This window comes from Carlito syrichta, unplaced genomic scaffold (assembly GCF_000164805.1).
Source record: "Carlito syrichta isolate Samal-C Ts95f unplaced genomic scaffold, Tarsius_syrichta-2.0.1 Scaffold89687, whole genome shotgun sequence".
In the NCBI taxonomy this organism is placed as follows: domain Eukaryota; kingdom Metazoa; phylum Chordata; class Mammalia; order Primates; family Tarsiidae; genus Carlito; species Carlito syrichta.
This window is the reverse complement of record NW_007033783.1, coordinates 110,401-182,489: the sequence shown is the minus strand read 5'-3', so window position 1 is coordinate 182,489 and position 72,089 is coordinate 110,401.

Here is a 72,089-nt window from a genome sequence, read left to right as displayed (position 1 = left end):
AATTTGTTTATTCTTTCAAAGTACCAGCTTTTGGTTTTGTTGATGTTTTCTGTGATATTTTTGTCTTTTAAGTTCCATATTTGGGCTCTAATTTTGGTGATTTGGATTCTTCTACTAAAGTAGGATTTTGGTGATATTCTCTTTCCAGCCCCTTAGGTGATTTGTTAGGTTCTCAACTTGTGAACTTTCCATTTTCTGGATGTGTGCTCGGAAAGATACAAATTCCTGTCTGAGAACTGCTTTCATGGCATCTCAGAGGTTTCGATAATGTTTCTTCATTTTCATTTGTTTCCAGGAATCTTTTAATTTCTACTTTGATTTCAGTGTTGACCCAGTAGTTGTTCAGCATCATGTTGTTTAGTCTCCATGTCTTTGTGGGCTTTGGGGAAATTTTGTTGATGTTGATATTTGTTTTTATTCCACTGTGATCTGAGAATGTGCATGGCACGATTTCAACCTTATGGAATTTTTTTATGCTTGATTTATGGCAGAGGATATGATAGATCTTGGAGTATGTTCCATATGGTGATGTATTGAATGTATATTCTGTGGTTGTTGGGTGGAATAATCAGTAGGTATCTATTAAGTCCATTTGGTCGAGTGTCAAGTTTAGATTCTGGATCTCCTTGCTGATTTTTTTGCCTCCATGATCTATCTAGGGCTGTTAGTGGGGTATTACAATTCTCTGCTATAATAGTGTTAGAGTCAATATCTTTTTTTAGCTTAATTAGTAGTTGCTTTATAAGTGCTCATGCTAATGTACTGGGTGCATATATGTTTAGGATGGATATTTTGTGTTGATGTATTGAAATTTTATCATTATGTAGTGCCTTTTCTCATCGTTTAAAATTTTTGTTAGCTTAAAGTTTGTTTTGTCTGATATTACAATAGCAATTCCTGCCTTCTTTTGTAATGCATCTGCCTGGAAACTCATTTTCCATCCTTCAACTTTGAGTCTGTGTGCATCCCTTGTGTTGAGACGAGTTCCCTGGATGCAGCAAATAATTGGGTCATGGTTTCTTATCCAGTTTACCATTCTTTTCAGTGGTGCATTTAGTGCATTTAGTCCTTTCGGTTTTGTTTATCGCTGTCATGAGGTTCTTATAAAGTTTTTTTATTTGTTTGCTTGTTTTCTTTTGGCTTTGGGGTTGATGAATGTGTGTGTTTTCAAGTTTCTTGTTGGGCTGTATTCTCTGTTGATTCTGTGCTCTGCTATTCTCTTGGGAAGTGTGTGGTCATTGTTTTTTTCTTTCTTCTGTGCTTAATACCTTTTTAAGTGTCTCCTGTAAATCTGATCTGGAAGCTGCATAATCTCTTAGAGATTTGATGTCTAGGAAGGATTTTAATTCTCTATCACTCATGAAACTGAGCTTGGTTGGATAGGAAATTCTTGGCTGAAATTGTTTATCTTTGAGGACTTTGAATATAGAACTCCAGTCCCTTCTTGCCTGTAGTCTTTCTGCCAATAAGTCTGCTGCTATTCTGATTGGTTTTCTCTGACAGGTAGTCTGAACTTTCTCTCTTGCTGCCTTTAGGAATTTTTTCTTTTGTACCTACTTTGTGTGTGAATTACGATCTAAGATTGGTCTTCTCATTTGATGTCTTGTGGGGGTTCTCTGCAACTCTTGTGCTTGGCTGGTCACATCTCTGGTGAGATGGGGAAAGTTTTCTTAGATTACCTCCTGGAATACTTGCTCCAGGTTGTTCTCCATTTCCCTTTCTTCTTCTGGGATACCAATCAGGCATAGATTCACCTCTTGATATAATTGCATAACTCTTAACTCTTGTAGACTTTGTTCTTTCTTTCTGAGGCTTCTTTCTTTCTTTCTTTCTTTTTTTTACAGATCAGGTTAATTCTATGTACTTGTCTTCAAATTCTGATATTCTTTTTTAGCTTGATTAATTCTGCTTTCCATGCTTGCCATCTTGTTATTTATTTCCTGAATGAAACTTTTTATGGCAAAATTTCTGTTACAAGTTCTTTCAGTGTTGCATCATGTCTTTCTTGAGTGTCATTCACTCTTTCCACCCATTCCCCAATCCCTGTCATATTCTGGGTCCAGCCTTTGATGACTTCCATTTTTTGGGCACCAAGGTCTGATTTTTCAGGACTTTTCTCTTTAGTATACTTGAAATTGCCCATAGTCTTCCTTTTTCCCCCCTCATTTGTGAAAGATCTCTTGCTTTTTTCTTTAGTTCTGTTATTCATTGTCAGTGGGAGAGACATTCCATTCTGATGTTTGCTCAGCTCTCTATTCTTTCCTGATCCATGCTCTGGATTTGTTCTATTTTGAAATAGGATGGTGAATGGGAAACTTTGCTATCTCTTGTAGTTTTTGAAAATTGAACAAAGTAGGGTATGGGGCACTAGGATTCAAAAACTACTTGCAAATTACAATGCTCACTTATTGTGGTATGTATTCTCTGAGACCCACTCTCTACAACCACTCTGTATGATAATGCAAAGCAGAAAACAACTAAAACACACACACACACACACACACACACACACACACACACACACACACACCAAAACAAACTGGAATAATAACAAAGTGAAACAAAAGACCAAGAAAACTGAACACACACACACATGCCTAGCACAAAGTGAATGGAGAAGAAAAGCAGAAAGACTGGGGAAAAAAAGAATTCAGATTGAACCCTCCCACATAAATTGACACATACTTTAAACTATAAAAAATGAAAATAACAAAAAATATCAGAACAGAAGAGCAAAAACAAACCAATAATGATAAAATGGAAACCTCAATCATTAACATACACACATAAACAGAAAGCAACAAATAAAGGAAGGAAGAAACAGAAAAAGAAAAAAAAAGAAAAAAGAAAAAAAAATTTGATGGGGATGCAGATCTAACCCTTACATATACATTCATGCACAAAGCAAAATTATTTTAAAAATAGATGAACTAACAAACAAACAGGCAAAAAAAATTAAATTTTAAAAATTAAAAAAAAACCCTGTTCTCTTGTGGCTAGCTATGTTGTTATTCCCCTAATCAGGTCTCTCCTGCAGATCCATCCCTTTCACTCTTTCCTCGGTGCCTGGAGCAGGGAACGAAGAGGGGCAGTAGAGGGAGGTGGGGCTGCAGTCCTCCCCTCCAACTCTTGCATGGTCAGGGATATCTCCTCTGGTGGGGAGGTGCAGGACTGTCTCTTCCCCATGTTTGTACTAGCTGGGGGTATCTCAGCCAGGCTTATCCTGGAATGGAGTTCTACTGTAACTGACTTCCAGGCTCTACCTCTCAGTGGCCCAGCTATGTTGGTCTGATGTTCAGAGGATTGCCTGGGAGGAGGGGTTTGGGTGAGTCCCAGACTCACCACTGATCTCCTTGTAGTCCTTCCTCATCCTTTTCTGGCCACACTGTTTGTCCCTTGGTTGGATCAGGGTAGAGAATTGGGTGCCTGGAACTCAGCACTCATCAGGTCCCTCCAAAGTTTGTGCTTTCAAGATATTCCCTCTGGGTCGTGATCAATCCCTGAGTCATTGATCCGCCAGTCACAGAGATTGGGTCTGTTGCTCCATGGTGAGCAAGTCGGAGTACTTGTCTGTCCTGCCTTCAAGATAGTGGTGGGGTGCCTTTCTTGACCTCTTCCATGGGAGTGTGCCTCTGGACTCTCTCTATAGACCCTGCTGCCAGTGTCCTGCCCGACGCTTAAGTGGTGAGGCAGAGCCTGGGACGGCAGTCTCTCCCTGCCACTTCCTCACAGGAAAACTTTCATCCATTTTTAAAAAATGGCACTTAGCTTCTGTGACCCGAAAAGAGCCAGGGACCAAGCAGAGAAGCTGCAGCACCAGTTGTTGCACCAGAGCCCTGGCCACTTGCTCATGAACCCCTACTTAGTCAGTTTCTCTCAGAATTTTCTTCCCAGGAAGGGATTTTTGATTTGAAAAAATAATGACAGTTGAATTCTGTGTCCTGGGAATTGCTAGGGTCCAAGCCCAGCAGCTGCGGCACAAGCCACTGTACCAAGAGAGTCCTGGTCGCTAGCTCCCTAGCCCGCACTCATTCAGTCACTCACACACCCACTCGCTCACCACACATACACAAAATTTTCCATACACTCACTCACTTACACCAGGACTTGCATAATCTGACTGGCTCAGTCTCCAGCTTCTCAACTCCCCCACAGTAATTAATAAATTTTATCATGCATCAGAATTACCTGGAGAATTTTCCACAACAAAAAAATAGGAGATTCCAACCTAAAGTATCTGACTTAGTAGGTCTGAGAGAGAGCTAGAAAATTTGCCTTTCTACTTAGTCCTCATATTGCTAGTCCTGGAATTACATTTTGAGAGCCACATATCTATAGATTGTCTGGATGATGGCCATCTTCTTTGTTATGACTTCCTTCCAGAAAGACTTGGGGGAAAAGTGTTGCAAGTTTTCTATAGTGTTGGAAGAGAAATAGGGCCTGGGCCTTGGTTCAGCTGTGTATCCCAGCTGGAGAAGGGAGCAATTGCTGGAGAAAGTTTTCTAAATAGTTTTCAGGACAGTATTTCAAAACTAAAATTTGACAAAATGAGAAAGGGGAGACAATAATGAAAGCAGCAGAGCTATAGACAGAGGTAAAGAAGGAAAGAGAGAATAGCAGGAAGGTGAAAGAACAAGAAAAGAAGGGGGGAGGGATTTGGAACAACTGAAATGCTGACACAAAGACATTCTGAAAGTGTGAGGAATTCCTGAAATGACTCAAGGAACCAACTGTAGCAGATCTGGAGAAGTTGGTGTTTGCGGCAAATTTTTCTACAGTATTTATAGATACAGATTTAGAAAGGATTACTTAAGGATATGAGAGGCAGTGAAGAAACTAGCACAAAGCAAAGGCCTTCTACCTTTATCCTGTTTAGATACCTCCATATGATAGGCAGACCCCCTATAACCAAATTTTGCCTTAGTTTCTTAGGGTTGTTATAATGAAGTACCATAAATGTAGTGGCCTAAGCAATATATTATTTCACTGATATGCAGGCTAGAAATTCAAAACTAAGGTGTTGGCAAGAGCATGCTCCTGCTAAAGTCTGTAGAGCAGGGGTCCCCAATCCCCAGGGCACAAACCAGTACTGGTCTGTGGCCTATTAGGAACCAGGCCTCACAGCAGTAGGTAAGTGGCAGATGAGCCAGTGAAGCTTTCTCTGTATTTACATCTGCTTCACATTGCTCACATTACTGCCTGAGCTCCACCTCCTGTCAGATCAGCACTGAAAAGCCTGCTTCCATTTCCAACATCCTATCTTTGTGAAACAAGGTTTTCTGCAATGACAGCAACCAAAACAAGATTGCAGAGTAGACTGGACATAAACAACACAATTCAGATGTCACTGCCTACCCTCAGATGGGACCATCTAGTTGCAGGAAATCGAGCTCAGGGCTCCCATTGATTCTGCATTATAATGAGTTGCATAATTATTTTATTATATATTACAATGTAACAATAATATAAATAAATTACACAATAAATCTAATGTACTTGAATCATCCCCAAACCATCTTCCATCCTTCCACCCCATTCCCCCATCCCTGTCCATGGAAGAATTGTCTTCCATGAAACCAGTTCCTGATGCCAAAAAGGTTGGGGATCGTTGCTCTAAGAAATTATTATTTTTTTGTCTTTTCCAAGCTTCTACAATCCTTGGTGCTTTTTGTTTGCAACTGTTTCCTTCCAGTCTCATGATGTTTCTGTGTCTCCTATCAGTATTATTATAAAAGTTAAGTTCAAAAGCAAGGCTATTTTGGTAAGATATTTGATGTATAAGAAGAACTAACTGGGTCTTTTTTTTTTTTTTTTGACCACAATCCCCAAAGATTTGGTCTTTGCAGTGTTCATGTATTGTCTATTTGTTAGTATGCTCTTATGGTCTCATCTGTCTGTTTTATGTTCTTTACTTCTTCAGTATTCCAAAATTAAGACTTTCCAGTTCTCTATCACAACAATTCAGTGTAGCCATGATGTCTCAACTATGAAATGTAATAAACAAGTAGACTTTGGAATTGTGAAAGCCCCTTACATCCCAGGATTAGTTGTGATAACAGAAAGCTTACATATATTTAAAGCTTGTTAGGTGATTGGTTTAGTGCTGGTTGTTTTATATGTTAATAAACAAATTTAATTTCCTTGTCTTTTTGAAATAATGCCATCCTAATTCAGATTTATTATTGCATTCCCAAAGTAGTTTTAATGGCTAAATGTAAGAATGAGAGAATCAATTTATTAGTCAATAGATGAAATGGGAAAAATATAGTTCTATGTCTGATCAGTGCTTTATTATTCTTCAAGCAGCACTGGTTAGGGGTTAGGTGGTTGTTCATATGTTTTTTATCACTTGCCTTGTTTATTACTTTTATTTTAACCTACTTATTTAATCTAATTCACATGAAACCTTGAATTAAGGGGGAGTATTTATGAACATAATTTTTGTTTTGCTGAAACAAAACTAAAATATGACTTAATTTTCCAAGTTGGGGTGTGTATATGGGTGTCTGTATGTGTATGTGTAAAGAAAAGCAAATCTACCTGTAGGAATTCCTGAGTTTAATAAAATTATTTATATCAAGCAAAAAAAAGTCATTTTTAATATCAGACTTCTATTATTATGGCAATAAAAGCTGTTATAGCATAAGCCATTTTGAATGACTCCTGGTTTTTATCAAATGTTAATAATTTTTTTGACTTGATGGACATATTTTAAATGTTGTGGGAAGTTTTTCCAACCAGAGCCATTTGGGTGTCACAGCCTGCCTCTCATATGTCAGAGTCTTTTATAGCTATATGCAGTATAACAGGTTTATTGGAGAATGTGAACTTTGTGGAGTACAAACTTGAAAAAGATTTATTTTCTCTAATCAATGTCCCCAACTGTGCAATGTCAAATTTTCCTTTCCTGGTGGGTTGGAGATCTTTTACTGATGTATTGGGCACGTTCTATAACCTCTTTCCACTTTAACTTAATAAAAAGTCTAGTCTAGTTTACAATCTAATCTAATGCCCTATCTTCATTGCAATAGAGTTCTGCTTGGGGTCCAAGAGATTTGGAGTGGCGTAGGATAATCTGTTCTCTAGTTTTCTTACTATAACAGGGAGTAAAATGGGAGACTATAGGATGTTTCTCTGGGACATCTCCCTACATTCCATTTTATACCTTGAGTGCCTTTCTCAGCTCCAGGAAGATACACAAAGTACAAGGACAAGAGTTTCTTGACTTTATTTGTCTTGCAAGAGCAATACTCTATTTCTATTACTGTCAATTTCCATATTTTCCCAGATAATGCTGAGAGGTCATCAAAATCCTGAGTGATTAGGATTGAAAGCTAACACTCTCTTGGTTTCTAATGAAGCACATGGATAAATTCTTTGGAAGTCTTATTGAGAACATTACTGTAAAGTTCCCTGATTTATTATTGCTTATACTCATTTAACGCTTATATAGTTCTTACTCTGTTCTGTATTTTAGAAATATTAAATATTTTACTTATCTAAAAATTATATGAAGTAGGTGTTTTGTTATTCAGATAGGGAAACTGAGGCACAGTAAGCCTGAGCAACTTGTCCATGATTAAATAGCTCAGAATTGGCTGACCTGGGACTCAAATCGACGTAGTCTGGCTCAAGTATCTATGCTCTTAACTACAAAATTAGACTGCCTTTATATAATTGTCGGCAGCATAAGATAAAAGTTTAAGAGGAAATTGGTATCAATGGTCTGTAGACTAAAGATAAATTTTTTACAGATTTTGGAGTTATCAATATGTAGTTTTGATTTTTGTATTATGAGAGTGGGTGATATCTGTGAAGAAGGACCCAACTAGGAAAACAATACTATTTGAAAAACAGAAAAGATATTAAAGGACAAAGAACATTAGAAGATTTAGGGTCTATAACACAGAGACAGGAATATTCCTGGACAAGCCAATAACTGGGGACCCATTCAAAACTTTTTCTCTAAGTATCTGTTCCTCATTCATTCAGAGAAGAGGCTGAACACTTGCCTGGGGTACTGTTGGCAGAAGACATTCCCGCAGCTTGCATAAACATCAAATAGAAACCCTTGGAGTTAACAACCTACCTCTGTCAAAAGCTGTGGATCATCGTTTTCATTGGAAGGTGAGGTTCCTATAGAGTCAAGAGGTTTATTCAAGTACTATTTTCGTCTAACAAACTTAGGAGAAGCCTTCTGCATTTCTTTTTCTCCTAAGTGACATTTTAGTATTCTTTATATATTGATATCCTGAGCATGTTAACTGTGCCTGGCCGGGGCCTCGGTTGAACCCTGAAGTCACTGGAGCCAAAGATTAGAGAGAGTTTCAAATGAAAATGAACAGCTGCAAAATGTTCAAATGTGTCCAGTAGATTATAAATTAGAAAATTAAATGCTGTAATTACTAGGTCGTTTTGGTTTTGTAGAAGGGAATTAGGGTCATTCGTTTGCCAGCCGCATGGCATACTGCTGTAAAAATTTAACACATTCATATTTGATCCGTTTTGAAACTTTTCTAGTGTGTGATATGAATACAGGTACAAATTTATTTTTTATAGATGGTTACTCAGTTTTCAAAAAGCCTTTTGTATAATAAGCCATTTCCCCCTACTACATGTTTCAATTTGAGATTGAAACATTATCATATATTAAAATATCATATATATACACTAGAATATATTTCTGTATGCTTTCTGCTAGTCCAGTGGTCTATTAATGTGCTATTTTAATTATGGAAGCTTTATAGTATATTTTAATATTAGAGTCGTACTCCTCAATGTCCCACTTCTGAAAAATTTTTCTGACTATTCATGTTTATGTTTCCATATAGTCTTCAAATAATATAATAAGTTCATGCATTTTTATTATTGAAGTCATATTATATTATGGACTATTTGGAATTTCTTCCTTTGTGAGTGTTTTAAAATTTCTAATCTTTTGACGATATACATTTATAGGTACTGTATCTTTTTTGATACTCCCATGAATGGTATCTTTTCTTTTACTGCATCTTCTTAATGGTTGCTGTTGGTGGTGGTGAATTGAGTCGCTGATATTTTTCCTGATCTTGACCAACAAAGATGACCTTTCAATATGATTCAACCTCTTTGATTTCAATGTTATTTATGTATACATATTAATGTTTTGTTCCTATATTATGCTGAAGGTTTTTAAAGAGAGTAATTGTGTTGGTTTTCTTTTGCTTTATGGGTATTTAATCATATCAAGGTAAACAATGAGGCCACAATATGTCTGTTATACATGTCAAGTTTCTTTCCTGTGTCAAACTATTTTGACCTGTAACTCAAGTACAGTGTTAAATACTAATGAGACAGAGAGCACCCTCATTGTGCCTGAGACTTTGCTAGAGATAATTTTGAAGTCAGGAGCACGATAGGATTTCCTCTAGTTTATTACCTTTTGAACTGAGATAAGTAGATTTTATGAAGTTGATAAAGAATCTATACATGTTTATGTTGAATATTTTTATATTTATAATGCACTAATATCTATGGATATCATCAAGACTTTTTTCTTAGGCTTATTAATATGAAACATTGTATCAATAGCTTATTTAATTTGGAACAATTCTTACATTTCTGAATTAAAATTCTCTTAAATGATATATTCCTTTCACAATGAACTGCTAAATTCCATCAATAAATATTTAATGTTGTATTATTTCTTTGTGATTCATAAATAATATTCATCTATAACATTTTTATGCATTATTTGACAGATTTTGGGATCAGTGTTGTGCTGGAATAAAAGAAATTAGTTCTTTTTTTAATCTATGGTGTAGATGAATTTACATAGCTTTGAAATTGTCTATTTGCTATAGATATTACACATTTTTTATGTAAAATTATTTAAACCTAGCAATTTTGGGGGGAGGAGGGAGACCTCATTTTACCATTATTACTCCTGTGAGAATTTGTCTGTTTTAGTGTTTTATTGCAAATTGAGTCACTTTTAATTTTTTTCAAAAATTATTTATTTTATCCTAGTTTTCAAATACATTTGGTTACTGAATCAAGAAGCTTTTATAATGTTTTGAACTGCTTCATATATTTTAATTCCATATCTTAAAATATTATATATTTTTCTTTTTGTTTCATGACAAAATTGATTAGTAATTTGCTGACTATATGATTATGTTTTAAACTAACTTAATCTCATTGCTTATTCTTTTTCAGATTTGCAAATATTTTCTGCTTTTATCTTTAATAATTGCCACCTTTGTTTTTCTGTGACTTAATTTGTGATTTATTTTCTAATATTTTGAATCAGAAAGTTCATTTTACTGATTTATTTTGATTGACATAAAATTTATGGCCCTGAATGATCTTCAGGGTGTTGTTTTAGCTGTATTCTATGCACTATCATCCTTGAAATACTTTCTTGATTTTTTGCATTTTGGTTTGATTGTCCTCTTTAACCAAAGAAGATTGGTTAAAGAAGGGTTTATTAATTTCTATTTGGTATTTAGCTTTTCCGATTTTGATGTTTAAATTTTATAGTTTTCTTAAATCAGATAATGATGTCTGTATGATGTTTACGTTTTGTAAATTTTTTCTTTTTTTTAGTTTTTTTAGCCTTGCAAGTAGCTGGAACTACAGGTGCGTGCTACCACGCCTGGCTAATTTTTTTTTTTTTTTTTTAATTTATTGTAGAGGTGAGGTCTCACCAAGTTGCCCAGGCGAGTCTCGAACCCACGGGCTCAGGCAATCCACTCACCTCGGCCTCCCAAAGTGCTGGGATTACAGGCTGAGCAACCGAGCCCGGTCTGTTTTGCAATTTTTAAAGCATTTTTTTTATAGTGGAGGCTCTGGTTATGTCTGTTGTTTATGAACATATGGGGAAAATATGTCATCTTTTCACACATAAAGTGCAATGTATATTAAAAAGACCTATCGAAGTCATTATATTTGTTTTAACTTCCACTTCTTTATTCTGTTATTTCTGTTATTATTTATCCATTTAATCACACAAGGAGATGAACTAAGTTTCCTCACAATTAGGGTTTTCAATATTTTTGCTTCAATGGTTTTGCTTTATAATATTGATTTTATGTTATTCTTGGTACATAAATATTCCAAACAGCTATAACTTTAGTATTAACAACACTCTTTAGCATTATATGATGCCTTTCTAAGCTCTTGAAATGCTTTTTTATTCTTTCTTTTGGACATTAATTTAACTTTGTTTCATAATTCCTTGACTCTTTTTATTTTGTTTTGGCCGTTTTTAAAAACATCATTAAATTTTTCTCCTCTTAAAAAATGTTTGAATCCCCTCGTTTTATAGTTTTTAAAAATGTATATTTGGATTTTGGTTTTTCATCCAAGGTGAAACTTCTCTTTCTTGCATCTTAAAGTGTTTATTTCAACTCATTTATATTTTGGTAGGAAAAAAAAATATATATATATATATAGAGAGAGAGAGAGTTGGAGTCTCACTCTGTCGCCCAGACTGGAGTGCAGTGGCTGCTCCCGGCCACTGCAGCCTTGACCTGCTGGGCTCCAGTGATCCTTCCATCTCAGCCTTCCAAGGAGCTGGAACTACAGGTGTGCGCTACCACGCCTGGGTAATTTTTCTGATTTATTGTAGAGATGAGGTCTTGCTGCCCAGGCGGATCTCGAACCCGCAGGCTCAGGCAATCCACTCACCTCAGCTTCCCAAAGGCACGGGATTACAGGTTGAGTCACCGAGCTTGGCTGAAAAATATATTTTTTGTGTTGGTTTTGTCTTATTGAATGTTTAAAAATATCTACATTTTCTCTATTTTCATGTTTTTGTAAAATAAAGATATGTAAAATAATTTTTCTCGGGAGTGAGAAAAAAACTTATAGCTTGAGATGAAGGCATTTATTTTTGCACCCGGTGAATATTTACTGAATTTATACTCTGTATTCATCACCATTCACTGAACAAACAGAATTCCTAGTCTGCATGGAGCTTCTTTGGTCTCAGAAGGACTGAAAGACCACTTGAATATATAAACTACATAGTTTCCTTGATGGTAAAATATGGCAAGGAACAAAAATAGAGTGCACTAGAAGAAAATCATGAAGACTATATGAGCACATGATTTAGGAGTTTCAATTGTAATTAGAAGGAAAGATGACATTTGAAAAATGAAAAGATGACATTTGAACAAAGACTTGAATGGCGTGAAGGATTAGCCATTTGAAAAGAAGAGTAGCCGGACTCGGTGGCTCAGCCTGTAATCCCGCGCCTTTGGGAGGCTGAGGTGAGTGGATTGCCTGAGCCCGCGGGTTCGAGACCCGCCTGGGCAACGAGACCTCATCTCCACAATAAATCAAAAAATCACCCGTTCGTGGTAGCGCGCGTCTGTAATTCTGGCTACTCGGAAGGCTGAGGCGGAAGGATCGCCGGAGCCCAGCAGGTCGAGGCTGCGGTGGCCGGGAGCGGCCACTGCACTCCAGTCTGGGCGACAGAGTGAGACTCCAACTCAAACAAACAAACAAACAAAAAACAAAGAAAAGAAGGGTAAGGAAATTTTTATATATGTAAGTATATATAAAATATACTTTAATATATCTCTTACATTTTATATATAACATATACATATACTTTTGTACATTATATATTTGGAAATTTAAAAAATATTTAAATTCAATGTAGAGAAAATTCAGAGAAGCTGGGAGGGGTAGTATTTTTTTATTACACACTATACACAATCTTTGTAGGCTGCTATATAATGTGCACTGATTATTATTTTAAACTAGGAGGTAACTTATGTTCACACAGGATAAGCTATGTGATGTCAAAGTGTTAGTAAATCTGAACCATCATCAGAACACAGATGATATTACTCAGGAGCAAAAGCAAAACACAGACACTCAGGTTGTTTTTTAGGTGATTTTTTTTATTTAATAATGTAAAAATGCTAGAGGTCCATGATGATGAAATGGTCAGTTGAAAAAGGTGGTAATATATATAGACTAGGCACGTAGACAAGTGTGTTAATAGGTCATGGACCAAGAGTAAGAAAGAGGCACTAGGTTGAAGACCATGATGAAAAGAAGAACAAGGTAAGTCACTTCTTCACACAATATAAGATTTCAATTGTTTTAATCAGTAGGGTTTCAAACTTCATAATGGTAAATAGCAATGTGTACTTTCTGCAATGAAATAAAATGGTTAGAAACATTTCAGTTTGTTATTATTCATTTTACTTTGTAGTATGAAAAGAATCATAGTTGTAAAGTGTATTTATGTGTAATTCTGCCTTTTACAGTCTTTACTAATACATTTTTTCACTAAGATACAGCATTAATGTGAAAATCCAAGAAACATATTTGTGGAATTTTTAAGGTTTATATTATACTTACAGATGGAAATGCTTTCAGAATTACTTATATCAAATATTATCTCTCTGCTGTTTTCTCGTGAGGCATTGCTATGTTTTAAATGCCATTATGGATATCTTGCAGTGGCTATAAAGCATTTTGAATGGCATTTTAAAAGTAATGCCCAATATAAGTGATATGATTGGATAGAATTTAATATTGTGGGAGTTTAGTACTTTCCATTGGGAGTGTGATTCTCTAATTATTCACTTTTCTCTTGAAAACAATTTTGATTGAGATCACTAATCAGGTGTTATGTGGTCCATAATATTAATGACTTGCCCTTGAATTTTTATGTACCATTTATGTGATACAGTTCTGTATCAGTTCCACAGCACAGCTACATTTTAAGTAATTTTTTTCAAGATAGTGGAATATTTCCTAGAGCTTCTTCAACAACTAAGATACAATATCAATGTTGATAAATATGAATTACCTTACAATTATTTGCAATGTAATTGAACAGTTGAACCAAGGTCTTAGGTTAAGAGAGGCAAGTGAATGTATTGTACAACATCATTTTTTATGTCTTTTGGGTTTGATTTTTCTCTGTGATTGGTAGTAAAATAGATTAACGGGTCCAATTCTATTGCTGATTAAATGAACTTGACTCAGCCCTTTAGCAAAAAAGTCACAATACCAGTCGGCTTTAGATCAAAAGCTGTAAAATAAAAATGAAAGACTATTCACAGAGGAACAACTAGCCAGTGACACAGCAGGAGACTTGTTTAAGTTAAAATGATTAAATACAGAGAGCAACTTAAGGATGATGCTACATATTTATAAATACACGAACAAAGTCGATATTATTAAATTATAAAAATGCATCATGTATGAATTTCTTTTCCAGTTCTTCAAATATTCAAATATATAATTACTATGTGACAAGCATTATTAGTTGTTATGGATAAAATTATGACTCCCAAAGAGATGTGTTGAAGTCCTAACCTATGGTTCCAATGAATATGTGTGACTTCATTTGGAAATAGCATTTTTATAAATGCAATCAAGTTAAGTTGAGGTGATTAGGATTGGCCCTAATCCAATACAGTTGGTGCCCTTATAAAAAAAAAAACTGGGAAATTTGGACATAAACATGCACAGTGAGGAGGGCAGCCATCTGAAAAAGAGAAATAGACAAGTGACAATGCCATGTGACAACAGAAGCAGAGATTAGAGTGATACAATTGAAAGCCAACAAATGCCAACAATTGACAGTCACCATTAGTAGCCAGGGAGAGGCAAAGAAGAATTACTCCCTTATAGATATCAAAGAAAGCATAACCTACCTTGGTTTTGGACTTTTAGCCTCAAGACCTGCGGGAACATACATTTCTGATGTTTTAAGTTACCCGGTTTGTTGTACCTGTTATGGCAGTCCTACACTAGGAAACTAATGTAACTTTCATTTCTTCTGATAAGGCTGAAAAATACTAAATGGCTCGAACAATTTATGAAGTAAAAGAATGCAATATCTTGTTCAGATAAAATCATATATGCTAACTCATTTATTTCAGTCTTTAAGGATAAGACACTTTGCTAACCACTAGTGATAAACAAGGGACTCAGGCCAGTGAATATATTTTGGGAGCTTTGAAGAGGAACATGAGACCCAATCAGGTCCCCCTCAATTGAGTAAATAGTGCAAACTATTCTGAGGAAGGAAATCTCAGAATGAGATTGCAAGAATTGTAAAAGCTGAATGAATAGCCTATGACTGGCCTATTAGTGGCTTATAATCAAAGTCAAACATCAGCCAATAGGTACTACCTCATCTGCATGGCAGGAACACAAATGCATGATGGGAATCCTAAAACTCACCCTAATGGGAATCCTGAAACCCTCTTGCTGTTGTCCCACCCATTGTGCCCTTCACAACGTGTCTTTCCTTTAATAAATCTACCTTTCCTTGTTCGTAACTGTATTGGTGAATACTTTTCATCCCCCATGAATCCAACCATACAATACCCAGCCTGCCACACACAACAAACTTGAAATATTACAAAGAAAATAGGCATACCCCCCAAAATTATTCTAGTATGAATGACAATTATCCTAGCTTATAACAATGGTACAGATATGAAACAATACTTATATCTAGTGAAGAGAACGTTTTTGACTGGAAAGGATTTTTACTTATCTATCTATCTATCTATCTATCTATCTATCTGTCTGTCTGTCTGTCTATCTATTCATTTATATTTTTGAGTTGGAGTCTCACTCTGTCACCCAGACTGGAGTGCTGTGGTACGCTCCTGATCACCACAGCCTTGACCTGCTGGGCTCAGGTGATCCTTCCACCTCAGCCTTCCAAGTAGCCAGAACTGCAGGCATGCGCTACCACATGCAGCTTATTTTTTTTTTTTTTATTGTAGAGATGAGGTCTCACCAAGTTGCCCAGGAAGGTCTCAAACCCGCGGACTCAGGCAATTCACTTACCTCTGCCTCCCAAAGTGCTGGGATTACAGGCTGAGCCACCGAGCCCGGCTGGAAAGAATTTATAAAAGTGACAGCACTTTAAGTCTAGAAAGATAGTTAGGATTTGAACGTACAAAGTTGGAGAGAAGAACTTGGAGAAACAACCATGTGAATCAAACCATTGAGAGAAAGAGCACACATGAGTGAGGTGTTAAAACACCTAGGAAGAATCAACATTGTTAAGATGTCTGTCCTACCAAAGGTAATCTACAGATTCAATGCAATACCCATTAAATTACCACCATCATTCTTCTCAGACCTGGAAATGATAATACAGAAATTTATATGGAAAAATAAACGACCACAAATAGCCAAAACAATCTTTAGCAAAAGAAACAAAGCAGGAGGTATCACACTTCAAGACTTCAAACTTTACTATAAGGCTACAATAATCAAAACAGCCTGGTATTGTACAAGAACAGGCATATAGACCAGAGGAACAGGATGGAGATTCCAGAAGCACAGCCTCAATGTCTTCACAAACTCATTTTGACAAAGTTTCCAACAACAACCACTGGGGAAAGGAGAACCTATTCAGCAAATAGTGCTGGGAAAACTGGCTGATCACATGCAGAAGATTTGAAACAGGACCCCTACCTATACTATACACAATAATTAACTCAAAATGAATCAAAGACCTAAACATAAAACCTCAAAATATAAGAATCTTAAAAATTCAGGAGACACCCTTATGGAAATTGGAACTGGCAACCAATTCCTGGTCAAAATCCTAAGTGCCCATACCATAAGGAATAAAATAGACAAGTGGGACTTCATCAAACTGATGAGCTTCTGCCAAACAAAATAAGCCATCAAGGGATCAGGGAGACAGTCCACAGAAGGGGGAAAACATTTGCCAACGTATATCTGACAAAGGCCTAACATCTAGGATCTACAAGGAACTCAAATGTACTGAAAAGAAAAAAACAAACAGCACCATTAAAAATTTGGCAAAAGATATGAGTAGACACTTCTCAAAAGAAGATATATGGGCAGCCAACAGACACATGAAAAGTGCTCAGTCTTACTCATCGTCAGAGAAATGCAAATAAAAAACACATTGAGATACCACCTAATCCCAGTAAGAATGGCCATCATCAATAACACAAACAACAACAGATGCTGATGAGGATGCGGAGAAAAAGGAGCACTTCTACACTGCTGGTGGGAATGCAAACTGGTGCAACCTCTTTGCAAGACAGTGTGGCGATTTCTGAAAGAACTAGAAATTGACCTTCCATATGACCCAGCAATCCCCCTATTGGGAATATATCCAGAGGAACTCATGTCATTCTACCACAGAGATACCTGCACACATGTTTGTTGCAGCTTTATTCACAATAGTAAAAACATGAAACCAACCATGCTACCCATCGAAGCTGGACTGGATTAAAAAATGTGGTACACATATGCAATGAAATATTGTGCAGCTATAAAGAATGACAAACTTATGGACTTTGCAGCAACTTGGACGGATTTAGAGTCTATCATACTCAGTTATCTATCACAGAAACAAAGAACAGAGTACCATATGTTCTCACTCATAACTGGACTGTGAACAATTACCATAATACTATAAGAAAGGGATTGGCAATAGTGGGAAACTGCCAGGGGAGGGGGCCTGGGATTGGCATTTGAGGGAAACTGGCAGGGGAGAGAAGGGCACACCTCATCAATAAAGGTACCTCCATAACCTAACCCTGAATTGTACTTCACATCTTTAAAAAAAAAAAAAGAAAACCAAGGACCTTGAGTACTTGTCAATATTTATACATTGAAACCATGATCTTTCATTTTTTTCCCATGTTTTCAACCTCAGAGGTAGTAGGGAGGTTTGCTTGTTTGTCTTTTCCATATTCCAAGAGCAGAAATGATGAGTAAAATAAAAGAAAAATAAAAACACCAGTTGAATTCTTTACTTCTGAAAGTCTCTAAACTTATTAGAGAGGCAATGTTTTGAGAAAGACTTTCAATTGCAAGAAGCACACTCGAGATGAAAGTTTTACTTATTTTTTTCTTTAATTTCCAGAAACTTCCATTTAAATATCAAAAGCCAGAACTTGTTAAAATTTGAGCCAATAATTAATACCATACAGCAGGAAAGTGAGGTTTAGACTGATTAGGGAAGAAAGATCACAAAGTAATGTGACTAGACCCAAAAAACAATGGCCTGTGGATAGTGCCCAGACACATGCTTTTTGCTCTAAACCCCCCAAACAGAGGAGATGATGTAAACTCTATTTAAAAAATTATCTGAACACTTGCGAAGATGGTATAGCAGATTTTGTTCAAAGGAAGGTCATGGCAAAAGGTATAGGGACCATTTCAGTGAGATGTTGTAGTGGGGGAGGAAGATTGGACTGAATGTTGATTTCAGCAAGCACAAGTGAGGATTTATAAACAAGAAGCAGGGTGGGGTCAGTGGATGGAAAATTACCAGAAGTAAACATGAAGGATAAGAGGGTTTCTGACTAAGCAGACTTGATAGAATTGTTGTTGAAGGCAGGCTAGGGTGATAAGATTTTGAGGGTAGAGTCAGATAACAAGGGTGGCGAATTTTCCCTAAACTGAATTTGCAAGATTCTTTCTCAAACTGCATTCTCAAGTTTAGGCTCAAGTTTAGGCTAACTGAAGTAGAGGACTCAGAGGAACCTGTCTAAAGTTTTGGTGGAACGAGACAGTTTTTGGCAACTCCAAGTTGTGAGGAGAAAGGACTAATTGCTTGGTTTCCCACAGTGAAATCCATGACATGAAAGTGGTTACAGTTGGAAGTGAATTATTATTTCATTGAGTTTCCTCGGCTGTAGTATTCACTGCTTTTCAATTTCAGCCGTTGTGATTATATATGTATCCTTTTTCTCTTCGTTTGTTCTCAAACTTTCTTTCTTTGCCTATAAATTATTCCAGAGCATTATGTCCAAGAACAGTGGAAAGTTGTGATAAGTCTCTGCTTATGGAAATTTCACCATTGTCATCATTCAAATGCATGAATAAAAGTTTCTCCTTGACAGAAGTTAAAAATGTATGCTTGCCTATAAAATTTTGCAGAAACAATTTGATTTTTTATACTATATTCCAGTATCCAAATTTAAATAACACAGTGTTTGTCCCTGAAACAGAATTTGGATCTGCCAGTAAAATTGGACAGGTAATCAATCCATTTCGGCTGCTGTGATCTTGCTTACTACAGATGTCAAAATTGAGTTAATTCAGGAACGAAGACAAAAGTTTGTAATGATTCTCTCAAAATCACTGGTGACTTTAGAAGTTAGAAACAATGAATGTATTCAGTATGATAGTCATGTGATTAACTTAAAATGAAGCTATTAGTATTAATTACAAAGATGTGATGAAATATCACATTCCCTAGGCACGTTTCATATCAGCTCTTATCATCTTTTGACAGGTATATGTGTAAATAGCATTTTTAGAATATTTTCCTAATTTATGCTTGAGTAAAGCTAAAAATGTTGTAATAAGATAGTGTAGCTTTTTCTTGAGAGAAAAATACAAAGATAGAATTGAGAAGTTAATATTTTCATTACTAATAAAATAACTTTAGAGAATAATATTTTTTAAAATTGAGCCAGGATATATTTTCTCACATTATATCTATTGTTTATGATAAGAGAGGGATCATTTCATATTTTGAAGCAGATTTTTTACATCCGTGCTTTAAGTTTGAACAACTTCAGTTTTTCTTTGTTAAAGAACTCTTATTTTACATCAAGAAAGTTCTGAAATTACTTCTGTGATTATTTATATTTTCTTATTCATAAATATGAAATATTTGGGCGATGATTATATAAAAGAATATGAATAAAATTCCCCCAAAAGTCTAGGTCTCGCTTTCTCTGCTCAGCACAGATGAAACATTGATTGGAATTGTCTTCTTAAAATGTTTTTTACTTAATATTTTAATCCTAACATTTCCTTTGTTCAAGTTATTCTTTTATAGAATAAATATGTGAAATTCCATTATAGAGTCTTAGATCATATCTGCAAATGTTCAAACCCCGGCACAGTTATTTTTTTTTACAGTTTATTTTGTTACTTATGGTGAATATTAAAGTCTGACACTGCCTTTCAGTATTGATGCTTAAGTCAATATGTTTCAAACTGTGAGAAAAATAATTTAATAGACAGTGTATGTCCAGAAATGTGTACAGGCTCAGGATTCTCTATTCCTTGTCTTTAAAAATTATCTAATCCTTATTTCCAAGCCTCATTGCTGGGTAAGTGGCAACAGCAGGCAGAGTTCAAGGGACCAGGATGAGTCTGATGTGGAAAACCAGATCCATTCCAGGGAAGTGATGTCTAACATGAGTTGTGAAAGGTGACTATAAGGCCATCAACTGTACATGAAGCAAATAACAAGAAATCAAGTTGATCAGGTTAGAAAGTTCAAAAGAAGAGTAAGGAAAACACCAAGTCTTGACCATGAAGATGCTAAGGAGGTCAAGACCACTTAAAAAAATTATTTTAAAGATATGGGGTACAATTCAGGTTTAGGTATACAAATGGTCACTGTACAGCAAACTAATTCAATTTCTACAGAAAACAGGGTGACAATTCCTAAAATAACTAGAAATTGACCTTCCATACTATCCAGCAATCTCCCTTCTGGTAATATACCTGGAAGAACTTAAATCACACTGCAAAAAAGATACCTGCACATATATGTTTATTGCAGCAATATTCACAATAACAAAAACATGTAACCCACCGTGCAGCCCAATGAAACTGGACCGGATTTTTTTTTAAAAGACCATTTTTTATGGGCACTGATTTGGGGAGTCAATGTCATAAGGTTATAGGAAGCTTGGGGCTAGAAAAACTACTTAGTGAAAAATAATCTTCAAAAGGATATATAGAGAGAGAGGGAGAAGAGAGAGAGCTTCAAATTTTATATTGATAAGTGACTATTCTTTCAAAATGTTTGTATTACTGTTTTGGCTTTGTGTATCATTCTTGTACTTATTTTATTATCTAATACTAAAGTAATCAAATTATGTTTTTCCTTCATAAAATTTTCTGAATGGCAAGAGAAGGCTATAAAGTAGCAACAGAGAAATATCTACTATGCCTCACACAGGTGAATTACTGTAAGTCAGTCTGATTATTTTGTGATCAACTATTTGAAACTATCTGAGTTGGAAATTTAATTCATGATTACTAATTAGCTTATTTTGTTTGCTTAGAGAGATCAAAGTCTTCTAATATTGCATCCTATAAATTATCATGGTCATCTGTAAAGCAAATAATTCTAATATTCCCAAGAATTGACCCTAATGTGCGTAATGACAGGATATCAGAGAAGTTGATTCATTGGAAATGAGGAAATGCTCTCTGAATTGCTGAGCCCAATTCAGAGTACGTAAAATAAATAAGCAAACAGATCCCAGGTAGTTTTGATTCCATTTACTTTTTATTCAGTAAGCACGTTAATACTCTTAGTGACCACAGTATACAGGATATTTTGAGTTATTCATAGTATGCTTTATACCTGAATATTTCATGAGACCACAGCTAGAAAATTTAATAATAGAAATTATTACAATGCATCTAGAAGGTAAAAAATTACACTACATCTAGAATGTAAGCTAGATTTTTATTGAAAATATATCTTTAATTTATATGGCTAACCAATGATTTAAAAATGGCTATTTTAGCTACCCTGTTAATAAAAGTAATTTTCAATTAATATATATTCAACTTTACATAAAATATAATTTGTAATTCTTCATGGACTATTCATTACTGATATTTACAATAGTTCACTTTTTTCAGCAAATAGTAAATAATGGGATGTAAATAATGGCACACAGCCACCCCAGAGAGATACTTTTTCTTAATTTATTAATATTCAGTGAGAGATTTTTCCCAGTGCCCAAACTAATTATTGTTTCATGCTAGTGCTTTCAGGCCTCAGATGCAATGTAGTGAAATTTATTCTTTTGTACTTCCATTTATTTCATTACTCAATATATATTGAGTAGTAGTAGACACTGGAGAAATGGTTAGACATTGGAACTTTAAAGCAAATAATAGAATGTTCCAAAGAGCACACAGTACAGTGCAGTGAGTTATCACTGTGTTACCAATTATCGGCTATCCCACTATATTAACAGATAACATTTATTGAGTATTAAGCACTTTATGTGTATTTACTTATTTACTCCTTACAACAACCCAAAAAGGAGAACCATTTTTTAATGATCCTCACTGTACAGATGAGAACAAGTTACAGAGAATAATGAGCTTGAAGACACACAGCTAATAAATACCAGAGCCAATATGTTAACCCATTTAGCTCTAGCATCAGGGCATGATGGGCCTTAGGTAGTAATCTAAGAAATTTGAACTTTATTCTGGAAGCTATGGGGAACTATTGAAATATTTTAAGGGCATTAAGTAAGGTAGCCGTTATGATCATACTTGCCTTTTGAAAAGTCATCCTGGCAGCAGTCTGGAAGATGAATTGACAAAAGGCTAGTTAGCAGACAATTGAGGTAAACCAGGAAAGAGTTGATGAGAATGCAAACAGACCTATTGCTAAAGGGGGAAAAAAAGAGACAAAGAAATACATACTTCTGTATTTTAAATGGTTGTCATTTAATATGTACTTGCTTTGTGCATGTGTGGGAATTTGAATATATATTAATTGAAAATTTGCTCTTTCAAGGTAACTAAAATCTCGGATAGGCCACTTAACTATTCTAAACCCTTATTACATCATTATGAAACATAAACAACGACATCTCTTGCATTGAAGAATTTGGAAATTAAGTGATATTACATATTTTTAGCACCTTTCTTAATCTGCTCCTCAGTAATACTATGCACTATTTTCTACTTTCTTGCACTTAAACATTCTCTTTTGATTTTTTTGTATGACAATACTATGTGATTTTCTTCTAACCTTCCTCTATCTTGTTCAAGTTTATCAGTCTGGACCATTAAATATTGAAGTTGCTTCAACTCAGTTATTTAAACTCAGATGTAGAACCTCTCCTTTCTTCATCTCTGATGTTTTCCTCCATCTTTATGACTTCAATTATTACCTATACAGAAATAACATACAATTGCCCATGCTCCCTCCATGATAGTCATTCTTGGCCATCTCAGTGGCATCCCAAATACAGGAGATCCAAAAATAAAATAAAATTAAATTAAATTAAATAATAATATTCTCATGACATACTTCCTCATTTCTAGTCCTTTTAAAGTTTCCATTATCCATGTAAATGTCACTGCATTTTATTTTTTTCTGGAGGAAAAGAATTTAGCAGTCATCTTGGACACAGTATTCTTCCCTACCTAACATGTCTAAGCATCGCCAAGTCATGTCAATCATATTTCCTAAATATTTCTCAAATCAATTTTTTTGAGACCATGGCCAGCAAAGCATTTTCTACTGTATTTTTTTGCTAACATGGAACTCTCAATACCCTATAAACCAATCTCCCCAATCTTCCCTAAACACTCCTTTGCCTCATTCTTTATTCTACATTGCAGAGAGAGTTGTCAAAACTACATCTCTTGTCATGTTCTCCCTCTACTTAATACCATTTAAGGATACATGGTGCTTGTTAGGATAAAAGTCAGAATTTTAACCATGGTGTTCAGGGCCCTGTGTTATGCAACCTCTGCCTTCTGCTTTAGCTTTCTCGTGCCATTCTTCTGTTCTTTTATCCAGTTCCACTTGTCTTCTTCCTGTCCTTCGCACTATTTGTAAATATTGCATTTTTTGCTTAGAACACTTTTCTGTTAACTAGATATTTTATTTTCATTGTACAGTTTTTGGTTTATATATCACTTCCTCTAGGAATGTTTCTGACTGTCCAATGGCAAATCACTCTACTGAAGGGCCATATAAGGCTTTTTGCAGTAGTTTCCATCTTTGAAATTTTCTGTTTTTGCAATATCTTTGTAAGCATCAATTAATATCTATAGCCTTTCTTATGTATCTCCCCCATCCTTAGCTATGGTAGGAATTGGATCTTCTCTTCTTGCTGTTGATTTCTAAGAATCTTGTATTGCTTGAAATGGCAAGTATTCAATTAACTCACTTAATGTTTAGAATAATTCAATATAATCCTTGTAACAGTGTTAATTTTACAAAACAATGAAGAAAATATTATTAGTCTAGCTTATTTCATACCCTCCTTAAATGTCTCACCTTTTGTATAAAGGGCTAAAATTCAGTTTTATGGTGTTGCCCCTTTATGTTCAAACTTCCAAGTAATTTGCAGAAATCTTAATGCCATAGAACAGCATTATACCATATAGAAGCCATTAGTCACATATAACTATTTAAATTAATTAAAATAAAAATGCAGGTCCTTAGTTGTACCAGCCACATTTTAAGTACTCAATAATAAACACATGTAGCTAGCAGCTACCACATTGAACGGCATAGAATGAGGATGTTCCCATTATCATAGGAAGCTGCATTGGATAGTACTCTTTAAGAAGAGATCAAAAGGAGTTCTTTGTTAGAATTTTAGTTTTCGGTAGACACATTTAATATAAAATGCTAGCGGATTGGATTTATAGATCAAATTTGGATTTATGGATACAGTTTTCTTGAACATACAGTGTTTCAAAGCTAAAAAAAAATGTCGCTTTTCTATAAAGTCTGCCTGCTCTTTTTGGATGAATGCCAAGATATGTGTGAGTATTGTGGGGAGGGAGTTTGCGTGTATGTATAATTGTGTGCATATATTCATGCTGAAAGGCAATGTATTTAGATTTCTATTATATCTGTTTACAAGTTAAGCCCGAAGTAGTTAAATATGAGAGGAAAGATATTTTGGGAAGGATATAGTCATGTACAAGGGACTTGGAAAAGACCAGGGCACTGCAAAGGAAAAAGACAAATGACGCTGAAATAGTGAGAAAGACAATAGCTCTGACTCCAGCCAATTTGAAATAAGACATTTAAAGCACATTGGACTAGATATATTATTTGTTTCAAGCATATTTGGGTCTGATTTGGTGGAGGAAAACTTCCTAGGCAATGGCTCTTTGATGCCATTCCCTGTGACTTTGAATTTCCTAGCTAGCTTCAAAGAAATGGCCTGAACGTGCCCTCATTTTCTTTTTATTAATTTAAATTTTCCCCTATGGTTTTTATAAGGAAAAAATGCTTTTCTTTGTCCTGCCAAAAACTTTAGAAACAATAAACACATCTAGACATCTCCCTCAAAACTCAGACAGAAACAAAATAAACTCCTTTTTAACTGAATACTTTTTCCATCCAGGGTGAGAAGGGGGTTCTTTCTTTCTTTTTTTTTTTCTCCATGAGGCATAAAAGGGGATAAAAGACACATGCAGAACTTCCAACCCCACACAGAATGAGATAAAAATATCACAGATAAATTGTTACATTCAACCTTCAACTTGGCTTTTTAAAATTGTTACTTAAATGGCATGGATAATTTTCAGAAGACTATTTGTTTGATATGCTTTGCAATTAAAATTATAATATAGCCTGTAGAGAGATGACAACAGTGGACTTAAAAGTTCCTATCAGATGAAAACATTTGAATTATAATCAAATTCTAACACCTTGAACGTTGCAAGGCACTCTGACTGCTACTCAGTATGAAAACGTAACTCTTGAATTAAGAGGGAGTATGTGGGGAATATGAAACACAAAAGATGTTGTTATTATTAAAAATAAAATTCTATGACAGAAATATATATATTTCAGTAGACATATTCATATTTTTATTTAAGTATAAAGATAAGTGTAAACATGGTTGTAGTAACTCATACTTCATTAACTCACAGATTCTTTTTAAATTAACTCAACTGACTGATGTTTTTCCTCTTGAAAATGCATGGATAATACTCAGTGATCTATCACAGAAACAAAGAACTGAGTACTTCATGTTCACACTCATAAGCAGATCCTGAACAATTATCATAATACTATAAGAAAGGGAATGGCAGTAGTAGAAAACTGCCAGAGGAGGGAGGAGGGGTCATACCTCATCAATAAGGGTACCTTACCTCAAACCAGGTTAAGTGGGGACCACAGTGAGGCCCAAACCTGTACAATGACCATTTGTATACCTAACCCTGAATTGTACCCCATATCTTTAATATAAAAATTAAAAACAAAAGAAAGAAAATGCAGGCAATCACATTCAGATTAAAGGGGTATGTGGAATAGTGAAAGAACATGTGTTGAAGTCAGAAGATCTGGGTTCAAGTCATCATGTCATTATTTCACATCTTGAATAATTACTTAACTTGTAGTTCTGTTTCTTTGTCTATGAAGTGAGGATAGAAATCCTGTATTCCCTGTGGCTGTGAGAAAAGAAGCACAATGTGTACATTGTTAAGCAAATGACCACTGTTGTACACAAGATGGACATCTTCATAATGTTATTTCATGATCATTATAAACATACATTCTTTTATGTGTAGTTTAGAATTCTATTTATAATAGTTTACTATACCTTATCTAGCTTGTTATCTTTAAAATATAATAGAATTATTTACAAATTTGTGTTCAACACAGACTTGAATTTGTCACAATTAAAGGCCATTTGTTTTATTTCCCCTTGTATTGAAGTTTTTTTTGTTTTTTTAGTTGAAGTTTCACTCTGTTGTCCAGACTGGAGGGAAGTGGCATGCTCAAGGCCACTGCAGCCTCTACCTCCTGGGCTCAGGTGAATCTTCCAAGTAGCTGGAACTACAGGTGTGTGCCACCATGCCCAGCTACTTTTTTGGTTTATTGTAGAGTCAAGGTCTCACTAAGTTGCCCAAGGCTGATCCTGAATGCCTGTGCTCAGGCAATCCTCTTGCTTCAACCTCCCAAGGTGCTGGGATTACAGGCTTGAGCCATGGCATCTGACTGAACATTTTTTTCCCCAAAGATGTGGGGTACAGTTCAGGGGTAGGTATACAAATGTTCATTATGCAGGTACCCTTGTTCATGAGGTGTGCCCCTCCCTCCCCTGGCAGTTTTCCTCAATTGCCAATTCCACCCCCACTCCATGGCAGTTTCCCACTACTGTCAATTCCTTTCTTATAGTAGTATAATTGTTCAAAGTCCACTTATGAGTGAGAATATATGGTACTCTGTTCTTTGTTTCTGTAATAGATTACTGAGTACAATAGACTCTAAATCCATCCAATTTGCTGCAAAGTCCATATGTTTGTCATTCTTTATGGCTGCATAATATTCCATTGTTATATATGTACCACATTTTGTAATCTAGTCCAGCTTTGATGGGTGGCGTGACTGGTACCACATTTTTACTATTGTGAAAGGAGCTGCAACAAACATGTGTGTGCAGTTATCTTTGCGGAAGAATGACTTGAGTTCCTCTGGATATATTCCCAATAGAGGGATTGCTGGGTCCTATGGAAGGTCAATTTCTAGTTCTTTCAGAAATCACCACACTGTCTTCCAAAGAGTGTAGAAGCATTCCTTTTTCTCCGCATCCTCGCCAGCATATGTTGTTGCTTGTTTTATTAATGATGGCCATTCTTACTGGAGTTAGGTGGTATCTCAATGTGGCTTGATTTAAATTTCTCTGGTAATTAGTGAGGCTGAGTACTTTTTCATGTGTCTGTTGGCTGCCCGTATATCTTCTTTTGAGAAGTGTCTACTCATATCTTTTATCCAATTTTTAATGGGGCTGTTTGTTTTTTTCTTTTCGGTGCATTTGAGTTCCTTGTAGATCATAGATGTTAGGTCTTGGTCAGATGCACAGTTGGCAAATATTTTTTTTTCCATATGTGGACTGTCTCCCTACTCTATTGATGGTTTCTTTCACTTTGCAGAAGCTTGTCAGTTTGATGACGTCCCACTTGTCTATCTTATCTTTTATGGTATGGACACTTAGGTTTTTGATCAGGAATTGGTTGCCAGTTCCAATTTCCATAAGTGTGTCTCCTGCATTTTCTAAGATTCTTATATTTTGAGGTTTTATGTTTAGGTCTTTGATCCATTTTGGAGCTAATATTTGTGTATGGTGAGAGGTAGGGGTCCTGTTTCAATCTTCTGCATGTGGTCAGCCAGTTTTAATGAATAGGTTCTCTTCTCGCCAGTGGTTGTTGCTGGAGGCTTTGTCAAAGATGAGTTGGTTGAGAAATTGAGGCTTTGTTTCCAGAATGTCTATCCTGTTCAGTTGGTCTGTATGACTGTTCTTGTATCAATACCAGGCTGTTTTGATAATTGTAGCCTTATAGTAACATTTGAAGTCTGGAAGTGTGATACCTCCTGCTTTGTTTCTTTTGGTAAGGTGTGTTTCTTCTGTTTGTGGTCATTTTTGTTTCCATATGCTTTTATCTATTGTCATTTCTAGGTCTGAGAAGAATGATGTTGGTAATTTGATGGATACTGTACTGAATCTGTAGATTGCTTTGGTAGGATGGGTATCTTAACAATATTGATTATTCCTATCTGTAAGCATTGAATATTTTTCCATTTGTTTGTGTCTTCTTGGATTTCTTTGGGCAGTGTTTTGTAGTTCTCATCGAAAAGGTCTTTCACTTCCCTGGTTAGGAAGATGTCATTTCATTTTCTTGGTGGCTATTGTGAATGGGTTTGTGCTTTTCATTTGGTTCTCTGCCTGTTTGTTATTGGTATATAAGAAGGTGACTGTCTTTTGCACATTTATTTTGTACCCCCAAGACTTTGCCAAATTCCTTTATCAGTGCAAGCAAGTTTTTGACAGATTCTCTTGGTTTTTTGAGGTATAGGATCATAGTGTCAGTAAAGAGGAATAACTTGACTTCCTCTTTTCCTATTTGGATACCCCTGATTTCCTTCTCTTGTCCAATTACTTTAGCTAGGACTTCCAACACAATGTTGGAAAAGAGGAGTGAGAGTGGACAGCATTGTCTTGTTCCAGTTTTCAGGGGAAACATTTCTAGTTTCTGTCTGTCTTGCAATATGCTAGCTGTGGGTTTATCATAGATGACGCTTACTATTTTGAGGTATTATCCTTCTGTGCATGGGTCCTTGAGGGTTCTTATCAAAAAGGGATGGTGGATTTTATCAGAAGTTTTTTTGCCTCTAATGATATAATGATGTGTTTCTTGTTTTTACATCTGTTGACCAATTTAAATGCATTTATGGTCTTGGAGATGTTGAATCAGCCTTACTTCTGGGGATGAAGTACTTTGTCATGGTGGATGACTTTTTAGATGTGTTTTTGCATCAAATTTGCTAGAATCTTGTTGAGGATTTTTGCTTCTATGTTCATAAGGAATATTGGCCTGTAGTTCTCTCTTTTTGTTGGATCTTTACCTGATTGGGGTATCAGTGTGATGTTAGCTTCGTAAAATGCTTTGGGGAGAATTCCATCTTTCTCAATTGCCTGGAATACTTTCAATAGGTTTGGTATCAGCTCTTAATTGTACATTTTGTAGGATTCTGTTGGAAAGTCACCATACCAGGGTTTTTTTTCTTTTCTTTTCTTTTCTTTTTTGTAGGTAGTTTTCTTATGACAGAGTCAATTTCCTGTGTTGTTATTGGTCTATTTAATGTCTCAATATTTTTTGTCTCCTCCTGGGGAGGTTGTGTGATGTCAGAAAGTCCTCCATTTTATTTAAGTTATCACGTTTGTTTCCATACAGGTGTGCATAGTAATCTGTGAGAATCTTTTTTATTTCTTTGGACTAGTGGTAATTTAATCTTTTGTATTTCCCATTGTATTTATTTGGGCCTTTTCTCTCTTTTTCTTGGTCATTCTGGCAAGGGGCCCATCAATCTTGCTAATTCTTTCAAAGAACCAGCTTTTTGTTTTCTTGATATTTTCTATGATGTTTTTGTCTTCTATGTCCTATATCTGGCTTCTTATTTTGGTTATCTGAATTACTCTGCTAAAGTTACGGTTCTGGTTGTCTTTTCTTTCCAGCTCCCTTAGTTGATTTGTTAGAATGTCAACTTGTGATCTTTCCATTTTATTGATGTGTGTTCGTAGACATATGAATTCCCCTCTTAGAATTGATTTCATGGCATCCCAGAGGTTTCAGAAATATAGTTCTTCATTTTTATTTGTTTCAAGGAATTTTTAATTTTTTGTTTTGATTTCAGTGTTGACCAAGTAGTTGTTCAGCATCGTGTTGTTTAGTTTCCATGTCTCTGTGGGCTTTTGGAAAATTTTGTTGGTGTTGATATTTATTTTATTCTACTGTAGTTTGAGAAGGTGCATGACAATATTTCAACCTTATGAAATTTGTTTATACTTGATTTATGGGAGAGGGTGCTATCGATCATGGAGTACATTCCATGGGGTGATGAGTAGAATGTATTTTCTGTGGTTGTTGGGTGGAATATTCTGCTATTATGTATTAAGTCCATTTGGTTGAGTGTCAAGTTTAGGTTCTGGATCTTATTGTTGATTTTTTGCCTCAATGATCTATCTTGGGATGTTAGTGTGGTATTCCAGTTCTCTGCTCTAATAGTGTTAGAGTCAGTCTTTTTTTTAGTTTACTTAGTAGTTGCTTTATAGATGGTGGTGCTCCTGTGCTGGGTACATATATGTTTAGGATGGATATTTCTTCTAGGTAGATTGAACCTTTTGTCATTACATAGTGTCCTTTCATATCTTCTTAAATTTTTGATAGCTTAAACGTTGTTTTGTCTGATATTAAGATCGTGACTCCTTCTTTCTTATGTGATTCATTTACCTGGAAATTCATTTTCCATCCTCTAACTTTGAATCTGTGTGCATCCTTTGTTGTGAGATGAGTTTCCTGGATGCAGAAAATAATTGGGTCATGGTTTTTTATCCAGTTTGATATTCTGTGTCTTTTCAGTGGTGTATTTAATCCATTTACATTCAAACAGATTATTGAAATGTGATTGTTTATCCCTGTCATGAGGTTCTTATATAGTTTGTTCTTTGTTTGTTTGCTTGGTTTTTGTTTAGCTTTGGGGTAGATGTATGTATGTATTTTCTAGTTTGTTGTCACGATGTATTCTCTGTTGATTCTGTGCTCTGCTGTTCTCTTGGAAAGCGTGTGGTCATTCTTTATTTTTTTCTCCTGTGCTTAATACCTTTTTAAGTGACTCTTATAGAGCTGGTCTGGAAGCTACATAATCTCTTAGGGATTTGATATCTGGGAGAGATTTTAATTATCCATCACTGATGAAGCTGAGCTTGGCTAGGTAGGAAAATCTTGGTTGAAATTGTTTACCTTTGAGAACTTTGAATATGGGATTCCAGTTCCTTTTTGCTTGTAGTGTTTCTGCCTATAGGTCTGCTGCTATTCTGATTGATTTTCCCCAGTAGGTAGTCTGACTTTTCTCTCTTGCTGCCTTTAGGATTTATTCTTGTGTACCTACTTTTGTAGGTGAATTTCTATGTATCTAGGGGTTGGTCTTCTCATTTGATGTCTTGTGGGGGTTCTCTGTATCTCTTGTGTTTGACTGATCACATCTTTGGTGAGATTTGGAATGTTTTCTTGGATAACGTCTTGGAATACTTGCTCCAATGTGTTCTCCATTTTTTTTTTCTTCCTCTGGGATACCAATGAGTTGTAGGTTCAGCCCCTTGATACAATTGCATGTTTCTTGTAGACTTTGTTTTTTCTTTCTGAATTTTCTATGTTTTTTACAGATCAGGTTAATTCCATGTTCTGGACTTCAAGTTCTGAGACTTTTTCTTAAGTTACATTAATTCTGCTTTCCTTGCTTGTCATCTTGTTATTTATTTCCTGGATGAAACTTTTTATGGCCAAAATCTGAGTTACAAGTTCTTTCAGTGTTGCATCTTTTCTTTCTTGAGTCTTATTCACTCTCTTCCATCCATTTTCTAATCCCTGTCATATTCTGGGACCAGTTGTTGGTGACTTCCATTGTTTGGGTTCCCAGATCTAATTTTTCAGGTGTTTTCTCTTTAGTATACTTGAAATTACCTGTGGTCTTCTGTTGGTTTTTCCTGATTTGTGACAGATATCTTCCTTTTCTCTTTGTTCTGTTATTCAGTGTCAGTGGGAGAGACTTTCACTTCTGATATTTGCTCAGCCCTCTGTTCTTCCCTGATCCAGGCCTTGGATTTGTTCTATTTTGAAACAGGACTGTGGGTGAAAGGCTTTATTGTCTATTTTAGTTTTGAAAGTTGAGTAAGGTAGAGGATAGGGAGCTATGATTCAGAAACTATTTGCAAATCACAATATTCACTAATTGTGATATGTATTCCCAGAGATCTACTCCCTACCACCACTCTATATGTCAATGAAATAGGTACATGTGTGTAACCCCTGAGGCAAAGATACAGTAATTGCCATGAGAACTGAGAGAAATAGACTAAAATAAGATGGACAAAAATTTTTTTTAATGAAAGAAAAAACACAGAATGATGAAATCAGAAGCCAAAGCAAAAAACAATTGAACACAAACACACACACACACACACACACACACACACACACACACACAGAAACAAGCTGGAATAACAGCAAAGTGAAACAAACTAAAAAACATACCTAGCACAAAATTAATGGAGAAGAAAAAGAGAATGACCTCCCACCAAAAAAAGGATGAACACTCAATCATTCACATGCACACATAAACAGAAAACAATAAACAAAAAAAGAAATAAAAAGAAAAGAAAAAAAGAGGAGATGCTTATCAAACCCTCACATAGACATTCTTGCACAAAGAAAAAATATTTAAAAAGTAGAAAAACTAACAAACAGGCAAAAAATTTTTTTAAAATTAAAAATTAAAGGAAATATCCTGCCCTCTTGTGGCAGGGTCTGTAATTGCTCCTTTCGTCTGCTTTTCTACAATCTCCTGCAGAGCTTCTGCTTTTTCACTCTCTCCCCAGTGTCCTGACCAGGGAAGAAGGAGGAGTAGTGGGGACGGGTGGGGCTGCATCTTCCCCTCCCACCCACGCTCATACAGTCAGGGTTATCACCGGTGGTGGAGGGTGTGGGATTTTGTCTTCTACAGGTATGTATTTGTTGGGAGTGCCCCAGCCAGGCCTATCCTGGAATGGAGTTCTCCTCTTGTGGCTGACGTCCAGGCTCTGCTCTGTGGGTTCCTTCCACAGTCCTTGGGTTTGTCCCTCTCAGTTGTCCCCCAGCTGTGGGTCTGACATTCAGAGGATTGCTGGGGAAGAGGAGGGTTGGGAGGGTTGGGTCAGCCCCGTACTCACCACGGATCTCTTTGGAGTTCTTCCTTGTCCTTTTCTGGCCATACCCTTTGTTCTGTAGCTGAATCAGGGTAGTAGATAGGGTGCTTGAGACTCAGCACTTTTCCTGTCCCTCTGAAGTTTGTGCTTTCAGGATATTCCCTCTGGGTATACACAATCCCTGAGTAGTTGATTTGGTGGTCACAGAGACAGGGTATGTTGAGCACTTTCCTGCCCCATTTTCAAGATGGTGGCATTGTGGCTCTTTCATATTCTCTGGTGGGACTCTGCCTCTGGGTTCCTTCCACAGTCCTTGCTGCTAGTGTCCAGCCAGGTGCTACAGTGGTGAGGCAAAGCCTGGAGCTGGCAGTCTCTGCGGCTGCTGTAGCAAGGCAGAGCCTGGAGCCAGTAGTCTCTCCCCATCACTTCTTTGCAGGAAAAATTTTGTCAGTTAAAAATTTTAAAAGATGCTCAGCTTCTGAGACCTGGGAAGTGCTGGAGACCAAGCAGAGCAGCTGCAGCACCAGCTGCTTCACCAGGAGGGCCCAGGTCACTTACTCATGAGCTCCTACTTAGTCATACTCTCCTAGCCTTTTCTTCCCATGAAGGGTTTTGTTGATTTTCAAAAACTGGCACTTGGCTTCTGCATCACAGGAATTGCTAGGGTCCAAGCTGAGCAGCTGCAGTACCAGCTGCTTAATCAGGAGAGCTCTGGTCTCTTGCTCCTGAGCCCTCACTCAGTCAGCCACTCACACATTTGCTCACTCACCAACACGTACATAGAATTTTCCACACACTCACTCACTCACACTGGGACTCACATTGTCTGACTTGCTTGGCCGTTATCTTCCTGACAAGCCTGAAGATTTTTTTGTTTTTTTGAGTTGGAGTCTCACTCTGTCGCCCAGACTGGAGTGCAGTGGCCGCTCCCGGCCACCGCAATCTCGACCTGCTGGGCTCCGGTGATCCTTACACCTCAGCCTTCCAAGTAGCCGGAATTACAGGCATGCACTACCACGCCCGGCTGATTTTTTTTGATTTATTGTAGAGATGAGGTCTCGCTGCCCAGGCGGGTCTCGAACCCACAGGCTCAGGCAATCCACTCACCTCAACCTCCCAAAGGCGCGGGATTACAGCCTGAGCCACCGAGCCCGGCTTGAAGATTTTTTAATATGATCAATATGTACCCTTGATTTGATATGATCTTCATGAGAAGAGATGTGCCTTAATAATCTTTGTGTATCTGTGCTTACCATAGTGTTCTGTACATCCTGCCAGTTCATTAATACTTGTTGAATTGCTCTCTCCAAACAGTTTTATCACTAATTTTTTCTATTTTGGTTAATGATTTCTTTGTCACAAAACCTTCATGGCCATCTCTTTTTTCTCGCTCTTGCTCTTATCCAAAATCCAGTCAGAATTTAGGCTGCATCAATTTCCTTCTCACAATGTTTTTCACAACCTTTCAATTTTCACTTACTTTCCCCTTTCTCCAACTGCTTACTGCTTGAAATAAGGACTTGGTAATTATTGTAATCCATTTTACCTCATCTTTAAAAAAAAACAAACAAAAAACAACAGCATTATTTTGTATTCCACTCATATAGCAAGCTTTACTTACCTTATGGGGCAGGACTCTATCTGGTTTTTTTTTTATTGTACCAATCACCACTTTTGAGTCTTTTTTGCTAGCTCTTTATTTCTCTGACCTCTACATCTGGTGATAGCCCAAGATTCAATCAAGATTCAATCTTCAGACTCTATTAGTATTTACTTTTTAGGTGATCTCAATCTTTTGGGTTTAAATATCAACTGATGCTGGTGACACCAATATATATACATCTAGTTAAGGTCTCACCCTGAACTTCAGATTTGATTATCTAACTGCTTATACAGCTGTTATCCGTGGATGTCTAATAAGCATCCTCATGCATTGCAGTGATGTCCAAAGCACTCTTCACTATTTGATAATCTAGATATGCAGTACAACTCTATTATATTTACTTATTATCATTATATTATTATTAAAATGTAAACATCATGAGGTAGAGTTGTTTTATGTTTTATTCTCTCCTTGCTGCAAAAGAACAGTACCTGGAAATGACAGTACTTCACAGATATACATAATGAATAAAAGAAGAAATGAATTCAGTAAATAATAGATATTTTCAAAGTTGATTAAATGCCTGCTTTTCAGACTGATTTCCCAGGAAGCAGAATCTGAAGTGAAGATTAGTTTTCAGAAAACTTACTGGGGAGTACTTTTGGGATAAACTCCTGCAATGCAAGTAAAAAAGTAGGATTAGGTCAAGGGAGAAGTCAATCTGTGATCCAAGAAGAGCTCTGGAGCTGAGATAGTACTGTAGAGTTGTCCAGCATTGGGGCCAGGATAAGGGGAATATTTATAACCTGCATCAAGTGGACATTCAAAGCAAGTTCCCTTGGTGGAGGAGGCAATTTTTAGATAAGGGCAATCTCTACCTGAGTCTCAGCTTTACACTGTTAACCTCCTCCTTGTATGGCATCTGGAGGAACAAATACTTTAAGTGCCAAGAGGCTCCATGGTATCCACTATGCTGTTATTTTGAGGTTGAATAATTTGTTTATTTATTTTTGAGTGACAGTCTCACTCTGTTGCAGAAACTAACAGTCTCCAACATGTAAGAGGAGGTTATCGTGCCTCACATAATTAAATATATTTTCTTCACAAAAAAAGATTAGAGAAAAAAAGATCATCATAGAAGGTAGAAGGCAAGCAGAGCAGAAAACAAAAAATATGTGGGATTTTAAAAGATGGAGATACAAGAACGTCTTGAGAAGGACATTTCATGCACAGATGAAATAACACAGTAAGAAAGACAACAAGCTATTTTCAAAGGTTTTTCAACATATATTTTACTCAGTTTTTTTGTTTAAGAACTCTATACACATTTGCTGCTTCTACTCACGTCCTACTTGTCTAAATTAAATGTCATGATTCATCCAAGTATCTGGTGGTGCCTGGGATTGCTTTTTGTCAAGATTTTTCAGGAGGGCTGCCTCTTCTGACAACCCTTAGAACAAAATTTCTTAGGTTTTTGAGAAGACTCTGTTGACCTATCATTAGCACTCTTCACTCTTTTCCTTACTAACAGAAATTTCCTTGCTTGAATAAAAATACTTGCCTTCTTAATTTTTTTCAGGTAACTAGAGTCATGTGACTATTTTTGCCAAAAAGATATGATTTAAGGGTTTCTGAAAAATGTCTTGGTTTCCTTACACTGAAACTTCTCCTTTCTATTTTGTCTTTCTTCCTGTCTAGAATGTAGATATGAGGCAGAGGTGCAGTATCTGCAGATAAACAAGAAGTGTCAAGTGGAAACATGCAAGCTAACACCCTAGTTAATTCAGTACAGAAATACAAACAGACGAGGGGCTTGAAGGCAGTGTTAAACAGTTGTGAAGCCCCGGAGTGATCATCTCTGGATTTCTAGTCTTGTGAGAAAACTGAGCCATTTAAAAAAATTGCTATGAATTGGGTATTCTGTTGTTTGCTGCTAACCACATTCTTAAATGTTTACCTTTTCTTGGTTCACTTCTTTTCTCATTCTGTGTGTTTTTCGCTAAAGTAGCTATACATATTTAAACCCTATGTACTGGTTCCTTATAAATCTATATTTCTATCTAGGTCTTATATCCTGAGATTAAAATGCTATTTTCAAACCTATACTGAATATCTCCCTTTGGTATTTATTAAGCATTTGAAATTTAATTACTTACAAACTCATTGTTATTTTTCCCAAATGTGTCCATTTCTCCTTATCATGCTTATAGGCATTGCAATTTAATCAATTACTAAATAATGAAATCTAACAGTTAGCCAATACTCCTTCCTGTTACTTTCCTTATCCAAATGGTCATTAAATCTTATGTCACTTCCCAAATAGTTCTCAAATTTAACTCCCTATTAACAGACTTATTGGTTTGGTCTAGGCTCTGATCATCTCTCATTTGGACTTTGGTAATATTCTTCTTTTGTACTATTCTTCTATATCCCCCTGAACTGTTCTTACTAATAATGTAATCAAAATAACATTTGTAATATTGAAATCTGAATGCTAAGCCAGCTTAAAACCCACAGTTTATTCCCTGTACTTTTGGGAATAATACTTAAACTCCTTAGTTGTCATAAATTAGATATTCTGATCTCTTTCTGCCTATCATAATGCATTTCTGCTAGATCCCTTATATAGCTCTTTATTTAACTCTTTCTATAGCTCTTTATTTATATAAAGGATTTATATAAATCCTTTATTTAATTCCCCAGTGATGTCAAATTACTTACAATACCCCACATGCACTGTATTTTTATTTTTTATTTTTTTGCTTCCATACTTTGTACATGTCGATTTCTACTTATGGAAAACTCTTTCTATCCTTGTCCACCTGATGAATTTCCACTGGTACATTAATATTCTAAAGCATGCATTTTTATGAGCTCTTCTGGCTTGCTTTTCTTTTCTTTTCTTTTTTTTTCAAATTGACATGCTGATGATTATCGCAGCCTCGACCTGCTGGGCTCAGGTGATCCTTCCCCTTCAACCTTCCAAGTAGTTGGAGTTACAGCCCTGCACCACCACACCTAGCTAATTTTTTGATGTATTGTGGATATGAGGTCTCACCAAGTTGCTTAGGCTGGTCTCGAACCCATGATCTCAGGTAATCCTCTCACTTCGGCCTCCCAAAGTTCTGGGATTATAGTCATGAGCCACCATGCCTGACCTGGCATATTTTTCTTCAAGAAAAATTTATCATTTGCAACTTCATCCTACAACTTTTCTGCATGTATTATTCTTTAATAGCTTTTAGGACAACAAGGCTCATCCACTAATGTCATGCAAAGGGCTTCTCACTAAAGTGACCTCTCGCCTAACTCTTCCATAGGGAGGAATAACTTTTCTAGTTGTTGAATGGTATACAATCATACATATTTTTCAATTAGGTGGTGCTAATCTGTGTAAAAACAATAAACACTGTGAATTTGGTCTCTGACTTCCCTTTCCACCTCAGATCAGTGTCAGCAGTCGCTCTGGGCAAGTGGGTCTGCTCTACAAAACCAAAATTTCATGTGGGTGAGTTATTTTAAGATTGATGAAGGTAGCGAAAAAAGTCAACAACCCTGTGAGTCTCACACTATTAATGCTCTTCAACAATTTTACAGTTAAAAAAAGTTGGTTTTCATTGTATTTCTTCTTCTCAATTGGTTTTGAAAAGAAATATTATTTGTTATTTTCAATATTTGATGCATTCATGGTAACATTTGAAATTTGGAAACCAAATAACACCTGGAGATGGATGTTTTGTTTAGAGCTATGGCAGGTAAATTTAGATAGATGTGTATGGTTGTACATGCTTTTTTGATTTTGACAGCCCTTTCAGTTGTTAAGACCTACTTAAAAAGAGCTTCTGAGTACATCTAGGAATTTGTTGATAGAATCATTTGTTTTCTGTCATTGTGTTTTTCAGCCATGCTTCTAGCACATTACAAAATACTTTTTTGGCTAAGTGATAATCTTCAAGTGAGACCAATGAACAAATGTAGAAATTATAGTCTGGGCCATTTATTCTCCCTGAGATTTTATTCTTCACAGTTTACAAATTGTAATTGTGAAACTTTTAGAATAGGTGGTGGCTTTTCCCATATAAGTACAGAGGGTTTCATTAACAACAAATAAAACTACATTGGTATCCTATATCATTGGGAATATTTTCTTATTAGAACAGTGGGAGAAAAAAGGTAAATTATTATCCCAAAATAAAAAATAAATAAAATATGCCTGTGTCTGAAATAGAAGCAATAAAAGTATTATATTAAGAGATAAAGAAAATTGGTTGTTCTTATACTATTGTTTTTCCTTGGATATAGTTAGTATTTTAGAAAGGAAAATGTTTCAAAGTGAGGTACGATCTTGTTTATGACAGTACATTTGACTTTCTACCCCTAACCTCCCAAATGCCAAATGTGTCTTCAGTCATTGTGACAATTAAAAGATCCTCCTCCCATTTCCAGTCACTTCCCTATATTGAGGACCACTCCTTTTAATGAAACAAGATTATTGCTAGGATAATTTTAGTAAAGAGCTTTTGTTCTAGAAACAAGAGAAAATACTCTGGGGCAAGAATTAAGGAATATAGAAAAATTGATAAACTTCATAGATTTTTAGGTTTTAAAGCCTATGAATCCAATGTTAAAAAAAGAAACATGCTTTAAAAAATATACTCAGATATAATTGCTTTTAAAAATAATGCTATAAAAAAGAGGTTTTATTGATTACTGAGTTAGGGAAGTCAATGCCAACTCAAAGAAATTCAACAGAATAAGAAAGGGTGATACCTTATGGGAAAACCTAGAGTAAATAATCTGGAGAAAACCAGGATCCCCCCAAAAAATTTTTTTTTGACATTTACTCTGTCAAGTTGCAGATAGAAAGATTTATATAAGAAAGCCAATCAGGGAACCATTATTTGAAGATTTGGACAGCTATAGAATATGATTACATACCCATTTGGACAGCCTAAAATACTGAAAACATTATTGGGTGAGTTTCAAGGTGACTCAGTTATGGAAATGCAGATGTTGCTTGTGCCCTGGGGGGAAATGCTCAAGAAATTTATGGAATTAGAAATCTAAGAGATGTTATAGGAGCATGATGTAAAACTAAAGGGAAAACAGGCAAGCCTACAATTAGAAAAAAACAAATCCTGGACTAGATATTGAAATGAGGGAATTTCCTCTAGATGGAATATCTCTACCCAGGAGAGGTAAGGTCTTTTTTAATGAGTGTTATTTCATGACCAAGGCAGCTGAGGACTGACAATGCATAAAAAATATAACAGAGCAGCTGTAACTGAGGCCCCAAAATAACTCTTCAATGCTAAAAGTTTTACATTTATTCCTATGCTGTAAAAAACATTGACCTGTGCTTTTCTGCATACTTCAGCTCTGACTATTTACTCACTCAGAGTTACACTTACCATTTAAACTTTGAGCATATTTCTATAAGCACCTGGGAAAACACTGGGTAGCTGTGGTCACATTTTATGTATAGTGTGCGTTACTTGTTGATGCTTCAGTAGTTAAAAATGAAGTAACCTAAGCCAATTTTGAATTGTCAATCTTTCTAATCTTGCTCAAGATGAATGCTCCCAGATAATGCAGAACTCATAAATTTTAAGTTATTTACTTTAGCTTACTTGTCTGGTTACATTTGAAGACATATGTTCAAGCAATAAATTTATGAGATGATGAAATTAAAAATGCTAACATGCCCAAGTTTTAAAATATCAGAAATATAGATCAGCAGGACCCCAAAGGTGAGTACTCCTTCCAAGGGAAAGGGAAAGGCATAAACAGTATAAAATTGATGGAATTCAGATAATTTCTTGGAAAACTGAAGACAGCTATGAGTGACTGAATGATATAAGAGCACCATTTAAAGAGCAAATGACTGAGGTTATCCATATTATAAAGCTATCAATGTTGCCAACAGAATTATCTGCTATAAATATAAATTACCCTACTCTCAGGAGAAACCAGAAGTTTTAGAACTGCTTAAGAGTCCAATTGTAATAACACATAAATCCTATGAGAAGAAGAACAGAATAGCCCTATGGTACTGACACTGTACTAGGACTAGAATGTCTATCTTGTGTTCAGAGTATGGTGGACAATTGGGGCCCATGGGGCTTCCCTATTGATACTGGGGTTCTACTTTCCAAGATTAAAGATATCCTTCCTAAGGCTGAAAGACTTGGGAGATTGTGAATTCTGAGGTTATCCAGTTTAAATTTGAATGTAGAGGAAGTAGGTTTGTGAGGTTCTCTTAGACTAATAGGTGCTAAAATTTTGATCGAATTAAGAATAATCCTAGATTTAAGTGACAGAAAGTTGATGGAGGTTGAATCAAGTTATACTCATCTTTTATACATCCACAATTGCTAAATCTCTTGGAAGTTATAAAAGATTTTAGATAAATACCATGTAAAGAAGTAAAACTTTGGGCTCATATTTAGGTAATTAATCAGTCCATAGACAGAACTCTTAAGAAGCTCTTCAATAAACCATAAATGATATATTATATACTAAGAAGCAGTACCTGAAGTGGGTATACAGAAAGAGACTGGTATGCTTTGCTTCTGTGCCATATTTTGACCCAAATGGTGGACTTTAAAGACTTGAAGTCAATTTCATATTGACCATAGGGTGATCCTATAGTCCAGTTAGCTTGGAGCTGTTTTGTATTACTCCTATTGTTTCTATATGATTATGTTTCAGTCTTAAACCATATTGTTGGGAGCCACAATCACTAGTAAAAGTAAGGTAAAAGGGACCTGAAAACAGGAAAAACGCCAACTGGGAGCAAGGCCCCAGTAAAATGTGGCCATGACGGAGGCAAAGCCCCATGGATCCTGTTGACAGACCTTCCCTAACTTTGAAGGATTGCGTGCATAGACTTGAGAATGTTCCCTCTTTAGTTGAGATAATAGATGCGCAAATGGATGATGGCATTTGACAACAAAAATTATACATAGTCATAATGGAGGTGAGATGGCAGCAAAAAGGGCGCCCCTTAGGGTGTGTAAGGATGTTTTTCAGTAAACAGCAGGAGGCCGAGAAGAACGAGTTGGCCACTTCCTCATAAACAACAGACCCCTGCTGAGAGCTGGTGGAAAACAACCTGTTTGAGATAAAAAATAGGTTAAGATATTTTAGGATTAAATGAGTAGTTTAATGAAGATAGAATTTAGAATATTAATAATAAGATAGATAAGATAAACTAGTAAGATAAGAGATATATAATAGTATAAGTGATAGTTAAGAAAATATAGAGACATAAGGATAGAAATAAGATAATAGAAATAAATATATAGTACTAAGTAAGTTTAAATAAGACTTAGGGTTAAGGTCTAGCTTTATAGGGTAAGGATATTATAGGCCTATAATAGTAAATAGTTAAGAGAAAGTTAGGAAGAAAACCAGGACGTTCATAAATGTTTGACTTAAGAAAAACACCATCTGTGGTTGAAATTGTTAAAGGTCAACCTTATTGTGAGTGCAAAAAGGATGTACGTGGGTGTTTGGTTAGCAACATAAGATACATTTGTGGGTCCAGGACTGAGAGGAAAACCTATATAAGCTTGTGAAAAATAAATAAAAATTGGCAGAGTCTTGAGCTCTCCCCAGGAACAGGGTTCCTGTCGTTTTCGTCTTTTCTTTCTCGCTGCTTCCCAATTCTCTTGTCTCAAGCCCCGACTCTCTCCTGGAGCTGGACTCTAGCACCATATCTTTTAAGAAGACAATTATATGGTCATTATGGAATTAGAGGACCTAAAACAATGAACAAACTCAATTGTGTTCATAGTAGCTATAGAGATTTTTGCAAAGTGTGAGACCTTGAGTAAAGGTCTTAGATTTAGCAGATATGTTTTGGTCTATCACACTGAAAGAGACATGGTAGTACAGAAATGCATTTTGGGAAAAGCTATACAATGGACGTGATTATTATTTTTGAAATCTACTGGTACATATCAGGAAATTTCAATAGATATATGAAGGTAACCATGAAAGATAAAACAAGTGATAGAATTATCTTATTAATGTCCACATTAGAGGACAAAGATAAAAAAAGAGACTGTCTTAATGACTTTAAAATGGTTGTTTGGAAGTAAATTAGGAAGAGGCAAGTAATACTGGGTATTAATTCTCTCCTGGAGGATAAAGAATAAATCAGGACAAGGCCGAGTTAATTAGGTCACTGTTTAGGCCAACAGTGAAATATCTACCACTGTTTCAAATTACATTCAAATTACATTGTAAATTTAAACATAATGTAATAAAATGATCCAGTTTAAAGACCCAGATTGTGGATTATAGTCACTAGGACTGGATAGTTTGTTGTGAAATAATGGGGGCAGTATTCTTGGGCAAGTGTTCTGCCTTTTGGACACAAACATCTTTCACATGGACTAGGTGTCTCAATGTTTATTCCCCTCTTGTAGGTGGAGAGGAGGATAAAAAACAGGGCTTTGGATCTATTGGACTAAGCTACTTTCTCTTACAGTTTTATAGAAACAACTCGCTCCCTGAGATGATTCTGAATTTATAAAGGGGAATTGGGCACAATTTATCATCCTCTCTCAGATTTTTAAAATTAGTTCATATTTCTTTATATGCTGTTCTCCAAAATATTTGCAATTACAGCTACAGTTTATAATACAGGTTTTGGAACACAATAATGTTAGTTTTTAATTCTTATGTTAGCTTTTCGAGTAAGGTATGAAAAACCTGTTACAGCAGTAGTAAATTGTAACTCAAGAAGTTAAATAATTAAGAATCAAATTCATTTCTGCCTCCAAAATTTAGCCCTCTTCTTTTATGTCATGCTTCCTCTCCACAAATACAAGGAACAAGATAATCATATTGTTGAACAACTTTGTAATGTTATAGTAATGTGAGATAAACTAAACAGATGTGTTGAGGGAATTTTTGGAACGTCTTTAATACCAGGCCAATTATTCTGGTAGATTATTGAGAGTCTTTGAAACAATGTTGAGAAGAGTGATGTGTGATTACGGCTGTAGATTAGTAGGAGTAGACTGAAGTTTACACTTACAAGGGTACTGCATTTTTCTGGACATGAGATAGGAATGTCTTGAATTAATTTGGTGGTAATAAAAATAGAAAATTATGAGAGTTCCACATTATTTAATTTTTGTAAAATTTAAAATATTTTAATTTACCAGTATATTATTATTAGTTTTAATTTACATTTGTTGTTACTCAAAAAGTCCATACAGGTATCTCCACAGACCCAGATCATTCATAAAATATTTAACAAACACCAAAAGGGAATCATTACTCACTATAAATCTGTGAACAGACCCATGAAGCAATGTTATTTTTCAAAAGCAAACTCAATACTCCCACTTTCAGAGTGGTGCCAAGGTTATAGTTTAATAGTAGTTTAAAAATTAGACTAACAGTATCCATTAATCTCCTTTCTCCTTGAGACGCTGCTTTTTGCTATTCCTCTACTGGAAAGTCTTCCATGGTTCCAATTGTCTAAGAATCTGTAATTCGTTCACCATAATTTGGACTTGACTATCCTTTTTACTCCTATTTTTTCTACTCTTCTATAAAAATTCACTATAATTAACAAAACAACAACAAAAAAACACACATCTCATTCTATATTCAACTTTTACCATTCTATCTTTGCATCTTTGAATGCTTATATCATTCCCATTTTTAGTTCCAGCTCTGAAGTGAGTCTGCTCAGGTTTGAATCTGTGTAAGCTTCAACAAATTCTATGACTTCCTTGCACCTTGACCTCTTCACTAGTTTTTTTAAAAGAATTAAATAGCTAATATGTAGCAAGTCTTATAATATTATAACATAATATTATAATAATGTGTAAGAAGTAGTAGGCACTCAAACATTAGCTGTTGTCATTATTGATATTTTGGCTAGTTGGTCTGATCTGTTCCAGAACAGTAATGTTACTGAAGTACAGAAGCAATCAAATATTTCCTTTGAAATTTTTGCAGTTTATTTAATGAAACTATTATTAGTAGCATATCTTTCAGTGTGAGCTATTGGAACAATGGAAGAACATGGCTAATTCATTTAGTTTTTGAGCAGCTAAAGATATATCTTTTTTTCTCTAAGCAGTCATTCTGGGTATGAGAGAAAATTCCACTCTAACAGCTATTTAAGCTATGTGAAAGAGAGGAGAATGCTAACACTTGATGTCTTTATTTCTGATCCCTGAGGATGCATAAAGGCACATCCTAGATGACGTAAATTTCATCCTGCTGACTTGACAATTTTACATCAGAAATGAAATTCAGAAGCACACCCTTATTTTCTGATTAATGGCTAAAAACTCTAAAGGTATTCAGTGCACAGTTTCTCAGATAAGTATAGTAACTATATAAATACATAATCATGATATTATTAGACTACCTAAACAATATTCTATTGAAGATATTAATGTGTTTTGAGGAAAACAGATTATTAGCTAGGCAAATAAAGTATTTTATAAATTACTTACTGAAATGCAACCTTCTCATTTCAAGACAAATATCAAAGCTTGATATCTCATGATTTTGACTTTGAAAAGCCTCTCTCTATCCAGATAAATGCATGGTATCTAGTATTACAGTAGTATTAGGACAGTTTAAAGAAGTCTGCTGTATGGAAAGACACTAAAGTAACCCCCAATGATTTCTACCTTCTTGCATCTATGCATATAATTCCTTCCCTTGACAACCTTCTAACTAATGGAATATGACAAAGGTAATAGGATGTTGCTACCATAATTATGTTATGATGCACTATACTGTAAGAGACAAATTATGGCCATGAGATTATTGATAGCCATAAGACCATTCAAATTTGCAAGACTGACACTACCTAATACTTCACAATATGATGCCTCCTGGACCAGGGCTTTTGGGAGAAAAGTTCACCTCAGCACAGATGCAACTTTCATGAACAATGAAACAAAGCTTACTCTTATAAGATAAATTAAACTCCTTGTTTGAGGGAAATACCTGGAGATTGATCTGAATTGCATACAGTTACAAGAAAGGGGAAGAACTTCTCCAAACTCTGAGAATGGTCTCTGGATGGAGACCTTCCTCATGCTGGTCATCTGACTTCTGACTACACCTGGCCCGTGGTACTGACCTGCTTCTGCTATCTGTCTTGTAAGAGTGCTACCAAAATAAACTGCTTGAATATCAAATAGTGTCAAGATATCTTTCGTATAAATCAGATCAAAGGAAAAAAGTCACCCCTGGGAAAGTGGATTAACTAGGATCACCCAAGACCCATGAATACACCCTAATGCTGGAGCAATTTCCCCTCACTGGTCTTAAACAAACAAGCTGCCACGAAGTAAAAATCATGTTAGAAAAGTCCACATGGCAAGGAACACACTAGAATCGGAAACCTCAGTCATACAGACAAAAGAAAATGCATTCTGTCAACAGCCTGAAGGAGCTTGGAACAAGAAAAATCCCTAAATGACCTACCAATAAAACCTCAGTCCTCAGCCCCAGTCTACACGTACATTGCAGCCTCGTGGAGTCCTGAAACAGAAGACCCAGTTAAATGGTGCCCAGACTTCTGACTTACAGAAACCATGAATAATAAGTATGTGTTGTTTTTAGACACTAAGTTTTTGCTGATTTGCTTTGCTTAAATACACATTTAACTGAGTCACCATTACTGCCGTTATCCTTCTAGTTTTTGCAGGGATATGATAGAGATAAACACCCATGCACGGAGGGTGCTATAGAGTGACACTAATCTCTGCCTTTTCACCTAGAATATGGTAGTACTTCTCCCTCACAATTCATCAAGGGAGACTTGCATTTTAGGGTTTTCCATTGACTTTTGCTATCATGATAGTTCTTCATCCACAGTTCAGGAAATTAATGAGACAGTTTCACCAGCTGCTTTGTATACCTGTCTCATCACAGCACTCAGAGAAATGGGAAACAATCACAGGGAAAGTCTGTAGATAAATTGAACTAGAGTGAGAGAGACTTGGCCTTCATATGGCCTAAATCTATTTGGGAGCCATGTTGGCATGTGGGTTGCCTAATATATCAATGTTAGATGCCCTACAGCAATAGCCACAGAAAGAAATGGTCATTCTCCTTTCCACAGAGACTTTTACTCTGGTAAATTGCTATAGTTCTGTGGTGGAATGTTAAAGTAATTTGTACTGTATATACTCACTGGATGTTGCAGGGTTCTTTCTCAAGAGGACCCAGTCACTCCTGTTATTGATTGGCTCCTAGATTGAGAACAAAGGCAACTGTAAAGATAAGGAAAGTTTCATACTTTTCCATTCTAGTGGCTGATATCCCTTTGTTCTCCTATTCTTATTTTTCTCTAATGTTTTTTTTTAACTTTGTGCTATAATGGACAAATAGGAATTGTGTATATTTCAGTTGTACAACTTGATGTTTTGATATATGCATATGTTGTGAAATGATCACCACTATCAATCTAATTAACATATCCATCACCTCACAGTTACTTTTTTTGGTTTGGAAAAACTCAAGCTTCACACATAACAAATTTCAAGTATTCAATATAGTACTGTTAACTGTCATCACTATGCTGTACATTAGACCTCCAGAACACTTCATGTTGCATAACTGAAATTTTGTAACCTTTGTCGGGAGGAAGGCAGAGAATTTTACCATTAGTGTTTCTTTTTGGTTTGACCTGAGAATTAAATTGACACAATATAGATCAAAAGGAGAAAAGTTTACAAGTGTATTTAATACAAGTTTTCTGTGGCAGAGGAGTTTTCATAAATAAGTGAAAACCTATATAAGCCTGTTACTTATATATTAAATTGAACAAAATAGTGACTTGTGAAAAGGCAACTAAATTATGTGATGAGTCTTAAAACATGTTATTTAACAAGGTCTATACTGAATTGCCTTGTTCTCAATTTCCCATCCTTGATATTAAGAATGTTGCTAGTCTTCTAGTATAGAGAGGGCACTTTTCACATCTTCTGTTTTTAAGAAATAGAAGCAGAAAAATCATTCTGATCTTTCTGCTTCTATTTTTTAAAAGTGCTTTTATTTTATTTTATTCTATTTTTTGAGTTGGAGTCTCACTCTGTCACCCAGACTGTCATGCAGTGGCTGCTCCCAGTCACCGCAACCTCGACCTGCTGGGCTCCGGCAATCCTTCCGCCTCAACCTTCCAAGTAGCTGGAACTATAGGCACGCGCTACCACACCTGGCTAATTTTTTGATTTATTGTAGAGATGAGGTCTCACCAAGTTGCCCAGGCGGGTCTCAAACCCGCAGGCTCAGGCAGTTCACTCACCTCAGACTTCCAAGGCGCGGGATTACAGCCCAGCTATACTTTTAATTTAAAATAGTCAACATGCCATAGTGATATACTTTTAACTCCTTCATCTTTGACCAATATCTCCTCCTCTCCTAATAATCACCATTCTATTATTTGCTTCTGTAAGTTTGAGTATTTTACATTCCAAATATTAATGAAATCATGCAATAGTTGTCTCTCTGTGTTTGACTTATTTCACCTAGCATAATGTCCTCTAAGTTAATCTATGTTGTCACAAGTAGCAGAATTTTCTTCTTATTTAAAGCTGAATAATATTCTAGTGTGTGTGTGTGTGTGTGTGTGTGTGTGTGTGTGTGTGTGCGCGCGCGCGCGCACATTATATTTTCTTTTTATTAAGATTAGAGAATATAGTTTATTTATTTATTTATTTATTTATTGAGTTGGAGTCTCACTCTGTCACCCAGACTCGAGTGCAGTGACACGCTCCCGGTCACCGCAGCCTCACCCTGCTGGGCTCCGGCAATCCTTCCACCTCAGCCTTCCAAGTAGCCAGAACTACAGGCACGTGCTACCAGCTAATTTTTTATTTATTTAGAGATGAGGTCTTGCCATGTTGCCCAGGCGGGTCTTGAACCCACGGGCTCAGGCAATCCACTCGCCTCGGCCTCCCAAAGTGCTGGGATTACAGACTGAGTCACCGAGCTCGGCCATGAATATAGTTTATTTAGAAAGTAAATTAGAGAGAGAAAGAGGTGACTCACCTCCCCAAGGTGAGGGTAGGGGGGTGAGGGGATTGGGGCAAAGCTAGGAAACATGGCCTGGCCATAGCTCAAAGAGCACTTGGCCACACCATAGCTTAGCAAGACAGTGGCCTACATTTTCTTGATCCATTCATCTGTCAATGAACATTTAGGTTGTTTCTCTATCTCAACTATTGTGAATAATACTACAATCAACATGAAGATGTAATTTTTAATTTCAACATATTTTTAAAACTAGAAAATTCTGCAATGACCTCCTCAGCAAAAAGAACAAAGCTAGAGGTATCACACTTCCAGACTTCAAACAAGGTACTGGTACAAATACAGACACATAGACCAATGGAACAAGACAAGAAATCTGGAAATAAAACCATAGATCTTCAATCAACTAATCTTTGATAAAGTCAACAAAAACAAACATTGATTAAAATATATCACATTTAGCAAATGGTATAGGGAAAACAGGCTAACCAGTTTTTACTGGTTAACCACATACAGAAAAATGAAACTGGACCCCTTGCTATCACCATATAAAAAAATCATAATGAATCAAGAACTTAAATGTGAACCCTCAAACTATATGACTTTTAGAAGAAAACTTAGGAAACAACCCTTCTGGACATCAGAGTAGGCAATGAATTCACAACCAATTCCTCAAAAGCAAATGGCACAAAATCTAAGATTGATAAGTGGGACCTTATGAAGCTAAAAAGTTTTTGCACAGCAAAAGAAACAAAAGAAAAGAGACAACACACAGAATGGGGAAAAAAAATATTTGCAAGCTATGCATCCGACAAAGGCCAAATATCTGGGATCTGCAAGGAACTCTACTAAATTGAGAGGAAAACAAATAAACAACCTCACTAAAAAATGAGCAAAACACATGAACAAACACTTCAAAGGAAGACATTCAAGCAGCCAACGAATAAGAAAAAATTCTCAGATTCACTAATCATCAGAAATGCAAATCAAAACTGCAATGAGATACTACCTCATACCTGTCACTAAACGGCTATCGCTAAATATCAAGAATCTACAGATGTTGGCAAGACTATGGAAAAAAGGGAATGCTTCTATACTTTTGGTGGGAATGTAAGCTAGTTCAACCTCTAGGGAAGGCCATGTGGGGTTTTCACAAAGAACTAAAAATTTAACTACCACTTCTGGGAATATACCCAGAGGAACATAAATAGCTCTACCAAAAAGACATATGCACGCACTATCCACAATAGCAAAAACATGGAACGAACCCAGATGTCCGCTGAAAATGGACTGGATAAAGAAAATGTGGTACATATACACAATGAAATACTATGCAGCCTAAAGAAGAACAAAATCATGTCCTTGGCAGCCACATGAATATAACTGGCAGCCATCATTCTAAGTGAACTATCACAGAAACAAAATACTGAATGCTACATGTTCTTACTCATAAACGGGCCCTAAACATTGAGCATGTGAACGCAAAGGCTGGAACAACTGAGACTGAGCACTGCTAGTGGGGGGAGGGAGGCAGGGGAAGATAAGGGGCACACAACCGCCCATTGAATACCATGCTCACTACCAGGAGGAGAGAGGGATTGCCAGAAGCCCAAAACCTCACCTGCATGTAATTTCCTTATGTAGCAAATCCTTACATGTAATCCACAACTCTAAAATAGAAATTAAAAGAGCTAATCATTTTTATAGAGAGTTTTAAGCCCAACATAAATAAAATTTTTAATGAGAAACACAAAGAAAGAAAAAAAAAAAGCTGCAATGAAAGTACAAAGGAACTGTGGTATACTTTTTATTCAGATTCCCCAATTGTTTATATTTTGCCCTAATTTTTTCGTTTTTGTCACCTTACTGTGTGTGTAGGTATATACATTTAAAAAAAATCCAGTGTAAATTGGAGATAACATGTTCCTTTAACTCTGAATATTTATTGTATATTTCTCAAGAACAAGGACATTCTCTTAATAACTATAGCACAATCATCAAAATAAAAATGGCATTGATATAGTTTCTAAAATATATTTTTATATGCAGTTAGAATAAGAATTGTAAGTTATTGAAAATTATAGAATTGACCCATAAAATTGTCTGATTTTAATAAGAGTACCAAAACATCAAGAGGTGTTTGTCTATGGTCTTAGAATTATCAAATATAAATGACAGAGTCCAAAGTTGGAATATAGTTTGCTTGACTCGATGGTTATTTAATTTTCTTCCCCTAGGTTGTTCTTAACAGTAGCCTTTGTTTATTATTTACTGGTTGATTGTATATTTCAGAGAAACCGTACTTTATATTCTTGATACATAAGTCAAACAAAACCTTTTCTACTCCATGGTATTAAGTGTGTGATTGTAAAGTCACATATCCTAATTCTGGATGGAATTTGATGTTTATATGTCACATATCATCTGGATACCAAACAAAAACGCAAGTGGTAGGGGATGACTGGTTCACAGCTATATAGATATAAACATTATACATGGGATGAAGTTTTATTTTAGGGTCATTTTGGTCTCCTATGTGTTCTCTGCTTTCAGCCTGCACTAATTTTCATGTTATCAGGCTATTTTCTGCCTCCTCTCCAGAAAAATCAATGGCAATATATTTGTTGTGAAACCTCAGGAGTCAATTTTATTTTTCGCTCCCACATATTCTCTTTCCACAGTTACTCTATAAATCTTTGTTGTTCTTGTTTATCTAGACTTATCTGACACCACAATTCAGTGACTCCTTCAGTTTTCTTCCTACTTGGCAATACTTTTCGCGAGTGACTCTCCAAGGACCATAAGAGTATCTGGGAAATTTAACTAGCCTGGAGCAGCACAGACTTGGCTTTATATCCTTGAATATTTCTAGCAGCTACGTTAATTGGTTCAGAAATATCAGACCTGAGTTGTATATTTTTACAATAAAGTCTGGATATATAGTGATAGAGTTTAAGTAATTTTGATGTGATTTGCTGTTTTTAAATTTATATAAATTAGATGTCACAACAAATTTTTAGTTCCAAGAATAATAGTTTTATCATTCACATATAAGAGTGTGGAATGAATTTTGGGTTAAGGTCAGGGTATTCTGTGAGTTCAAGATTGTAAAGATTCTGCATTTTACCCACACTATGTAAGGATATAAAATGTTTAACTTTTGAATGTTAGAGATTAAAGCTAATATCACAGAACCATAAATAAGATTTTTAAAATTTTTCCTTAATATATGGGTAAGGTTTCGGCTATAAACAAAGGCATTCTAAAGAGATAAACAGATAATTGGACACAATTTTTTTTAGGATTTGTTAAAAGGCTGTGCAGTGAGACTTGCCACACTCAACTATTAATCTCATCTCTTCTTCTGACAATTCCTTGCCAGTTGCAGAGAAAAGGAACAGAAGTGTGGATCATGTTTCTGCTCCTACTTCAAGTCCCATAGTGCATGGACCTTGCCTAAGACAGAAAAGAGAATAAAGATGCCATTTGTGTAAATTGGAGATTTGCTCTTTTACCATTAAATCCTTGAGATTTTATCTCTTAAGAACAAAACCATTATCTCACATAATAACTGCATACTTATTAAAATCAGGCAGTTTAACATTGGTACAACAGTATTTTCAAATCCATTGTCCATATTAAAATTTTATTGTTTGTTCCAATAATGTTCTTAATTTTATTTTTATTTTCCCAGTAGAAGATCCAATGCAGGATCACACATTACATTTCCTTGTTATATGCCTTTAGTTAGTCAGAATTCTTTTAAAAAAATTTCTATTTTAAATTTTGTTCAGTAATCTTATGGAGTACCTCTAATATTGGTTTGTTTGATGTTTATTCATGAATAGTATCAACAATTACATTTTCGGCAGGAATATCACAAAAGGGTTAGTGTTCCTGTGGAAGGTGACATGGAAGAGACATGTGATGTTGGTTTGTCATAATATCGGTGATTAATTTGATCATGTCATTAAATATTATCTGCAAAATTCCTCTACTGTGAAGTGACTATTTTCCTTTTCATCACCATAAAGTAATGTGTGGGAAAATACCTGAAAACTATGTATATGTCATATTCCTTATCACACTCGTGCCCTCAATCATTTTAACATTCTTGATGATAAATCTATCATTTCTATGGCTATTCGTTGGCATTCTAATTCAAGGAACAACTCTTGTTTATATCTGTATGGATTCATGGATCTTTATTTTTTTTCAGTGGGTTGTAATGCTTTACCGTTAATATTTTGATATTCATCACATCTTATATTTGATAGTTTGAGCACCTTCAAACCATCACTCCAGCCCCTGGAAAAAATTGACTCCTACAAAACCAGTCCCTGATGCCAAAAATGCTGGGGACTCTGTTAAATAATCCAAAATTGTTTGTAGTCCTTTTAGATAAAATTTATATATGATGAAATATTCAAACGTTAACCATACATTTGCCAAGTTTTTGACAAATACATACACCTATTTAACCTGCACTTGCATCAAGACAAAAGTTATTTTCAGTACTTGAGAAAATTCCCTCTTGACACTTCCTGTTCATTCAGGCTGGTTTTAAATCAGGTAAACTATTAGAATATTATAGTATACTGAACTGTATTTTAATAACTAAAATGACTGATAATTTATATTTTTCCATGCAGTAGTCTAGAGTTAATTTGCAAGCATTTCTATTTTGAAAAGAAAAATACAAACTGGAAGATAATGCCATAACATTAAACTATAAATTAATGAATTAGGAAAATATTTTAAAATATATTATAAGAGATAAATCCAATATCTTGTTCATTGGGGTAAATGGGCCCAAACTGATATTATACTATTAGCACGTAAGTTTCTAAGTAGTCCAATCAATATAAAAAGGTATGCCCAACAAAGGGAACTACAATTTTTAAAATGACTACAAATACCCAGGAATGTCATAGATCATAGCAGAATACTTTGAATTACTCTAGGAATAAATTCCAGAGTTGGATCAAATTGATTGAGTTTCCACTCAAATACAGATTACATGTATGAATTGGAAAGAGAAAAAAAAGTATCAATCAGCAAAATATTATTCAAGATACTAAGGAAGTTTTATGCTCTTCACTCCACTTGGTGTGTGGTGGGCTCAAATATTTACTAAGGCAAATTAATGAAATTAACTTCTGAAAATATTTAAATTACCATCAAATATAAATTAGGATGGAAGTCTTTGAAATTCTTTTTAAGAAACAAGCATTAGGTAAACTAAAATCAGATGATAGCATTTTAAAATCCATATAAACATGTAAAGGGAGAAATACAACAGTCCGAAATTGTTGCTGAAAAATTTAATGCAGCATATTCATTTTTATCATAAATAATTTCTAACATAGGAATAGTGACACAGCCAATTACGTGTGTGTGTGTGTGTGTGTGTGTGTGTGTGTGTGTGTGTGTGTTGTAAAATCCCATGATTCTGATTAACTATTCAAGTTCTATGGGCGTTACATTGAAGTCAAAAAAGATCAGTGCAGCAGTACATATTATTTCAGGTCATTGTGGAAGTAGTAGCAAATGCAGAGGTTGTAAATGAGCAAGAATGAAACTGGATCATATATACAACAGAAAAGACAATGTTTTCTAATTTTCTATATAATTGTATAACTCAAAATCTAATTAATTTACAAATTGTCAAACCACAATAATAATCAGTTAGAAAGTGTAACAGAAAATAGGCTTCCATCCATGGTACCAACAAAAATAACAACGTTAAAAAATGAAATCACCAATAATAACAGCATGAAAAGGGTGAGTCTATATAAAATAGACCCTAAAATGCTAGTAAGGAATGGCAAAGAAGACTTGAATAAATAAAAAGGTGTCTCTTTTTCCTGAATAGGAATACTTAAAAAATGTCAATTCTCCCAAAACAGATCTATAAATTGAATGTCCCTAGACTAGCAGGGTGGTTTTTTGTTGTTTTGTTTTGCTTTTAGTTTGAAATTGGGTGGTGGTGGGAGAGGTCCAAATTGAAAAATAAACCTGTGCAAATGGCCAAGGAAAATCTGAAAATAATGCGTTTTGAGAAGTGATTCTTTTTAACATCTATTTAAACAAATTATAAACTTATAGATATTAAATGCATCATCTTGACTCAGAAATAAGGATAGTTCAAAGGAACAGAAATCTTCACAATGTATTACTTTGGAAAAGATATATTTATGGTTTTAACTCATTCTTTACAAAATTATGTTCCTGATAGAACAATTAAAGGTGAAAAACAAACACAAAAGAATGAAAAGATGAGAGATTTACAGTTATCTTAACAGATAAAATATAATGGCAATACCTTTCAGAAGATAGATATTTTTGTTGTAAGTGTATAATGTTTCTGCTCAAAAAATAAACAGAAAAGACAAAAGGTAAACTAGGAGAAAACATTTGTCTCCCTTTTTAAAAAGGGCAAATTTTCTTAACATATAAAAGCTGTTAAAATAACTAAAAATTGTGAGGACCAAGGCAAAGAAACAATATGAGCAAGCAGCTCATGGAAAAAAGACTACAATCCCCAGTAAAAATATTTACTTCTCAATAATGAGACAAATGCAAATTAAAATTATTTAGACACATGTATTCATGATTTACACTGACAAAAATAATATGTTATACCACTACCAAGAGTTAACATTCAATCAACTATTCAACAAAATTGTACAGGGAGTGCAACTTTGAGCAAAATATATAAGAGAACTTCAAGTCTAGAGATGTGTGACAGGATGAACAATAATAAACACCCCAAATGTCCTAATCCCTGGCACTTGTGAATTTGCTATTTTCCATGGTAAAAGAGACTTTGCAAATATGAGTAAGAAGGGATATTACCATGGGATAGCTAAGTGGGCCCAATGTAATTCTAAGAACCAGAAGAGAAAGTCAGAAGGAGCAGTGTTAGAGGCAGCAGAGCTTTGGAGGTGGAGGAAACAGCCATGAGCCAATGAAGGTGGATGGTCCCTAGAAGCTGGAAAAGATATGCAACATTTTTTTCTGGCATTTTTTTTTTTTTCTTTTTTTGAGTTGGAGTCTCACTCTGTTGCCCAGACTGGAGTGTAGTAGCCGCTCCCGGCCACCGCAGCCTCGACCTGCTGGGCTCCGGCGATCCTTCCACCTCGGCCTTCCGAGTAGCCGGAATTACAGGCACGCGCGACCACGCCCGGCTGATTTTTTGATTTATTGTAGAGATGAGGTCTCGCTGCCCAGGCGGGTCTCGAACCCGCGGGCTCAGGCAATCCACTCACCTCAGCCTCCCAAAGGTGCGGGATTACAGGCTGAGCCACCGAGCCCGATTTTTTCTGGCATTTTGACTGCAAATTAAGTTCCTTGCAACTCATCTTGTACTCCCAAACTTTAAAAGTGTAAAATAAATTTGTGATAGTTAAACCTCTAAATTTGTGGATGCTTGTGATAGCACAAATAAGAAACTAGTAAAAATGGAATGTGGAGAAACTAAATAGAATGATTACACAATAAAAATATCTGAATTATTTAAAAAGAAAGACAAAGAGCTGAGATGAAAAAAGACAGTTACTTGCTTAGAATATTCAGGCAAATTCACTCGGAGGAGCTACAAGTGGAGCTTGAAGGATGAACTGGAAACAACCATGGAAAAAGACGTGTGTGTGTGTGTGTGTCCACTCAAGTGCATGTGTATTCCAGGTAAAAGAGCAGTATTTGCAAAGGCCTAATAAAGGAAAAAGCTTAGCATGTGGAGAAGCAGAAAGAGGCTCTTAAGTCCAATGTTGCTGGAGTGTGAGGAAAAAAAATATGTTAGAGTAGATAATAAGCAAGTGTCATTCATTCAGTCTGAATCATTTAGGTTGACATAGTAAGGAGTTTGTATCTTACTTGAAAGTTGGGGCAACCCTCTTTCTGGTCCCCTCCTGCTGCTGGGAGCTTTTCTATCTTCTAATAAATTCCTACTTATCACAACAAAAAAAGTCAGCAGGTATTATGGACTGAATTTTGTTCCCTCAAAATGTATATGTTGAATGTCTAACCCCCAGTGTGACTGTATTAAGAGATAAGACCTTAAAGGAAGTAACTAAGGTTAAATGAGGTCATTAAGATAGAGTCCTAATCCTATGGAACTGGTTTCCTTGTAAGAAAAGGAAGAAGAAGATTTCTCTCTCTTTCTTCAAGCACAAAGAGCAAAGGTCTTGTGAGGACAACAGTAAAAAAGCAGCCACCTACAAGCCAAGGAGAGAGGCCTCATCGAAAACCATTCCTGAGCCAGACTCGGTGGCTCAGCCTGTAATCCTGCACCTTTGGGAGGCTGAGGTGAGTGGATTGCCTGAGTCCGCGGGTTCTAGACCCACCTGGGAAAGCCAGACCTCATCTCTACAATAAATCAAAAAATTAGCCAGGCGTGGTAGCATGTGCCTGTAATTCCGGCTACTTGAAAGGCGGAGGCGGAAGGATCGCCGGAGCCCAGCAGGTCGAGACTGTGGTGGCCGGGAGCGGCCACTGCACTCCAGTCTGGGTGACAGAGTGAGATTCCAACTCAAAAAAAAAAAAAAAGAAAAAGAAAACCATTCCTGTCAGCACGTTGATCTTGAACTTCCAACCTGCAGAACTGTGAGAAAACAAATTTCTGCTGTTGTGGCAATCTGAGCAGTCTAATACAGCAGGAAAGTAATGGAAGCTTTAAAGCAGAAAGGTAAAAGATTTACATTTTAAAGTGACCACTCTCTCTGATGGAAAATTGGAGAACAGGCAAGAGAGAACTGTAAGAGTATGGTAATATGATAGAAAGGCAAATTGGTAGAGTCTTTTTGGAAGGTAATTTGGCACTATATATATTTATAAGTACAAAATATTGACAAATTCCATTTTAGCTACTTTACAGGAAGAACCACACAATCATCCAAAGATACTTATACCAAGATGTTCATTGCAGTATTATTTAAACTCCCAAATATACACGCAGATGTGTGCAAGCACACCACACACACACACACTTACACACACACACACACACACACACACACATACACACACACACAGTACTTTTACGTGACTGGAAAGTTTCTCAAAATCTGCACAAGATACGGTTAACAGTTGTTATCTATGGTTAATGGGAATAGGTGAGAGAATGAGGGGGATCAAGAAAGTGCCTATTGCTTTTTTGCTAATGCATTTATTCATTCTCTTAATTTCTTATGAGTATATATTTTCATTATATTTATTCATTTTAAGCCAATAAGGTGTTACACTTATTCATAAACCTTTTGTGCAAAGTTTAGCATCTTTTTACATCTGATTTTATGTACATTAACTATATAATGAGTTGATTTCAATTTTGCTCTGTACACCAGTGATAACAGCAAAACACATTTTAGAGGTATGCATTAGCATACAGCTGTTAAATACAAATGCCTGAATTCATAATGAATATGATTTAAATTGATATTAAAAATAAAGCAGATGGGATGTACCATATCATTTTCAATACATTCTTAAAAATCTATAAAGATAGCTTTTATAAAAGGACCTGAAATAGGATGCCTGTGTGCCCTACTGCCTCATTAAGTGTGAGAAAATTGTCTGTGATCTTCATTAGGGACCTTTTGTACTACTTTATCATCTTAAATAGAATACATTTCTTCATTTCTCAAGGCAATTAATTAATTAAAAGAATACAAATCTCTTGAAGATAATAAAACTTCTACCACATATTTGAAACAATATAGCCAATGTTATTAAAATACATCTTTAACACCCTTAAGCCACTGTGGTAATCATATCATGGGCAGCAATGTGTTAATTTAATGATCTGAATTGATTACTCGCTCATTAATCTTAATTTTCTTTCATCATTATAATATTCTCAATATTTTCAACCTTAAGTCATAGTAGTATGGGTTACCATTATTTAAGAATAAAGTGATGTTTTCAAATTACTGTACCATGTTGTTCTTTTCTCCATTCATGTCTACTCTCATTTCCTTTATCACAGCACATTTTTCTACACCTATTTTATTCATTTGACTGTTTAACTTCCTCCCTTGTGGTGTCTCATTTTAAAGACCCTGACTTATGTGTGTGTAGTAAATCTCCAAAACATCTTCATTAAGTTTCTATGAGCCATCTGTGCAGTAAAGTACATTTGCCATATGGCATTATATTGTGCTCACATTTTATCTGAGAAAATTTTCTCACTATTGAACATTTGTTAACATTTGACTGTAAATTATATAGACTATATATTGTTTCTTTGTTTTATATCTTTATAATCCTAGTAGGAGATAGTATAATTGGATATTCGAGGATCTCTAAGGATGGGAATACATGCCCCCTTATTCTACATTTTTTCTGGGATGATATATTCCCTCAAAATTACAGTATTCTTTATAGTACTTTTGAAGTAGATTGGAAAGTTGTTAAACTGTCTTCTTGTATTGGTACTTATGCTTTAAATTTATATAAGAATCATAACTGAGGTCTTTGCCTATCCAAACACCATCTATATAAACCTTGATAACAGGCTTTTAAATACATCAAAATGCATTCAAACTCACCCAACCAATTTATCCATTTGTCCATTTGTCTACTCTTTGCCCTTATGGCTAACCATTTCATTTGGGGATGGGTTAAAATTATAGTTTCTAAAATCAATTTTTGAAAGGAAACATCTGTATTGTATTACACTGTCCCAAGGAGCCTTGGGAGAATGTCTTCAAGAAATGTAAGACCAGAAGATATCTTGTACCTGCTTAATTAAAATGATAGTTATGGATTTTATCTATACCAAATCTATATCAATTTTTGGTTATACAGACAATCTCCAATTTAGCAACGGGTTGACTTAAATTTTTTTGGGGGAAAGGTGATATGCATTTAGTAAAAATCATACTTCAAATTTTGAATTTTCATTTTTTCCCTGGTTAGCAACATGCAGAACAATAGTGTCTCAGGATGCCAGATGGCAGAAGTGGGCCACAGCTCCCAGTCAGCCACAGGATTACCAGGGTGAAAAACAGTAATACTCAGCAGTGTATTACTGTGTTGGCAGAAAATTTTCCCCAACTGTAGGGTAGGCTAAACTATGATGTTCTATAGGGTGAATGTATTAAATTCATCTACAACTGAAGATATTTTTGACTTACAACAGGTTTATCAAGATGTAATCTCATTGTAAATTGAGGACCATCTGTGTATACTTTTGTTAAGAGATATTCTAAATATCTCAAGTTATCATTTGCTATAATAATTTCTCAGGTGCTATCATCACAATCTCTGGGTCGATATGAAGTGGATTTACATCAGGGAGAAACTATAGTAGAGGAGGCCTATCTTGGGCACATACATATCTGCCTTATTCTGACATAAATTATCTTCTGCAATGACTTTGCCATTTCTGACCATCAAGTCTCCACGTATACTCTACCTACTGTGCCTTTACTATTCCTAGGCCACAGAACTCTTTCCATGGCAAATAATCAGACGTAGTCACTCACATTTTAGATACTTAGGTAACATAAACCTCAGAATATAGAGACTCTTCTAGGCAAAGATAGAAGGTACAGATAAAAAAATACCTCTTTGTTTCACTTTGTACAATAAGTCAAGTGCTTATCTTACTTTTTCGAAATAGTATTAACAATTTAAAGTAAAATATAGACAAAATTCTTAAACCTGTTGAGGAAACCCCTGACCACCACTTTTTTGCCTTCTTGTATATTCTGCCACCTTCTATTTTTTCCATTTTACACATTTCCTCTCAGTCATTTTCTACTAGTTCAATATGCTTAAATACACAGTTTATATAGTTATATATATTTTCAATTATTATTAAAATATTATGTTTTCTCATGGCCTTAAAACCTCAGTACAAATTCTAGTAGCTACCTAGCAAGTCATTAATAAATAAATATGCCAAAATTTACTTAAGTAGTTGTGGCAAGCTTATATTTGCACTATTTTACCATCACAAATAATGAAGAATTGTAGTTATAAATTCTAATAAAATATGTTTAATAGTTGGTTTCCTTTCCAGTATAACCTTCTTATTCAAACTTTGTGTATATATTCTGGTTCTTAATTATTAAAGATTCATATTATAACTATGTCCTATGTTTTAGAGAACATAATGACCATTCTGCTTCTGGATATATCACCCCCCCAAAATAAAATCAAGAACTCAAACCATATATATCTATATCTATATCTATATCTATATCTATATCTATATCTATCTATCTATCTATCTATCTATCTATCTATCTATCTATCTATCTATCTATCTATATCTCCATGTCTGTATCAGCATGATTCACAATAGCCAAAAGGTGGAGGCAATCTAAGTGTCCATCAACAGAAGAATGAATAAACATACTTACAAGGAAATATTATCCAGCTGTACAAAGGAAGGACATTCTGACACATGCTACAGCATAGATAAACTTTGAAGATATTATGCTAAGTGAAATAAGCCAAACACAGAAGGACAAATATTGTATGATATGATTCTACTTTATGAGGTATCTGGAGTTGTCAGGCTCCATAGAGACGGAAAGTAGAATGGCATTTGCTAGTGGTTGAGGGAAAGATAATTGGGGAGTAATTGTTTAATGGGTACAGAGTTTGAGTTGGGGAAAATAAGGTTCTGGAGATGGATGGCAGTAAGGGTGGCACTACAACCTGAATAGACTCAATAGTTAAAATGGTAAGTTTTATATTATGTATATTTTCCTACAATTTAAAAAAAACAAACAAAAAAAGAAAATTTGAAAATTTATGTAGATTTACATGAAAATAACAAATTTGGTAAAAATATTTTACCACTTACTAAATTCAGTTTTAACACTGGAAAAAAAATACACCACTTGACTTGTTCAATTTTACTGTAATTTTCTTACTGAAGTTTATAGTAGTTCCCCATATGTTTCTTATTAACTTTCTGCTGATCTACTTTGCACTTATATTATTAATCTAAATAATTTTAAAATATAGCTTCTGATTGTTGGTAATATAAGATGCTTCTTGACTACGCATTAATTCTTATATTTCAAACATATATATCTTGGCTTTTCCTGAAGCTTGTCTATTCAAGACAATTCTCACTGGATATAGCAATTAATTGAATATTTAATTAAAAAAATAAATATTGAATATAATGCAGCAATATTTAAACTTTTTAATTAAACTCAACACTGTTTTGAGTTAATCAAAGACTTTTTTTCCTACCTTGAGTCTGCCTATTTGAATTCTAAATAGTCTTTTTTATTATTACATTTTTAACCTAAGTTTTAACCCACCAAATATTTTTTGAGTGGGGCCATTGAATGTCATCCAATCATTTGAAATTTAGGATCATTAACTTCAAGTTACGCCTTAATGTTGCCTAAAAGTCCTATAACATTTTCTTATCTGTTCACTCTGCCACTCTTCCAAATAACTGCTTCTCTCTCTTTCAACTTGCTATATTTACTTTTTTTTGAGTTGCAATCTCATTCTGTTGCCCAGTGTGGTGGCACACTCACAGCCACTGCTTCCTTGACCTGTTGGGCTTAGGTGAGCCTTCCACTTCAGCCTTCCAATTAGCTGGAACTACAGCCATGAGTCACCACGCCCAGCTAATTTTTTGATTTATTGTAGAGATGAGGTTTCACCAGGTTGCCCGGGCTGGTCCTCAACTCATGGGCTCAGGCAATCCTCTCACCTCAACCTCTCAAAGTCCTGGGATTATAGGCATGAGCTACTGCGCCTGGCCTAACATCCTATATTTTCTTCCCCATCCATGCTTTCAGATGATGACCATATTTTCTTTTTTAATGAAAGCAAATCAGAAGAGAAAGTCATTGCATCTCCACCACCACATCTACCAATTTACTTCCATGGAGTTTATAACTTCATCTTCCCTCTTGCTTCTAAGAAATGATCACTCAGTTCCATTAAGACCAAGCCCTTCATATATACATCAGATACCTCTTGCCTATTCAAGAACATCCCATTAGCAATTTTCCCTCTCTCACCCAAATTGTCTGCTTTTTCCTTTCTATCCACTCATTCACAGGAGCACGTGACCCATTTGTTACTTCTCTTATCTTATGCAGTCCCTCTCTTGTCCTCACATTCTTCTTAACTGTCAGCATACTTTTTGTTCCTATTTACATAAAACAAACAAATGAAACCACAAACGAAAGCAATGAATAAGTTGTATATGACACTTTTCAATTTAGGGTCACCTGTTTGCCCTGGTTCTTTATGTCTGTATTTATCATTTTTAATTACCAGATCCACTCTCACTTTTAAAAAATGTCAACAATTATTGAAGAGATGAGTATTTTTTTACTGCAAAATGTACATCTTGCCTATATTATGAGAATTCTACTTAAAATTTTAAAATTCTTTTTGTAAGTATGAGTTTTTTCTTTTCATTCTTATATGAATGGGTGCCAAAAAAAATGTGTCCATATTTTGAGAGATGTTATCTCTGTATTACTTTTTGAAGTTGAAGTAAACTATAGTAGCAATGTGTGTTATGATGTTTGCTCAACCGTCCTGCCATTTTCTTTGCCTGTTCTACTTGTCGCATGGTGATGCTAGCATTTGTTTGATTAATACTATCTTTCGAGTGTGTGTCATACTTAAAGTGTGTATACTTTTTTGGCACCCCCTGTATTTTATGTCATTCTTTGGCCAAGTGGGACTGGGATTTTTTGTTTGTTTTAGTTTGACATGCAACTTTCATGCAATAGGGGACGATGATATTGAAAAGAAAATATTAACAACTGAACAAATACATAAACAAATCAACAAAAATCTCAGCTATCTGGATATTTACTGTATTAAGTGTGTTTTTCAATGAGGGTCTCTTTTCCCCTCCGTATCTTTTCCCTTCCATAATAATCAGGGAAAATTCTCTTGTTAATTCTGTGTTTTTGACCTCCTAGCCTAGTCAGTACAAAGGAAGAAAAGAAAAATAACATGCAGACCTATGAGAACTGAAGCCCAAAAGACACATCTGGTCATCACAAGGAAATGTAGAATGTGCCAATAGCAAATAGTCACACTTACATGATACCATCTGGTATAGCAGAACTAATGGAAGAAAGAAAAGAGCTAATTTAAAGTAAATGACATATAAGTGTGTTGATGATCCAACTAGAATGAGGTGAAGGATGTCACTCTCCCACGTTCGCTTCAGTTTAATATGTGGGTACAAACATTGATGATCTGAGTGTTGTGTGTCACTCTTTAAGTTAGAAAGCATTTCAAGTGATAAACATCTTGGGGAGAAAAATCAAACCTTTGAAGGAGGTTTTAGAACAATAATTTAGCTAGACTTTGAATGCATCAGTCGTCTCGTCAAATAATGCTTAATAGATATGGAGAAAACAATTAGTTTATTTTGTCTGTTTTTTGTTTTTTGTTTTCTAGATGAACATGTTCACCACTATTGGAAAGGCAGCCAGTCACATAAGTGCAATATTTAGACCCACGTTCAGGAACATTAGAATGGGCATTGGGCCTGGAACACTTCCTACTGAGATAAAGAGCCCACACAGTCTGTGCTGAGTTTACCACCTTGTATGGGAATATCTTTCTCTATTTCTGGTTTAGTGAGTGTTTTTTGTTCTGTTTAAGCATGTATGGCAATGGCACGTACACGCCTGACTTTCAGTACTTCATACTCAGAAGGAGAGTTGGGATCCTTTTGTTGTGACAGGAACAGGTGCACATAAGTCCATTGGTCTGCCAGGCTGCAGGAGGTAGGAGTGGGTGTAGGATGCTAGCCATGAGCGACACTGGCACACTGCCGGAGCTGATCATGCTCTGTCTCTTCTCTATGTGAGTAAAGCATTTGTTTCATCTAGCGATTGATTGTGTTGTTTTCCTTGGTGACTTCAGTACCATATAGTGGACAGAAGTGTTTGGACTTCTAGTCCCAATATTTGGCCCAGAAATGACCTTTGTAGTTGAAGTTCTCCCCTGGTGTTGATAATTGGTGCATGATTGTCTGCTAGACAGTTCCCATAAAAAATGCAATCCTTTTTTTTCTCCCTGGAGAGTATGAAAAGTATTTGCAGAATTTTTGTTACCTATACAAAATTTCCAGCAGCAGAATTTTTTTTTTCCTGGAAATTGTGAGTGTTGGCCCAGCCTCATTTTTACTTAGTATAGCTGTCTCAGTTTCATAAAAAAGGGAGATAAAAGATGTGAAAGTTGAGATAGGTTAACAGAAACTCCTAGGTGACATAAAGAGGAAACAGTGCATTGAGTACTTTGAAAGGAAGATAAAGTTTGAAACATTGCCTTCTTGAACATTCTATTGAGAGTTTCTCTGGTACAACAATTTTACTTTGAGCTTAAGAAATGAAAGATCAGCTGAAACTATTTGGTTCCGAGACAGTAATTGTCCGGTCTCAATATTCTCCGAGCCATGAGAGTCAATAAAGGTGTCAAAGGCTTGCACAGGTTTTTGAGTCCAGCAAGAGAAATTGCAAGAGAGCTTCTAGCACTGTAACGGTAATGTTTGACATTTGATTTGGCTTCAGCTTCTTTCATGTATGTAATCATGTATGTTAACATTTCACAGAACTTTCCTAGCACCCTGGTATTAAGACTCTGACCATGAGAAAACTGAGATTACATGATTATTATTATTTTTTCCTAGCAGCAATTAACTACACATATTGCATCTCAGTGCTTTATATTATTATTAAATTGTGTCTAGACACCATTTTGTTAATCAATAGTAAAATATAATAATTCTTGTAATTATCCTTGCATAAAGCCATTCTAAGCATGTCTTATGCAATAATTCATGAATGACCCTAAAGAAGATAGACCTCTAACAATTTCTCCCTGAAGTCATTTTAGCCTCCACTTATTTTTATGAAAGATACTGATTTATGTAAAAAGCACTTGAACATGTTCTTCAAATTATACATAATTTTTCTTTCTTTTCTTTTCTCTGTAACACCAAGTAAATTGCCTAGCTAAAATTGAAACATTTGAAATATATGTAGACTAGTCTTACTTTGCTTTTTATTTAATTTCATTTAAAAGTGTTAAGCATTTTGCCTTTACTATGCTAGCGTGATGGAAATTATTTTCTCCATATATATTTAAATAGGGTTTATATAATTCACAGCTGGCAGGACATCATGTTTTTGAGACAATGTATTGTTCAAAGGATCTGAAAGGCTATAAAGACAGTTATATCTTTCTGATACATTAAGGCATAGTTTTGGTGACCATATGTAAAAGCACATGAAACTACTGTAATAACATATAAGCAGATGCTAAAAAAATACACTTATGTTAAAGGGCAGGAAGATGATTTGATTTGTAATATTTTTGAACTTAGAATATTTTTAGATGTAGGTCCCAATTTTGAACTTGTATATGACTATCAATGGCATCTTTTCTAAGTAGTAATTTTGTCTTCTTTTTCTATTTATGTGTCTGGCAACAATTTTTCCCTTGCTTTTTATAGTTTCTAAAAATATATCTTGAGTTTCTCAAAATACATGAAAGCAAATTCCCAGCCAGGTTTTCACTTGAGCACATTTGCAATGGTGTTATAATTCTAAAAATAATATTTATGTTTAAGGTATCCTGCTTTGAAATTTGTACAAGTGGTTTTATAACTTTGTGAGTTGTTAGCATATATGATTATATAAATTTTAAAAGCCAAAGCCAACGCTAAATAAATGTCAGTGTGATTGTTAGGGAAAAATGTAATAATTTACATCAACTACCAAGTCTAAACATTGTATAAATATGGTAAAACCTTTAAGCACTGCTCCTGGTAAAGAAGATTGGATTCTGCAGCTATAGAGTCTGCAGAAGATGGAAAAAAGGGCCAAACTCACCTTCCCAGATTTGTGAAGATTTGGGAATCTCAATATCTCAGTTTGTAAAAGTAGAGAAAATTAAATCCCCCAAAAATTAAATAACCTGAAAAATAACACTAAAATTTGATACACTTTTCAAAAACAGAAAGGGTATCACAGGCTCTTGCTATGCCACACGTTTCCATGTTAACCTGTTTTGGTTATGTCTGTTTCTCACTTCTATTGATTCCTTTTGATGGTGAAGATTTCCTCTTCAATCCTTAAATCTTGATCATAAGGAAGATTAGGATTGGTTGTTATCTTTTGATAATAAGGAAGATGTAGGATTGGACAAAGTAATTGCTTAACTTAAAAATTAACCTGTTTATTTTCTATGGTTAATATATATATTTATTTGTTGTCACTGTTTTGCTGTATTTTTACTTGTTTGTTCTTCAGCAGAATGTCTCAAGCTTGACCTTAATATCAGGAGCCAAATAATTGTTTATTGTGGTGCTATGTATTGTATGATGTTCAGAATCATCTCTTCTCCCTTTATTCAAAGATGCCAGTACCAGCCAGTTGTGACAATCAAAAATGTCTCCAGACATTGTCAAAAGTCACACAGTAGGCATTGAGAACCAGTGACCTGAAGGATACTTTGGAAATTGAGGGGCTTATAATTTTAGAGAGAAACATAAAATGAAAAACACAGATTTTTATTTTATGGTGGAAGATATAATCCTAAAAAAACAAGAAATTCAGTATGTCAATTGTCATATATATATGCAATGTTCATATGTTCCAAACAAACAATTGGCATAGGTAATTTGCTAAGCAGAGAAATCCTTATCGTGACAATGTATCCAGAAATCTGGATTTTCCTAGCACTGCAAATGCTAGGTTTTCTTTCTTTCTATTGCAAGAAAAAAGTCGTGGAGTACTTAACCTTACAAAAATGAGACCTCATGTTTTATTATTTTCTTGTTGTTCATGTAAAGTTTGCTGCTTTCCTACCCTAGCTACTTGATATTCTATTTTTATAGTATACGCACATATAGTATGGCATTTTAGTACAATATTTATATACTAACATCAGGAAATAGACCGATCTTTATCTCAAACTCCATTATTAGCTTTCAGGTATTATGTAAATAGTTTATGCTGTATACGTATATTGTTAAAACCATTAAACAATGTAAACAACTACATTCCTGTGTTGACAATTATGAGAATTACTTGCTTTTATCTGTTGAAAGACATGAATTAACACTGTGAGCCCACGACAACCGTGAGGCCCCTTTGCTGTTACAGCTGTAGTTTTAATTATAGCTTACATTCTCATAATAATAACTGTTCACTCTTTGCCTGCTATTTTCTATACTGAATGTCTTTTCTTGGGGTCTAAGCCATAAAGGTTCCAATATGCAAAGATCGGATATCAAGTTAATATACATTAAATCTGAATATTTCTCTGAGGTTTCTCATCTTGATATTTAACACTAGAAGAGAGGACATTAAATCAAACCACATGCTTAGTTTCTAATGAACAGTTCTCTATGTGGATAACATGGGCACTGAGATTTGAACATTTATTTGTGCTTCCAGTGAGCAGTAATAAAAATTACATGCAATTTAATATCATTTTAAAGTTGGATATTTCAGACTACCAAGAAAAGCCTTAAAACAACATTGAAAGGAAAAACATGTCTTCTTGATTCCAGATACTTTGTTGCTCTCCAATGACGAGTTGGTGCTGTGAGCATTGTCTGTGTTTGCATTCATTTCTTCTCCCTACCATGCTTTATTATTACTCTGCTCATTCTAGATTCAAAAGTGAACACTACTATGCCCCAAGCAGTGCTGGATGCTTTCACAGACCATTTCACATCATTACATCAGTCTGTGATGTATTGTAGTGCCACTTTCAATCTGAAAATGACGAAACTGAGGCTGAGGATAATTTGAGTAACATGATCACAGGCAAACAACCATTTCTTCTGTGCTTGTCAGTTTGACTCACCCATCTAATAAATTAATCTCTGCTAATGATACGAGCTAAATGACCATCATTCCTCTTTTAGTAGTCTTTTTTTTTTGAGTTGGAGTCTCACTGTCGCCCAGACTGGAGTGCAGTGGCGGTCCCCGGCCACCGCAGCCTCCACCTGCTGGGCTCCGGCGATCCTTCCGCCTCAGCCTTCCAAGTAGCTGGAACTACAGGTGCACGCTACCACGCCCTGCTAATTTTTTTTGATTTACTGTAGAGATGAGGTCTCACCTGCCCAGACGGGTCTCGAACCCTCGGGCTCAGGCAATCCACTCACCTCAACCTCCCAAGGCACGGGATTACAGGCTGAGCCACCAAGCCCGGCTTAGTAGTCATTTTTTAAAGAAACTGTTTTAAAACTTATGAACCGTATTTTTGTTTAATTGAAAGGGGATAAAAAGGTGCTTATCTCTGATCAGGTAGAAAAGTCTCTGGTTATAAGAGGTCAAAGAAGATATTTTAAATCATGATCCTTTCTTGATTTTGATTAAAAAATATATATTTATATGGCATGATGCTAAAAGATAAATGTTTAACCCAAAGATGGTTGCAATATTTGAAAACAAAATTTCTGAAATTATAATTAGAATGGTTTACTCTTGAAAAAAATATTGAATACTTGACAGGCCAAATCAGCTATAAACTGATTGAACTATGAGTGAGGCATAATTAATAATTAAGAATCAATTTTGTCCTTGACTTTTTTTTCCCCTGGAGAACTCAATCTTTGGAGGTATATTGTAAAGTATAAATCAATATAAGAAATGTAATTTTCAACCGGGCTTGATGGCTCAGCCTGTAATCCTGAGCCTTTGGGAGGCTGAGGTGAGTGGACTGCCTGAGCCCGCGGGTTCGAGTTCCGCCTGGGCAACTTGGCGAGACCTCATCTCTACAATAAATCTAGCCGGGCGTGGTAGCGCACGCCTGTAGTTCCAGCTACTTGGAAGGCTGAGGCGGAAGGATTGCCGGAGCCCAGCAGGTCGAGGCTGCGGTGGCCGGGAGCGGCCACTGCACTCCAGACTGGGTGACCGAGTGAGACTCCAACTCAAAAAAATAAAAATAAATAAAAATAAAAATAAAAAATAAAACAAACAAAAAAAGAAATGCAATTTTAAACTAGAAGTGAAATAAGGTATCTGCCTAGAAAGTAACTTGTCTATGTTTACTATTCAGATGGTTAAAAAAAAAAAAGCATTTTATTGAGAATGCAAAAAGAAAATCCCTGATAAGTCTTTTTCTTAGAAATTAATAAAATGTTGATGCTCCTACAAATGAAATGCAGTGAAAGTGTTCACCTTATATATTGTTAATTTTATTAAATCTGTAGAGCGATTTGGGGTATTTATGGATTTTTTAGAGTATATTCACTACTAGAGTTACAAAATTTATAAAGTCTCAGTACAGATTAAGGCATTAGGAACATGGTTCAATAATAAATTCTTTTCTTCTTTAGGAACTATAAGCCAAATGCTTAGGGATACAAAGTTTAAAAATTCTATTATGCATAGACATAATAAACGTTATGTCAACTATATAATTATCTGATGGTAAATATTTTAAAGACATTTCAATAAGCTTTTGAATTTTACTTTGTGTACACATATTAAGAACCTTAAGCCCAGACTACTGAAATGAAGACCAAAAATTCTTTAAGAGGGTAGTACAAGATATAAACTAGTGTAAGAAGAAAACACACAAAAATGCCTAAAAAAGAATTCTCGTTCTCAAATACATTTTATTTCTTTCCCTTGCCTCATTGCTCTGCTTGAGATTTCTGGTTCAACATTAAAAAGGAGTCGTGAAAATGGGCATCCTTATAGGAAAAGCTTTTAACTTTTCCCCTTTCAGAGTTGTATTAGCTGGGGGTTTGCCATATATGGACTTTATTATTTTGAAGTTTATTTTTCTGTGCCTACTTTGTTGAGAGTTTTGATCATAAATTGATGTTGAATTCTATCAACTGCTTTTTCCGCATCTATTGATGCGATCATATGGTTTTTGTCCTGTATACTGTTGATATGATGTATTACATTTATTGATTTGCATACATTAAAACATCACTGAATCCATAGTATATATCATATTGTATTACTTTTTTGATGTTCTGTTGAATTTGGTTTATGAGTACTATATTAAAGATTTTCACATGTCTATTGGCTTGTAATTTTCTTTTTTTTCGTTGTATGCTTGTCCAGTTTAGTATTAAGGTACTGCTGGCCCAATAAAATAAGTTAGGCAGTTTCCTGCTTCCTAAATTTTTTAGAATAGTTTCACAAGAATTAGTATTAGTTGTTCTTTATATGTTTGGTAGAATTTGGCAGTGCATTCATTTGGTCCTGAGCTTTTAGTTGTTTGTAGACTTTTTATTATTAATTCAATCACAGTACTTGTTATTGACCTGTTCAGGCTTTCTACTTCTTTCTGATTCAATCTTGGTAGGCTTCATGTGTCCAGAAATGTATTCACTTCCTCTAGGTTTTTCCAGTTTGTTGGTGTATAGTTTTTTATTAGCAGTCTGTGATGATTTTTTGTATTTCTGTGGTATCAGTTATGTCTCATTTTCTATTTCTGATTTTTTTTGTTTGGGTTTTCTCCTTTTATTTGTTAGTTTAGCTAGCAGTTTATCCATTTTTAAAATAATTTTTAACATGCTGTCTTCATTTTGTTGCTCTTATGCATTTTTGTCTCTATTTTATTTAGTTTTGTAATACTTGTTATTATTTATTTCCTTCTACTAATTTTGAGTTTACTTTTGCTGTTCTCCCTTTGTCTTTGGCTTTATATGATTTCACTTTAATGTGTTGTGAAGCAGACCTATTTGCGTCATATCTGTTTGTGCATCTTTTTGCCTCCTAATTCTAGATGTTTAAATCTCTTACTGATCTTGGAAAATTTTCATCTATTATGCTGCCAAATATATTTTTAACCCTATCATTCTCTCTGCCTACTGTGACCCCAATAATTTGAATATTTGGTTGCTATATTGTTTCCCATATGTCATGAAGTATTTGCTTGTGTTTTTTGTTTTTTTCTTTTGACTGTGTTATTTCAAAAGACCTTTCTTCAAGTTCTCATGTTCTTTGTTCTGCTTGAACTTATCTACAGTTAAAACTTTTGAACCTTTCTATATTTCATTCAGTGAATGCTTCAGTTCCAAAATTTCTGTTTGGTTCTTTGTAATGATTCTATATTTTTGGTACATTTCTTATTCATATCTTGTATTGTGTTTCTGATTTCTTTGCATGTTTTTCAACATTTTCTTGTATCTCACTAAATTTCTTGAATTTTTTTTCTGGGAATTTACAAATTTTGTAAATTTATTAGGGATTAGGATCTGTTGTTAGAGAATCATTGTGTCCTTTTGAGGTGTCAGATTTTATTATTATTATTTTTAATTCTTGTGTCCCTACATCTAGTGTAATAGTAATTTCTTTTAATTTTTAAAATTTGCATTCATAATGTAGAACTTTTTCCTGAAGATGTATCTATGAATTTGGTTGTGTAATGCACATTAGCTTTGATTATGGATACATGTAGTAGTGTAGTCTCTACATGATTTATTTGTTTGTAAACAGCATCGTGGTTACTATGATTTCTTCTTTGGCTTAGTTATTAGCAAAAACAATGAG